We start from the raw sequence: 72,089 nt of genomic DNA, 5'->3' as shown, positions 1-72,089 counted from the left end.
AGCAACTATACCACCTCTAACAACTATACCACCTCTAACAGTTATACCACCTCTAGCAACTATACCACCTCTAACAACTATACCACCTCTAACAACTATACCACCTCTAACAGTTATACCACCTCTAGCAACTGTACCACCTCTAACAACTATACCACCTCTAACAACTATACCACCTCTAACAGTTATACCACCTCTAGCAACTATACCACCTCTAACAACTATACCACCTATATCAAATATACCACCTATATCAAATATGCCACCTCTAACAACTATACCTCCTCTAACAACTATACCTCCTCTAACAACTATACCACCTCTAACAACTATACCACCTTTAACAACTATACCTCCTCTAACAACTATACCTCCTCTAACAACTATACCTCCTCTAACAACTATACCTCCTCTAACAACTATACCTCCTCTAACAACTATACCACCTCTAACAACTCTACAACCTCTAACAACTATACCACCTCTAACAACTATACCTCCTCTAACAACTATACCACCTCTAACAACTATACCTCCTCTAACAACTATACCTCCTCTAACAACTATACCTCCTCTAACAACTATACCTCCTCTAACAACTATACCTCCTCTAACAACTATACCACCTCTAACAACTATACCTCCTCTAACAACTATACCACCTCTAACAACTATACCACCTCTAACAACTATACCACCTCTAACAACTATACCACCTCTAACAACTATACCTCCTCTAACAACTATACCTCCTCTAACAACTATACCTCCTCTAACAACTATACCTCCTCTAACAACTATACCTCCTCTAACAACTATACCTCCTCTAACAACTATACCACCTCTAACAACTATACAACCTCTAACAACTATACCACCTCTAACAACTATACCTCCTCTAACAACTATACCACCTCTAACAACTATACCTCCTCTAACAACTATACCTCCTCTAACAACTATACCTCCTCTAACAACTATACCTCCTCTAACAACTATACCTCCTCTAACAACTATACCACCTCTAACAACTATACCTCCTCTAACAACTATACCACCTCTAACAACTATACCACCTCTAACAACTATACCTCCTCTAACAACTATACCACCTCTAACAACTATACCTCCTCTAACAACTATACCTCCTCTAACAACTATACCTCCTCTAACAACTATACCTCCTCTAACAACTATACCTCCTCTAACAACTATACCTCCTCTAACAACTATACCACCTCTAACAACTATACCTCATCTAACAACTATACCTCCTCTAACAACTATACCTCCTCTAACAACTATACCTCCTCTAACAACTATACCACCTCTAACAACTATACCTCCTCTAACAACTATACCTCCTCTAACAACTATCAACTATACCACCTCTACGACTTGAGCCCTGTTTTATTTGAATTGTAGTGAATTATAATTGTTCTTTGTCATTTGCAGATTTTAAGGACTTTGTATCAACATTTTCTTTTAAAAACAAACACAATAATTGGTGTCACAATATTATTTGTGTGACTGTTTAACCTGTGCAAGTAAAAAAGCAAAACTGGTATGATAAATGCCATCAAAAGTTGCAAAACAATTAAGGTCACCAAAATACAAATGAGATAATTATAATATGTGTGAAGAATTAATGAGAAAAACAAAACCAGTATAAAATAAAACAAGTGAGTGTCATTCACCCTGTCATATGGCAGGAAAGAAAAATGTGAAGTCACATTATAATGTCATGTAACATGCCGAGCTTAGCTACAGGCTCCTCAGCTGGAAATGAAGAATTGTTTTATTGAGGCCAAGAAAAGTTGTATTTATTGTTATTTTGCAATGTTAAAGTACACTGATGTTATTTCCATAGTGGTTCTTCAAGGTCAGTGGGTGATGCCATAGAGACAGATCGACAGTGATTCAAGGTCAGTGGGTGATGCCATAGAGACAGATCGACAGTGATTCAAGGTCAGTGGGTGATGCCATAGAGACAGACTGACAGTGATTCAAGGTCAATGGGTGAGGACAAAGAGACAGATCGACAGTGATTCAAGGTCAGTGGGTGATGCCATAGAGACAGACTGACAGTGATTCAAGGTCAGTGGGTGATGCCATAGAGACAGATTGACAGTGATTCAAGGTCAGTGGGTGATGCCATAGAGACAGATTGACAGTGATTCAAGGTCAGTGGGTGATGCCATAGAGACAGATTGACAGTGATTCAAGGTCAGTGGGTGATGCCATAGAGACAGATTGACTGTAATTCAAGGTCAGTGGGTGAGGACAAAGAGACAGATTGACAGTCAGTGGGTGATGCCATAGAGACAGATTGGCTGTAATTCAAGGTCAGTGGGTGAGGACAACGAGACAGACTGAATCTGATTCAAGGTCAGTGGGTGAGGACAAAGAGACAGATTGACAGTGATTCAAGGTCAGTGGGTTATGCCATAGAGACAGATTGACAGTGATTCAAGGTCAGTGGGTGAGGACAAAGAGACAGATTGACAGTGATTCAAGGTCAGTGGGTGAGGACAAAGAGACAGATTGACAGTGATTCAAGGTCAGTGGGTGAGGACAAAGAGACAGACTGACAGTGATTCAAGGTCAGTGGGTGAGGACAAAGAGACAGATTGACAGTGATTCAAGGTCAGTGGATGATGCCATAGAGACAGATTGACAGTAATTCAAGGTCAGTGGGTGATGCCATAGAGACAGATTGGCTGTAATTCAAGGTCAGTGGGTGAGGACAAAGAGACAGAGTGTTTCAAGGTCAGTGGGTGAGGACAAAGAGACAGACTGACAGTGATTCAATGTCAATAGGTGATGCCATAGAGACAGACTGACACTGATTCAAGGTCAGTGGGTGAGGACAAAGAGACAGACTGACAGTGATTCAAGGTCCGTTAGTGATGCCATAGACACAGATTTACAGTGGTTCAAGGTCTGTTGGTGATGCCATAGAGACAGATTGACCAGTGATTCAAGGTCAGTGGGTGAGGACAAAAAGACAGACTGACAGTGATTCAAGGTCAGTGGGTGAGGACAAAGAGACAGACTGACAGTGATTCAAGGTCAGTGGGTGATGCCATAGAGACAGATTGACAGTGATTCAAGGTCAGTGGGTGATGCCATAGAGACAGACTGACAGTGATTCAAGGTCAGTGGGATAGGACAAAGAGACAGACTGACAGTGATTCAAGGTCCGTTAGTGATGCCATAGACACAGATTTACAGTGGTTCAAGGTCTGTTGGTGATACCATAGAGACAGATTGACCAGTGATTCAAGGTCAGTGGGTGAGGACATTGAGACAGATTGACAGTGATTCAAGGTTCTGGGTGATGCCATAGTTGTTTTCAAACAGACTCCTTCGTTTTTTTTGTGCCTCTGGTGATCAGCACTGTACACACTGTTAAACTGTTTTCATGTTATATACACATTGCATATATTTGGAGGAGACCAGAAGCATGTCTTTTTTATATGGCCTCAGACAAGCTTTACTGTTTATTGTGTTTGGTTTTTTTTCTGTAGTTTGTACTAATTTTTAATGGTTTATACTAAAAATTATGTTTTAAAGGTATGTCTGAAATCAGTTGTCACAACATGGTTAAACATAAAAAATGTTTCAGTTTTAGAAAATATAGAATTTGAGCTTACACAAAAGAATCTTTTGCAAGGCTTGGGGTGGTACTATACGGCATTCAAATATCTATATATGTAAAATAATTACTTTGAAGTTGTGTTTGAATAAAATCATAACAGTATTCTTTTGCTCTAACTTATAAAACCTTCATGTAAAGATGGATGTGCTAGCAAAATAACATTAAAAGAAAATAAACTGAAGGAAATACAGAATTCAATGAACGCATCAGTAACCACCATGCAGCATTCAATTGTATTATAATTATTACTTTCATAGTTACCTTACCCATTTTTTAACCAAATTTTGAACATCCCTTCTCTAAGTTCCAAGAAGGGTAACATGGTCCACTTGTCAAATAACCTGCAGCTAAACCTCCTAATATTTCTGCCTAAAACTTACATATTTGGCAGTTTTCTGCCTCTACACTCGTATATTACATCATGTCTTTTACAAATGAGTCACCACCAAGAGTGAACCATTGCTCAATAATCTACTTGAGGACAAGGGACATTTAGGGTGGTACACAGGCAGAAGCAAAATATCACAATAACCACAAATTTAGAAGTATCTATCAATTTATGTTCTGCACTTTGTATATACTACAAGTTACATCACCTATTCACAAATGCCCCCACCCAGAGTGGACTATTCTCCAGAAGCCCAAAGGAGCACTTGAAGAAAAGGGTGGTAGACAGATTGAAGCAAGACATCACAATAACTATTGAGCGATAATTATCAATTTATGTTCTGTATTTTGGATAGCTTACACCTTACATCACCCTTATAACAAAATGGAAGCAACCAGAGGGACTTTTCCCAGAAGGCAGCACACCAAGGACCACTTGAGGACAAGGGTGTGAGACAGGCAGATTGAAGACAATACCTGTATCTAACCTGTTAATTGCTACAGTATGGTTTGTATTGTGAATTATCTGTCAATGAAAGCATTTAGTTTGTGCAAGAAATATGATATAGCTGCTTACAATGCACATGGAAATGTGGTCTGCACAGTTACCAACATGACGAACATTGGCAACACTCTCCTAACATAGGACAAAAAAATCAGTGCCGTTCTTGGTTATCTTTCATACAGAAAGAATGGTTAGTTGTCAACATCAACTAACCGAGGTTACATAACATAGCAACATGCTGGTATTCTATTAACATTATCCAACATTTGCATTAAGTTTCAGACAACCCCAGAATCAGGAAATTTGTTTTAATGACCAGTATTTGCTTTCCTCTTTCAATGTTTGTCGATGATCAATGTCCCCTTTTGTAGCTTTTATTGTGGACAAACATCTATTGTTATATGTAATCCTACAAATCTACGTAAATATTATTTTTGCGGGGCTCTAAAAGCTGGTTTTAGCAGCCAAACTGTATTATTCACATAGAAGGATTAAATAAATATAATGGTGTGTTTATAAAACAAACTAATATTGACTCCTACAAGGCCTAGATTGAGTTCTAATATTTTACTTACATTATTTTACATCAGAGAACCACCTTGTGTCCTTATTCTATGACTTTATGATCACTTTGATATAATTATCTTTGTTTCAATAATATCAGTTTTGATTTAAAGGAATAATTTCATTGAAATGTATTCTTATTAAGAAAACAATCATAGAAATGATTACGTCAAAGAATACAACAACAAGTACCTCTTTGAAGAAGAAACAAAAAGTTATTTTTCGAAAACTGGTCTAGAATGAAGATGTGGTTTTGTGATATTGGAGGTCACTGAGCTGGCTCACCCAAGGATGTCCTTGATTCTACATATATAAGCTGTCAGCACTAATTAACTTGTCGAAATCAAGCTAAAAGAAATTAGTAACCAGTCTGATAGTTAATGATCCCCAAAGAAAGAAAATAGTTATTTTTTATAAACCAAGTTTTAAGAGATTACATTGGTCTTATCTTCCAAGTGTATTGTAAGAACAGAATAAACAGTGAAGTGTGAAACTGATATACTCTTCAGCACATTCTTATTGAACTCGTAATGTACATCAAAGTTGGCCAGTATTTGAATTTGGGATTTTATTATAAAAAGTAAATATTTAAGATTTACTTTTCTAAACTTTGTTACTGTTAATTGAAATAATTTTTAGGGCTTAACATTTTTCTTTGATCAGAATTCCTGTGAGAAAATATTCGAGGATGTGAAACATATTTGCATAGGTGTTTAAAATGCAGTTGAACATTAGTATGATTATTGTGCTGACAAGATGACTGTTGGAACTTCTGTAAAATATACCAGAGACTTCTTCTAACAGGAATATTATACATGTTTGATTTTCAGTGACATACATCCAGTGAAAGCTTTGAGCAGTGACATAACAAAGAGTATATCACATCAAAAGTAATGTTATTCTACTTGATACTGGGTTCATTAGTTCCATCATTTAATCTCATTTTTATGAGGTTTTCATGTACAGTCTGAAAGTTATGTTGATTCAAAGAAGACACAAAGTGCCAACCCGGAAGACACTCGGTGTGGCCCCATATGACAATGTCAAATAATTTCTATCCCTAAACAATAAAGACTCTTTCTCATTGTTGATTTGCTTTCCAACACCAATATTGCATCATTGTATCAACTGTTCATGGTCTACAAATACCCATGGCATTTCATTGGTTAAGGATTAGAATGAAACCTTTTTAGGTAACTGGATTTATTCTTCAGATTACCCCCTTGATAGTGGATGACACCAGCCAAATCTAATGTATTCTTTTGCCTATCTTTAAGCTGACACTAAAGTGGTATTAATGCCACCTTTTCTGTACATCTAAAGATGAAGATGTTGTTTTTCTACCAATTTAAGCACTATTGTAGATGTTGCATGGTATGGGATCAAGCAAGTGATCCCTGTCCTCAAACTTGGTAGAGGATAAGAGTTGCATCACCCTAACCAATATCAGTGTGGCTTAAACATCCATATCACTCCTAGACAGTTCAATTGCAATCACAATGATAAATGACAATTTGTCTATTGTTTATAAAACTGTAAGATACATCTACTCATGTCAAGATATTGAAACAATTCAATGTCCCAAGTATCAAAGTTGAATGGTTTTAGTACTCCTTACATTTCCTCACTACATAGTGGCTGCAAGGTCTGTAAAAGAAAATTTACAAACCTTACTTCAAAATAAAAATGTTTATGTGAAGACAAGAAACATTTTGTGTTAAAAAGGCAATTCAGCTTTAGTTTCAATTTTGTCCTTTCAATATTACAGATCACCAGTATCGGCAATCCTTTTACCAGGAAACAAACTGCATTGTGGGTAACACAGAGCTATAAGCATCAAAGACTGTCTAAATTAGGAGCTGGTACGAGTTTGTGCTAAGTATCTAAATTGTTAAGTATCTAAATAGTATAGTATAACCTTTACCAAAAGGGTCTTAGATAATAAAGTAATGTAATATAGAGTCCGTGACAACTCAACTTTCCCCACTCCTCAAAACCAGTTCATCCGGTATTTCAATAGTAAAATGTTTTGTCAACTCCATCTTAGTCCGACCTACATCAAACGATGATTCTATCTGCTATACAACACCTTGTATTTGCCTTTCATATTTAACTTTAATTGATGGTCAACAATAATATTGTTTGAAGATGGTTTGTGGTCACTGCGCTTGTATTTTCCTGTTAAAACTAATAATTTACTGTTTAAATTGACCTGTTTGTAAATAAAGTGTGAATGTGGAAGTTATTGAACGCAGAAAAACCTGTGGCTGTGTGCATACATGCAACGGTAACATGTGGTGATCTGTTGTGTAGGAAATGGTGCAACATGCAGATATACTTCTTTCTGGGTAGACAAAATTGGCATTTCACTGCAGAGTTATTTTTGCTTTGATTTCTGACTAATATTTAGAGCTGCAGATTCATATGCAGTCTCTGTATGTAAAATTCTAAGGAGTACACCCATGTTTTACAGGGTGCAAAACATTTTTTTCTCTGTATAATAAAATTGTTTGGCTGCTTTGGCGAGTTACAACTTAGTGATGGGAATGAAGTCTTACAATGTAACCATCTAGACCTGAGCTCGAATTTGTCAATTAATTAAAGTACTGTGTAGTGTGAATATGTTATCCAAAAAGCAGAATAATTGTACAAAGAAGTAACTTTTGATTACTATTGCACTTAAACGTCATGTGAAGTTTCAGTTTCCTGAACATAAAACAGAAGGCTTGATGCTAAGTTTGATAACAAAATGAGTATGAAATTTCATCCCTTCCAAGGGTATAGGGCTCAACATTGAATTACAAAGAAAGTCTAAGGTTGTTTCAAACTCTACTCAGATAGGATCTAAATGGCCTTTCCACGTTTATGGACTTTTGTAAATCATTTCAGTAACACATCATATTTTCTATTTCTTTTCAAAGTAGCAAAACCAATGCTTTTTTGCTTTATTAGGCGTAAATAGCTTTTTAAAAGAAGGAGTGCTTAAATATTTATTTTAAAGATTTTGAAAATTCTTTCTGTTCATCTTGATGTCTGTTTTGTTTAAAAGATACATTTGATGGCATGATTATTGTAAAATCAATGGACATATATTTCCTTATTTGTTCATCAGAAACTACAACATTATGACCTCATTTTTGTTTCTCCAATGGCTGACATTTGAAATTCAGATGTGAAAGATAAATGTTAAGAAAGGGGATAGTTTAATGTTGCACTGGATAACATCTTAAATGAAAGTTCCATTGAAAAAACTTCGAAATCAGGTTCATATCTCTATTTTAATAAAATATTTTTTTGTCCATACAAAGAACCTGTCAATGCATTCAAATAATAGATAAAGTTCCATTTTGGATTTGGCTTCTAGACTGTCTGTTCCCATATGAGTTTGGAATCAATTGTCAAGAACATGCACATTATTTTCTGGTGACCATTCAGGGGGATTTGTTCAGAAAGGCTGAAATTTAGGGGGATTTCGGTAGTATTCAGGGGGATTTTTTTTTTTTAAGTTGGCGAAATTTCAAAGTATTTTTAGACGCAAGGACGAAAAAATGTAGTCACGTATATTTTGCCATGAAAAGCTGAATTATTTTATGACATGATTTATCATATTCTTTTGATACACTGTCATACTGTAATACTGTTAATTAAATTAACCTTCCTCCAAAGTCTTTTAAAAAATTCTGCTTGATACTATCAGCTATGATGACGTTCAAACACTAAGAGAATGGAATTAATATGATTAATTTCTTCCTTTTCCAAAGTAGTAATATTTCTTTGCCTTTGGTCATTACTTCAAATCAATTGATCACACTTAATTGATTAAGGTTTCCTTAAGCCATTTATCAAACCTTTTTTAAACAGTCATTTCACTCTTGTGTAGTTGATTCTTTACATTCAGTTTCACTCACATACTGTGGTTTCACTTTGTCAGTATTGCCTGATGTAAAATCTCTAAAAAAAATCCGGGGGATTTTTACCTCCCGCCGGGAGGGGGATGGATCGAAATTCCAGGGGGATTTTTTTCCCCAGCCAGGGCATATGGCATGTATGCGTGCATCATTTAGGAGGTCTGATGCCAAAAACATGCATCATTTAGGAGGTCTGATGTCAAGAACATGCATCATTAAGGAGGTCTGATGCCAAGAACATGCATCATTAAGGAGGTCTGATGTCAAGAACATGCATCATTTAGGATGTCTAATCCCAGGAACATGTATAACTTTGGAAGTCTGGTGCAAAGCCTTAGAAGGGCAAGTTTTTTGAATGAGGTTCTTTGATGATTTATGAATTGTTCTCTCTTGAAGAGCCAGAAGGCCATTGCTGTCAGTGAAGACATGTTCCAACAATTTATTCTTCAATGATCCCTTTGGAGGCACAGTTTACGGGGTTCGGGAGTAGGGGGTAACTGTTATGCTAAGCAATCTATTCATCATTCTATTGCTTGTTAACTTCATATAAAATACTAACCAGTTTTAATATTATGCTTTAATTACAAAGATAATGGTCTGAAAATGTGTGTGGCAAAAGCATCATTATTACATTTTATGATAATAATGAGTAGGGGTGAGGGTAGTTATGGCTATTTAGTATGTATGAAAATGAGGAATCAGCAGCCAATGACATGTTTATGTGGGGTTTGTGAAGATCGGGGAGCCTAGAAAACCATAAACCCACCATTCAGGGTATCGTGTATCATTGTCTGTTTAATTTTTATAAGACAACAATAGAGCTTCCTCTTTTAACTTTCATTTACATGGTAAATTAAAAATGCTTAAATGTTGACTCCAGATATTCAAGCCTATCACCCCCTAGCAAAATATATGTGTACATCATGGCAGCCTCATTCTGTTACATTTCCTCTAGACCTGTCTGTTGTATCCACAGGCTAATTAAATGTTTGTGTTGATTGCCATAGCACTGTAACTACTAAACCCCAGTAGAGACACAACCCTACTGAACAGTCCCAGCCCGGGGCCCACTTCCATTGTCCGAAAAACTTTTTTATGTCAGTTTCGCAGGAAAACAATAGATAAAATACAACAAAATGCACCATTTCAAACTAGCAATTTAAACATATATTTCTCCCCACATGTCTAAAGTTGCACCCCCTCTTAAGCCAAATTCTTCAGCCATTCCCTGCAGAACAACTGGTTAACATACAGTAATTAATACTCCCTAGGTATTGGTTGTTTCTATTTTTTCATATTGCATAAACGATATTTGCTGTCATGTAGTTACTAAAACTCATTGCAGGACATTTTGCAGAGCATTAATTTGAAATCAGAAAGATCTCTTTAGTGTGTAAGAGTCTTAGAGAACTTTGGATGACATTAATTCTTATTGATGTCTTTATTTATACAGATTAAAGAATTAAGGAATTACTGAGATTTTGTATACAAATACTAAGTAACTATAATAGAATTAATTTATATGTCAAATCATAGTTCATTAGAAGGTAACAAGATTATAATCGACTGATTGAATGAATGGGTGAAGGCCTAAACAGTTTATAACATATAGCATGCTTTGTTTTCAAATGTAGGTTAGAAACTCTAGTATAATTTCATTTCTCAGTTCCAGGTTGGTGTTTATGGTAGCTGGAAGAATGAATCTACAGACAGATGTTATCTTGGAAATCCTGGTGCCAGTCGTCATCCAAATACAGCAACCTCCTATATCTTCTAGGTGTTTGTATTTAATTGTTAATCTGTGGGTTTGTGTATGAAACAAGAAAATATGAAAACACAGAGTGTATCCACTGTTATATTTCTAAGTATTACATCATTATAAGAATCGACAGCATAACACTTACAAAGATTTGTACATTGTTTGAAAAAACAAAATAATACCCTCTATTATCTATTAATTGTGCTGTATTATGTGCTCAAATAAAAAAGTTACATTTTTGAAATGGTAAAATCACTTGAAAGTCAGTTTCTGTTCCTAAAGCAGCCCTAGGTATGAAGCGAACATTGACGAACATTGACTTTGTCTAGAGAAGCAATCCTCGTGAGAAATAGAAAGTTAAACTTTAATCAACTGTTAATCCATTTGTCATTGTTTACATTCAACAATAACTTATTTAACTGTCAACAGTGCAAAGTATACAATACAGGTATGGTCATATTTAATTTTCTCATGTATTGATTTAGAAGTTCGTTTCTTTTAAGAAAATTTGTTAAAAGTAGAAAGTGCATATCTTTGCAAGAATTTACTGATGTTAATTGATCCTAATAGCAGTTTAGCAATGAGACTGTTCAAAGCTTATGGTTGATTTAAAAAAAAATGTGTTTGTAAAAAATCCTAAATTTATGCATAAGTAAGCTGGCTATTTTGTAGACAAATTGTCTTCAATATTTGACAAAATGCTTTGTATGATCAGAATGTTGTTATCAAAATCTTCATTGAAAGGCTTGGAATGTTTGTAAACTTCTATATCTATTAAAATATTTGTATTTGTGTACAAAATGTGTCATAACCAGGCATACATCACAAGACTTTAGCGGCATGCTTGCCTGTGTGACATCAGATTTTGCGTGGACATTTCCATTGTGGTGCCTCCATACAGCTGTGATCTACCCCTGCTGTTGGCAAGATTTCAGAGAGATATTATTATACATGAGATACCTACCTTTAATCCTTCCATAATGAGATTATTATGATTATTATCTAGATAATCCTATTTTGTCCCTTCACTTTTATGTAACTCTGTGTTTTTTGTTGTGGCTAATCTGTTTATGGTTTGGCACATGATCAGATTTGGAGAAGGGTGACTGTGGTACACACTGTATGATTAAACACTTACCACAACACACACTCCTTCTTTGGAAACAAATTTAATTTGATCACAAAATTAATTTAGTGGTATTAGATTAAAACAATAAGAATAATTCTGGCTGATTTCTGCAAAATAAAAATAACTAAGTCAAATGATCTTGTTATCCGTTCCTTGAAATTAACTTGGGGTTCACTGTCATGCTATTTTTTGCTAATAATGAAGACATTCAAGTTGTGCAGTTATTTGGCATGTCGTATGTTTGTTGATCAAGGTTTCCTGTAGTCTCTTATACCTGCTATTTAACTTTTTATTCCTAATAACATGTCACTTCAGTGTAAAGCATGCAAGGACAGTGGTTTGAAATGTTAAAGTAATTATAATTATTTATTTAATAAAGATATTTCAGTGTAGAGGTTAAATTTACAGATCAAAAGATTATTTCTCCTTCATTTAATTTATTTAATTTATTTATCTGGTGCCATATATTTAGTAAAGGTATTGAACGTTACAAGGATGTCTTTATATTGGTCTTCCTGGGAGTTTCTAGTTTCATATCACTTTTCTTAGGCAGGAACAAGTGTGCCGTTTGCCCTTTCATGGCTGTAAGATCTTTTTTAACAAGATTTGGAGTTGAATTAATTAAACAAACTGTTGAAGTGGATGTCTTAAACACATGTTTGTTTTCATCAGAGAAGATTTAAAAGGCAATTTGTTTAACACTTAACAGCATGACTTGGATGAAAAGTATTCTCTTTCTCTAAAATTCAATATGCTAAATTTGATTATTTGTTCTATATGAAAATTTTGCCCTGTCAATTTTTATATATATTATTATCATAACATGTACGATATTTTCTCAATATTTAATTAGACATTATAATTTGCATAGGAAACAAGTGTCATATTGTCCTTAATTGCAATTAGCAGCATGGTTTACTATCAGTGTATTCTGCCCTCATCCCCTCATGAATATTGATCAGCCATATCAATACCCTGATTGGCTGATACTGCTATACTTGATAGGCTTACAGCTCAGCTTTATCCAATCCTAGAGAAGTTTCCTCGGTTCATGTTTATTTGGCTTATGTGAGACATCTGACAATAATTTCCAAATATTTTATTTTATACCGTTGTGTTTAATTTAATTCTACTATTGGAAAGCATTACCTTTATGAGTATACATTTGTTTTATATGTGTGCTTTGTTTTACAACTTGTACAGCTCAAATTATCATGTTGATTTGACAGTATTGTCAGGTGTTTAAAAGTAAAAAGTTACATTGATGTTATCAAAATAGGGAGCATAAATTTTTGAATGAAGCGTCATAATTGTGATTAGGATCTTTTTCGGCTTTGTTTTAAGTGTTTTTCAGTGTTGCTACCTATCAGAGAAGCAATCTTAACATTTAGTATTCAACATTGAACAGCTATCATACCATCGTCAGTATCATAGTATCTGTGATAATGTAACACCAGTGTGCCGTCAAGTGGAACGTTTGGTTTTACGTCTAGTATAACATTTTGAGCGGAGGCCGGAACGTTATTGACAAAAGGCAAAGCTTCAACACTGTGGTCAAAAGACTTTGAATGCATGAATCCTTGAGGTGTTTAGTCCGCTGTGGTGTCATGCAAGGGATCAATCGTAAATGAGACTCGGAATATGATAGTTGGGTAGTGCTATATGATAGGCTTTGGAAGTGTCTTTTAACACTCCTATTTGTAGCTCGGGCCTTCAGTGTGATTTTGAGCTTCGTAACTCACATGTGGCTTCTGTGCTGTGGCAATACATATATATACATGCAGGATTGTTTTGATTTTGAACAATAATTGTTCTGCTGTTTCTAAAAGAATTGCCTGGAGAAAAAATATAATACATTGAGAAGGATATTGCTTAGAGTTTGTGATTTGTGTGCAAGGAGTTTGTAACCTGAACAATATATTACAAAGGATTTCTTTTTAAAATTTTATAAAGGTAAGATATTTTATATTTTATTGTAATGAATTAAATAATATTATGAGGAATTTTAGTATTACAATCAATAAGCTAAAATGCTTCAACAATGTTGCATTATGTTTTTATTGGGCTTAATTATATTTCTTACCACTGGTGCTTTTATATATTTATAATATTCTACTTGACCACATATGAAGTTATTCTCACTACCTTTGTAGTACATTAGTTAGCTTCAAGTTTCATTTCTATTATTTATGAATTTTGGTCTATTTAAAACTGTAAATGAAGCATGATATGGGATTGTCTTACAAGTCATGTTTTTGATTAATAAGTAATTTGAAATGCATTTTCTCACAAACTAGTATTCTTTATTCATTTAAATGTATCAGAAACTTGGGTGTTGTTATTTTCAATAGTTTTGTGATGGAATAACCAATTTAATATTTGGAAAATGTCAGATTCCAGGTATGTTTGATAGTTTTTCCACCAGATATCACACAATTTGTGTTGAATGTTTTCTGCTATTTTCAAAAAAGATTCCTTATTTAACAGGTTGAAATTCCTGTAGTTTGATCATGATTGTTCAGTTAATTGGTGATTGTGTTCTCGCCTTTGAAGTGACCAGTGGTGTCCAAATGTGATAGATAGGCCTACAAATCACTCCGGACACTGGACTGAACCTTCAATTGACCCTTGTTCAACGTCAAACTTGTTTTTTTATGAAATCAATAAAACACATCCATCAGCCATTGATGCCTTCATTACCTATATGTCCATTGTTCGATCATCTTGAATCAATCATCATAAAAATAGCAACATGTCAATCTGTTCACGTTATTTGATATGATATTCTCAGTTTGGCCATATTTATGCTTTTTATTGTTGGGTAATGTGCTGATTTGGATATTATATTTGGCTTATGACGTGTTTTGAGGAAATACGCTGTGTTTTGGAGAAATTATGTGAGCTATTAAAATAAGTACTGTTGTAGTTTTATTTTAAATTTGTCACCTAATAGCCAAGCGAAACAAAAAAGAATTATATGACTTTTATAATTTCTGAAAGTATATAACAATACATGTACTAGAATTATTTTCCTCAACATGTTATTTTTAAATGATCAAGTTCCCCTTCAAAGTGCCGGAAGTGTGCATCCTTTTAGTGTTACATTACACAATCAGTCTTGAAGATGTAAATGTAAAAAGGTGAACAGTAATGTTTTTTGTATGGACATTGTGTCATACAACAATATAACAATAATAATCAAACGCTGAACAACCTGAATGGCAATGCAGTATAAATCTGACAGATTTAGTGGTCAGTCTTCGTTGCGTCGTATGTAATTCAGAGCTTTACTCGTTATGTTTTTGCCCATTCTATATATGTATTTGCTCATGTAAAAAGCATGTTTTCATTATACTTGTGGCGTTCATTTGATTTCTGTGTATTGAATTTTCATTATTCTTGTCAATTAAGTTTAGTCTTGTGGCTGGCTCCTTGGCACCATCAAACGTATAATTAACTGTGTATATATTATGTATTTAAAAAAAAAAAATATGACTTTATTCGTAATTTAAAGGAGAAAGCTATTTTGTTAAAATGAATTATTCAGTAGTGAGAATTCATTTTGCTGAGGTAAGAGTTATGAGTCAGTATTCATTATTCTATTATCCTAATTGTGGTCAAAGGAATGGTGTTATTTGAATGTTCAAATTCTGGTTGAATAATAACAGAGCGTTAAAATAGTCTTGATCAGTGAGTTGTACATTTTACGGGCATTTTTGTATTCATCGGCCTAATTGACTGGCTTAGACTGTTTCTTTGCTACAAACATAATTGAATTTTAATTTTTATAATCTAGTTTGATGTGTTTCATTAAATGATTTCCATTATTTTTATTGGTGTGATGAAATAGAAAAAGTATAAAAAATGTATATATATATATATATATAAGAAATGAAATCATGATTGAAACATTTGCGATTTTGCTCAGACTTTTAATGTATGTACATGTATATAATACATATATTCAAGACTGAGTCATCAGATATGATTGTATGGTGGTTGAAACCATTATGTATTCTGAAATGTACTGCAAATTGATTCAGTTCATTTATAAGTCTGAATTTAGCCTCCACTGACATTAATAATCATCTGTAGCCGTATTTTGTACCATTTTCTTCATGCAAACCACTGTCATTTATGTGAATGTTTTTCTTCACCGCACAAAACCCTTTCATAAATGATATTTTTCAGTTGACTTTTAGACACTTTTGTCAATTGAAAAGAGTGCTCAACTATGATGTATTTATTCAATTCAATAGGCCTTCAAACTGCTGTCATTTTCAATTATAAAACATTTTAGTTTTTATTCATCTTTACATTTTTAACATTAATTTGTTCTTTATTCAGAAGAAATTTTAAAGGTAGATACACACTTTACTTGTATATATTTTAGATGTCCTTTTTAAACTGATCATTACCTTGATAAAAATATGGAAAAAAGTCATAAATTGTTTATTTATTTGCATTAAAATTGATTTGATTTTCTCATTTTAATACTCTGCCTGATATCAGCATTTAGTTTCAGTACCTACAGTCATCATTTTGTATTTTCTTTGTAGCAGTTTGGGAAATGAACATTTTATGTATATGTAAATATTGTTAAAATGCTGAGAACCATATTAGTATTCTGTGCACATGCAAAGGGTAACGGAAATACATTAATGGTTTATAGAAGCTTTTGTCAAGAAAGACTTTACATTTCCATATATCACTGACATGGACATTTCAATGAAGCAAAATTGTGGTCAATGACATTGAGTATGGAATATCTTTCTTAAAATGCGTGCTTGTGCATCTTAATACTGTCAATGGATGTCTAACAAGACTTGTCAAGACATTTATGGCCATATTGATAACAATACACAATTATCACTTATCATTTGTAAAAAATCAACTAAAAATTTGAGACAAAGTGTTTGCTTGTGGCTATTTTTTCAAGATGGTGTAATTACTAATGTTGTAATAGCAGTCAATTCATAATTACATCTTAGAGACAATTAAGATGGCATGTTGATAACTGGGTTAACGTGACATCATTATTTCCTATTTTAATAAAATTCAAATTACAGACTACAAATATGTAGTATTTGTTTCTGGAAATGAAATAATAGGGAAAACCCTGGACCGGTATTCATTATATTGTAGTGGTGGAATTAAAATTTATAATGCAACAATTAATTAAGTATATTTCTTCGTGTATTTAACCTTACTACAGAGGTGAGTTTACTTTATTTAACGAGTTCAATATTAATTATCAACAAAAAGTCTATTTTGAAACCAGATATTTTGGTTTTTATTTACAACATTTGCAGTGTGCTTTAAGAAACCCAATGGTGCGACTAAACACGATTTAAAATGCGTAAGGGTTTTTCCATTGTCAAGATGCATTCGGTTCAAAGTGTTGTAATTAAGAAGTAAAATCCTAAACCACAATGAAGAAAATTGTCTTGCACTTTGAACAAATACTCATTTGAGGGTTTGGGGTATGAACAGGAGACTTTAGGATGAATGCTGCTAGGTACAAATTAGGGTTCACACACCTCAGCAAATTATGGGGTGGGGATGTTGGGCACTAGATTTGACCTCAGGTGTAACAAAGATTTTGATACGCGAGCTATTTGGCTTCTCTCATCTGGACATCCTTCTTTGTAGGATTATCAATGTTATATTCTTCCAAACCAAGTTGGCCTGTCATTCATACATCATGAACGTCATGAAATAATTTTGAACCTCTTTCTTACTGAAGTAGCATTAATTATTTGTCCTAAATTTTGTTCTACAAGATATATTATTTTTATAGTTATTTACTGAAATTTTCTGCAATTGTTGACAATTTCTTTTAATTTATTTAAAAACAAATTATAATAAAATAGTATTTGATCGTTGGTTGATAAATGTAGAAAATGAATTGCTATACATATGACTATTGTACGTGCTGTTGAAGCCAAAACATCCTCATCTGTGATGCAGTTTCTTCATCATGGATGTAAATATTTGTGTGTCCATGCCCTCTTATCCCCCCGCTGTTTGTATCTCCATTTTAAAGAACTACCTCCATATGGGAGAGCTTTAAGGGCTTGTTGCCAACGGAATTATTTCACCAGCAAGATAACTTGTATTTAAACAGAATATGAGGCGGTTTCATGGGATGATAGCAGCATTTATACTCGAATGAAATAGTTGTTGCGGAATTTGTCATCATTTTAATATGATTACTTATGACCTTTTTCTGCAGTTATATCTTGGACACCAGCTTAGGCGTAAGCTTTTACTTTAATTTCAGTTTTATTTGAGACGGGTCAGTGTTAATTGTGTAAAATAGTGAATGTATTGGATATCACTAGTTTTTATGGACTGCTGATGGTATAAATGCACAATTATGATTTAGGTTTGCAATGAATGTGGAAATGATATATGGTAATTTCATTTTGTTGGGATGTTTAATTTTGAAGCTAGCATCATGCAGTGTTATGGTAATAATTTACATAATTTTATTGCAAAAACACGGATAATTCATTTTCCACCTTAAATCCAATTACCTTATGTTCACGTGGCATTGAGTGAATCCCTCAGATCATAGCACCCTACTGATTCCGGGGGTTAATTTATTTTTTCTCTTTTAAAGTTTCAATTTCATGAGGACAGAAACGTCATGTGTTGAACAACATGAAGATATTTTTCTGAACAACCATGGTTTTGTTCAAAATTAAATTGCTGTGAAGTTAAATGTTTAAGCACCTTGATACCTCCATATGATTTTGTTTAACGGCTCGTTTATATTTAATGTTGATTAAATAAGCTTTGGGACAAAATTAGAAACAAGTATTTTATTCAAAGTTGAATGGGTAAAGTTAATAAATGATTTATGAAATGTTTGTTTTATATGATGATTTCATAACAAGTTCCAACTATATTTTTCATTAGTGAACATTAATTCTATCCTAGATATGAGAATGTTTATAAATACTTGGTTAAAATTGATTGCAATGTTATGAGTATTAATAAGATATTATTATAAGTTATATGTTGCTGAATTACTTAATTCCTTTGGATCTAAATGAAAGTAAATCTTAGATGATTCTTTGGAAAAAATACTTTTCTAAAAGCTCTTCCATTAAATACTGAATAACAAGATTAAAAACTCATAATTGTATTCACTAAAAAGCAGAAATTGTTAATGAACACATAAATTTTAAATACAAAATATCAAATTGTCATTAAACAGGAAAAGCCATGTTTTTACTTTATTATTGTGAATTGTACGAAATGAAAAAATGGAACCCAACATGGGATTTTGAAACTGAGAATGAAATTAAGAAGTTTGTAACTGTGTTCATTTTTCAATCTTTGATGTAACATGTCTTCAGATCAACCAAATATACAAGCCTTTTTATAAGGAAACAAGGATATTTTTGTTTCTTTGTTAACAATTTTGGGCGTTTCAGTTGCATGAGTTAAATTAGGAATGAACATGACTTTTCATGTTTATGTGAAATTTTGATCATGACCAAATTGAGAATCGATGTTTGATGTAAAGTAGGATGCTTCGTGACTAATTAGCACGATGTTGAATCTTGATTAATTAATTGATGCACTGTTATATAATTGTTGTGATGGGAATTTGAAAATGATACACCTGGAAAGTTTGTAAACCAGAATTGTGTTTGATGTTTTCACGTGAGAAGTCATTCTGGAAAACAAATAGTTCTGCTTTAATTTCAATGAGGCACCTGCATTCTTTGTCTAATCACACAGTGGTGGCGATCATTTCTTAAAGTAATATAAAGTCATAGACAAAAATGTTACTTGAATTTTTTTCTGACAATGTTGTAAATATAAAAAATGACAATTTTTTCATTAGTCATTGGGTTTGTCATTATAGTTAAAGATCCTCTTTACACCATCTTATGCATTTTTCAATAAATTTTGACAGTTTCTATTTTGTATAACAATAATTATTTTATTCACAACTAATACTGCAAAATAAAGGGAGTCAAAGTTTGAGATTGTAAATGTTTTATCAGAAGTGTTATCATATGGAAGTATTGGAGTGAGTTTTGACATGATCGCTGTGATAGACCTCTATATTGACAACAGGATTATGGGACAGATTTATTCAAGATTAATGGCATTATCAAGAATTATGTGGTAAAAATTGATGGCTACTGGAAACCCAGGGGCTTTATTTTCGATTGATTTCAAGTGCTTTTTTATCAACCGCTGTTGGCATTATTCGTGATTACCTGTCCTTTTATAGAAACGATACTTCCAACTGTATTTTTTTATTACTTTTTTTTAATGGAAATGCAACTAAATGTTTGCTTTAGACAAAAAACAACATCATAAGATGTAGTAGAGCAATTGTAACCCTACAGGAGTATTTGAAGCAGGATCAAGACAAACCAAGATAGTAACCCTTAGTATGACTTATACGAGTATACATGCTAAACCAGTCTTTTGGTACATAAAATAATTAATTCAGAATTTTATTTTTACATTGGACTGCACTCAAATATTTCTGTGCGTTAATTTTAATGTCTTTTAAGTACATGTTGTTGGACATGTCTTCAGTTTCTTTTACAATAAAGCTAAAATATACTTCTGAAAATAGTATAAAAGGGCTTTATTCAGATAACATATTGTGTTATTTTAAACATTCCAGGAGTTTTTGTGACCTTAAAAGGTTAATATTATAACTTGTTTGCCTTTTAAATCAAAATTTTCATGTAAAGAAAACTTGTTTGAATTTCAAATATACAAATCTTGACTCAATTGTTAATTTTCACCTGGCAGTTGAAAGCAATGTTTGTATGTTCACGACTCCGGTTATAGACTACTCATTTATATGAAAATGGTTAAGACTATTTTATTGTGATTCATATTTTCTGTAGAATGACTTGTATAAGTCCTGCTGTGTCATTTAATTTTAGATTTTTGAAATCATCTGAAATTCTTCCATTTTTGTGACTTCAGATATCATATAATTATAAACCTTCAGCCACTTTTGACATGCATTGTTGCTCTTTTGGAATACATTTCAGATACTTCTGTAGCTTTTATACTTACAGGGATGTCATTGGGAAAATTCAGATGTGTATTTTAGCCTGCTTGACCAATCATAGTAAAAGAAAGTGCCTGTATTCGGCAAATTGGTGCTTACAAAAACTGTCCTATTCCTTAAATAAGCACAATTTAACCAACATCAAACTGTGAAAAGTGTGATTGAATGTCGTACAGAGCAGCAATCACTTCAAATAGGCCAAGAGAGATAAGAAATATTTGTATATTAAAGGTTGTTGACATAATCTAGTCATTGTTAATTGTAATTAATCAACATGTCCTTAAATAAGTCAGATAATTTTTAATCAAAATTACAAAAAAGAGGATTTGCATCTATGAAGTACACCTGGGCAGTGGTTTCACACGTTTTTCATGCCTTTGATTGCCGTTCGTTTTTAGTACAATGTCCACTATCAGCATGCTTTGACGCTTCAAATCCCCGACTTTTACCATGATACTTTGTTGCCACACTCATTCAATCACTCGGACACATAAGAGCTTTTGAAAGATTGTGCTAAGCCACTGTCTCTATATTTGTTTGTGTATCTCGATTGCAACAGGATATCTGCTTTGCAAAATAGTAGTAGGTTATCATTCTAGCTAGTTTTTTAAGAAAATATCAAATACATAATGACTGTTATCGTTAGCATTTTTAAGTTATAAATGGATTTTGCCTTGGATATTGTGTCAAAAGATTTGAGTCATTTTTGGTGAATTTGGAAAGAAATCAATTCATATTGAAATGTTCTTTTGACATATCTGTTGTTGTTTTTACTCATGAAGTGTTGTCCATGTTGGCTGATTTTAGATAATAAGGTAGCAAGTACACATGTTGTAGAATGCTATCAAAATTTACTAATTTGAGCATTTCATTTCAACTTGTTTAACAGCAAATTTGATGAAGATTTCTCAGAGAGTTGCAATAAGTTGGCTTCATTTAAGTGTAAATATAATATTGGTTTTATGACTGATTTTGTAAATATTTCCTTATATATTTTCAGGCATGAGGTATAGAGAGCAAATACAGTAAACAATGCTGCAGCTGAGGAGTGAATAGAAAGATTGTACAGAAAACCAACACAATGATTCCTGTCATCCCTCCTATGCCGCGAGGCAAATCTTTGTCCAGGGTTGCTCTAATGATTGGATGTAACCTTTTTTTCCTGGTATCCATGGTAGCGGCCCAGGCTCCACCTCCAGACTTCGTTTCCGAAATTATGTTTACCATCAATGAGCAATTAGAGCCAGGGATTTATGTTGGAAACATCGCTGCAGAGTCGAGGCTTGGGCAAAATAATGGATACAGCTTTAAACTGGTCGGCGCTAATGAAGCTCTTTTGACCTTGAACTTGACAACCGGAGAACTGCAGACAGGAAGAGTTATTGATAGGGAAGTTGAGTGCAGAAATGAAATTCAGTGTGTAAAAGAATATTCTGTCACCGCCTATAAGGATGCAGTTGTTTACACAATAAAAATTCAACTTAATGTTACTGACATCAATGATGAAACTCCAACATTCGAACCAAAGAATATGACCTTGAGACTTTCTGAGCTTACCCCAATCAATACAATGAAACCTCTTCGTTCAGCAGTGGATTTGGATAAAGGTCCAAATAACGGTGTTGCTCTTTACGAATTTTCTTCATTTATTTTGCCCATTGATGTTTCTCATTTTGAGCTTGTGGTAAATATGACAACGAATACTGTGAATTTAAATCTAGTGAAGGAACTAGACCATGAGACAAAAAGCCGCTATCAGTTACATGTACTTGCTAAAGATGCTGGAAACCCCATCAGAACTGGAACGCTTACAGTTGATATTGAAGTAATTGACGAAAATGATAATAAACCAGAATTTGAACATTCTAAATTGAACATTTCGGTCACTGAGGACATTTCTGTTGGTAAGAGCATAGTAACTCTTAAAGCCTCGGACAAAGATTCAGGAAAATTTGGTCAAGTTCAATATGCCCTATTAGAACCTACAACTTACTTAAGTGAGCATTTTTCTGTGAATGCAACAAGCGGTGAACTTAAAGTGAAGCAAAAACTGAATTACGAAGCAGGAAATTCACAAAAAACAATCTACATTGTTGCCAGTGACAGGGGTGAAACAGCACTATCCTCTACTGCCACAGTTTTACTTACCATCAAAGATGCAGGCAATAACCCACCAAAGATTACAACAACAATATTAGGTGAAGAAAAGTCACCAAATGAGTTGCTTGTTTCCGAGAGTTCAAGCATTGATAAAGCGATAATGTACATCAGTGTGTCGGACACAGATTCTGGTGACAATGGTAACGTCTCTTGTAGTATTGTTAACACATATTTTGGCATCAAGAGAAACAATAATCCAAATGACAATAGCATTGCATACAGGGTGTTTGTGCAACATGAATTGGATCATGAAACTAAACCTGAACATAATCTGACTGTTCGATGCTATGATCTTGGAGGGTTGTCCACTTCAAAGGATTTCAAGGTCACTGTAACTGATGAAAATGATAATACACCTGTTTTTGAAAGGTTCATCTATTATGCCAATATAGCTGAAAATAATACTTATGGTGCTGAAATCTTAAGACTTAAGGCTACGGATGAGGATAGTGGAAGAAATGCTGAAATCACATACCAAGTTAATCAAACCAAAGACTTTGAAATTGTTGTTGAGAATGATGTTGCTGTTGTAAGAGCGATTACTGTCCTGGATCGTGAAAAATATCAACAAAAAGTGTTCCAAGTGTTTGCCATCGACAATGGTAATCCAAAGCTAACTGGCCAAGCAACAGTGCAACTTGATATTCAAGACATCAATGACATGAAACCAGAGTTCACAAACTTGGTAAATCACAGGTATGAGTTCCATGTTGCTGAAGGCTTGGAATCTAACACACATGTAGATTATGTGACTGCTATTGATGAAGATCAGGGTGATAATCAAAGACTTAAATATGAGATGGTGCCCAAATATGCAGAGAACGGACGAACTCCTGTGCCTTTTATAGTGTTGGGCAATGGCGAAATTAAAACTACTATGGAATTAGATAGGGAGAAGGTGGACAGCTATCTTTTCCAGGTTAGAGCAGTGGATTTTGGAAAGCCTGCTCAGAGTAGCACTGTAGATGTTTTTGTCTTCGTTGATGATAAAAATGACAATAATCCAGTGTTTCTGTTTCCAACAGAAACCAACAACACAATTAATGCATTTAATGAGGTATCGGACAGTGAAATCACCACATTACTTGCAATGGACCAGGATAATGGAATAAACCATGAACTGATTTACTTTATTGTTGAAGGGGACCCCAATGGTATTTTCTCTTTGGACGCAAACTCAGGAAAGCTTTACATCATCAAGTATGTCCAAATCGCTGCTGACCAAAAGTACACATTGCTTGTTTCCGTCTATGACAAAGGCAAACCTCCGCTTGCAGACAAGCAAATGTTGATCGTTAACTTAAAGTCTACAAATGGCAGTCAGGGATTAAAAGCAGATGATGAAGAAAACAGTAGCTATGTCATCATCGTCGTTACTGTCGTGTGCATAACATGTTTGCTTTCAATTACCATTATTACTGTAATCTGCCTTATACGCCGTAAGGACATTCACAAGTGTGGCGTAAATGGAAAAATTGCAAAAAACATCCATATTCCTTCCCTGGCTAATAAACTTGTCGGCAGAAAGACTCCTTCCGAGCAAGCACTAAGTAACGATAAGACGTACCCGCCTGAAAATGGGCAACGGAACAAGAAGGAAGTCAGTTTTTCTCTGGACGACAGGGACAGTCTTTCCAGCAATGATTATAAAAACCTCACACTCAAAGAAAAGGTGAGTCAAGTTTTAAAATTATTTTTTTTCTTACAAAAGCTTTGATCTCTAACTGTGTTTATGACATTCTGTTGGTGTCATACCTTTAAACACATTATTTTGAAGGTAAAAAACCTTAAAAAAAACAACCTTCATTTACTAACAAAAATTTACAATTTACTGTACTTTGACATACTATATGAATCGATGTTTTCAAAACTGATTTTGTGATTTTCCACATCATTACTTTAGCTTTTAATTCAATGAAATCAAACTATATCTGATTTAAGAAATGGTTGATTTAGTGAACAGGTTACATTTTTAGGTATATCCATATGTTTAAAGGATATTTAAAATTTGATGTAATAGTGATATTTCAAGATGTTTAAATTAAGATTAAAGAACATTTGGGGCACACTTTGGACCAAGATTTACTAGAGCTTTTTTTGGATTAATCAAATGTTCTTATAACTTTGTCTCAGTCTAAGATATTGTTGTATAAACATAATAGAATTCAAAATAAAGTTATAATTTGAGGTTTTTCAGTAGTTTCAGAATGACAAGTATCCTCCTAATGACAATGACTTCATTAACTTCTAACCACATTACCAAACTGAAGGAGTACAATAAACCCCAAACCGTCCGAACCAATGGGTCATATAGATTGACATTGGAGATAATAATGTTAAGGTTGTGACATATAGCTAAAGACAAAAACACTGTTTATTAACAATCATGGTTTTAATCAGGGTTAAGAAATGCTTGAATAATTCTGATCAAAATCGCAAAGACGTGATAGGCTGTGAATGAACGTGGTAAACATTTATAAAAGGCGTAATGTTTACAGCTCTTTAAAAAGCAATGGGGAACAGTTTTTTATTAACATGATCCAAGGAAAAATGAAAGATGTGCCCGATAATTTTAAAAATCTGGTGTCCAGTTTAAAGTATCAAGTTTTAAAATCTCTGTTTTTTTCTCTGTTTTGTTTTTGTGCTTAAAAAAGGGAGCAGCAGACCCTTTTGATGGAGGTGCTTGGCAGATTTTTTTTAAACAAAATGGTTCTATCAGTACAAATGATCTGATTTCGCTAGTTGTTAATACAAATTTTGAAATTTTATCACAAAAGTTAAATGACATATTGTTACAAAGCCCGTTGAGTGTCATCCACCAGCAAACGGTCAGCTGTAATTATGCAATTTTTGTTTAAAAGTGTGCTGACTATCAATAGCCCTTGAAGATGTGGGCTTTTTATGGGAGTTGATAAATAACATGATAGTATTGTGTTTTGGGTATAATTGTTGAATCCTGAATGGGGTAGATTGGGGAACCGAGTGGTCATTTATTGGGTTTCTGGGGTCAGGAAGGTCCATGTGGTGTGTAATGTGTGGTAAGGTTACCGCATGTGTACCACTGTGTGCTGGAAGTACCTTAACTGGCTTGGTACAAATCATATTTCAGTTTGATCACAAACAATTGATGGATTTCTTAATTTATGGGTTTGAATAACTTCTGTTCATTAGTAGCAAAATATGAGTCATAAGAATATTTTTTCACTGTTCAAATATGTATATGCTGCTACAAGCAATATTTTTCACAATGTATTTCATATAACAAAATAGTTCTCTGCACTATAGATTCAAACATTGTTTGGGGTATTTTCTTTACAATGACAGTACTGAAAATCCTTTTTTCCCCCGACTGATTGACAAAGGACAGGGTATTTGACTTGTTAGGTGCTGACTGTATCTTTGGCCTGATCATGGAACAAAGTCTTGAGTTGAAACAACGTCTCGCAATGAATAATTAAAGACACACATGGGTTCGGCATTTTATCTTTGTTATTTATTGGCATAATCACAGCTGATCATCACAGACCTGATGATTAAAAAACGTATTCATTATTTCGAAAGTGTGAAGTTTTGTTAGCAAGCATGATTGATGTTTGCCATTATTCTAGTATTGAAGTATATATTAAAATGGTATTCAGTAGTCATCAGCCTTTCATACAAAATAAAACATGAACAAATGTTCTTGACGTGATGAACAATTTCATAAAAAAAACAAGGTTTAATAAATGGTCAGATATAGAACCATTCAGACAAAAAACACATACTTTGAGCCGTAATACTTGCACAGTCATATACTTTGAGCTGCAATACTGTATCTGAGCTTTGATAATTGTACGATAACTTTGAGCTGTGATACTTGTTTGGTAACATACTCTGAGCTGTGATACTTGTTCGGTAACATACTCTGAGCTGTGATACTTGTGCGGTAACATACTCTGAGCTGTGATACTTGTGCGGTAACATACTCTGAGCTGTGATACTTGTGCGGTAACATACTCTGAGCTGTGATACTTGTGCGGTAACATACTCTGAGCTGTGATACTTGTTCGGTAACATACTCTGAGCTGTGATACTTGTTCGGTAACATACTCTGAGCTGTGATACTTGTGCGGTAACATACTCTGAGCTGTGATACTTGTGCGGTAACATACTCTGAGCTGTGATACTTGTTCGGTAACATACTCCGAGCTGTGATACTTGTTTGGTAACATACTCTGAGCTGTGATACTTGTGCGGTAACATACTCTGAGCTGTGATACTTGTGTGGTAACATACTCTGAGTGTGATGATTCGGTAACATACTCTGAGCTGTGATACTTGTGCGGTAACATACTCTGAGCTGTGATACTTGTGCGGTAACATACTCTGAGCTGTGATACTTGTGCGGTAACATACTCCGAGCTGTGATACTTGTTCGGTAACATACTCTGAGCTGTGATACTTGTTCGGTAACATACTCTGAGCTGTGATACTTGTTCGGTAACATACTCTGAGCTGTGATACTTGTGCGGTAACATACTCTGAGCTGTGATACTTGTGCGGTAACATACTCTGAGCTGTGATACTTGTGCGGTAACATACTCTGAGCTGTGATACTTGTGCGGTAACATACTCTGAGCTGTGATACTTGTTCGGTAACATACTCTGAGCTGTTATACTTGTTCAGTAACATACTCTGAGCTGTTATACTTGTTCCGTAACATTCTCTGAGCTGTGATACTTGCTCGATAACATTCTCTGAGCTGTGATACTTGTGCAGTAACATACTCTGAGCTGTGATACTTGTGCAGTAACATACTCTGAGCTGTGATACTTATGCAGTAACATACTATGAGCTGTGACAATTGTACAATAGCTTTGAGCAGTAACACTTGTTAAGTAACATTTAAGATATATGATATTAGAGCTATGACTCAACTAAAGTGTGAGCTGGTACATGTTTTGTTTGTTTTATGTAAAAATGTACTGATCAATCACGGGGTTAATTAGGTGATTACAGTCACCGCTTCATCAAAATCCATCATCCACAAGCTTTTTGTTACAAACTATATCAGGCGTAACATAGGGAACTACAGCGTAAAGTTCTGCTGGCCAGAATCTTTTAGCATGTACATGTCATTGTAGCACTCAGGTGCCATTTCAATAATATAGTACAAAAAATGCTCATAACTGATTATAAAAAACAATAGTTTGGGTATTTGTTTCCTCAATATACACAGCCGAAAAAATAAATTTCAAAAAAGAGTATCTGTTAAGAAAATTATTATGATGATGATATAAATTACATTAAAATCAACTTGTTATACAAACTTTCTTTTTGTACTTTTAAAGCATTTCCTTTTAAAAACGTTACTCAAGCTACATGCTTTTTTGCACAGCTTAGATTTCAAAAAGATAAGCGTTTCAAAATTAATCCTGACTACATTTAAATAATAATATAACTCTTTTAAGTGAACCAAAGGTAAAATGTCACACCATTGAAGTTATAATAATATCATTTTGATATAAATAATATAATAGAATGTAATAAGTACATCATTACTCTGTCAAAATATATCTCTGTCTCATTAGCAATTATAATTCTGATGGGAATGAGACTTCAGGGGGATTCTTTTCTGTTTATTTCATTGCTTTATGTAAATTGGATAAATATTGTATATATAATCATGTTGAGTGAATAGAATTAAATATATTGTCTAGTTTATGATGAGTAAACAATGTTGATGTAAAAATATGGTTTTAGTGAAATATAACCAGGTTTTAAAGCAATCAAAATCTCGTAAAGGAAAACTAACAACCTTTTCTTCTTCTTTTTCTTCCAAATCTTTTGCATCAAGTAAATATTACAGATAAAAATGATCAAATTTAGTTATTAAATGTTGCATCAAAAAAAGGTTGTACGAGTTTAAGAAATTCTGCAATGGTCACAAGTTCACAGCTTTCTGCATTTCATCCTAATGTAATATCCCTGGCTAAACTCAAGTGAATCCAATTACTTATAATGAGATACATGAAAAGCATTCAATTCCAAAAGTTTCAAAATATTTGCTTTCTTTTTGCCACAGGGAGTGTTTTCAAGTCGCCAGACAACCCTACACGATACCCCTGAGGAGGGAGGAGAGATATCTCTGAACCAGCCAGTCAGCATCCTCCGTCCCCAACCATTCAACCAATCACAAGCAAACAAGTTTTACGACCACCCTGATGTACATATGGTAGGCATACATTTCAGTTATGTCTTTTGTAAGCATTCCTTATGCCATTAAAAGTGCAAGTTTGGTTGATGAAGTGCTGGAGAAATACTTTTTGCCAAGATTGGAAACCAAAATTAAAATGCCGCTCAGAGCATAACATATCCTTAGTGAAGTTTTAATTTGTTGCATCTTTTCATGGCATGTAAGCATAGCATTTTATTATAATAATTCTACGGCTTCTTGCATTGATAGACCTGAAATAATGGTAATAAAGCTATAACATGTAAAAACAAAAAGGGTTGGCAAAAGCCAAAGTAGGATTTGATTGTTTTTTGGCAGATGTGGGTTTAGAACTGTTTCTTTACTAAACTAGAACACAGTTCCAATTAGGAAAAGAAAGGTATCTTTTTGTGACATAAAACTCAACACTGTTTAACACAGTTAACATTCTATCACTGTTTTTTGTTGGACTTGGGCATCATAAAACATTTTGTAACACTGTGATTTTTGTCGGGTCAGTTTGTCTATTTAATCACATATACATAGTTAGGGTTTCATTTGGTTCTGGTGTCTTTTAAATAAGTGTGCAATACAATTACCATAAATGAACTAAATTTATGCAGCATCTGTCTGAGAAACTAAAAAAGCTAACTTCTTCCAGCTTTTTGTTTTGTGACGGCAAACATAGTAGCTTAAAATAGTACAGTCAAAGTATTTGCCCTGAAGAATGTTTTCAACTGGAAGAGGAGTTGTCAGACTTGTATTCAGTTGACAGGTGCATTTATGATAATCTATGGTAATTTAAACAAACTTATAAAAATCTGGCCAGAATCGTTGGCCCCATACTGTCCATGACATCATATTACTCATTTCATCATTCTTAATCCTCTATTTACAAATGGTAACCTCATCAGTGAAAGCTTTCTAAAAAATGCCATAAATACATCAACCATACTGGAGTGTTATCTAATTGCTATCACAAGTGACCAGCAATGTTTGTTTACTAAAGAAGGCATATCACACTGTAGCTATCTGAAGCCACTTTACAGCAGATAGCGCCTCTCTGGGCTTCCAGGCAACACACACAGATAACACGCAATAGGCCCGCTGTGTCCTCAGTCTGGAGATATCTTGTTTTAAACAAATGCTAAAAAAACTATCTAAAAGAGATGTACTTATCTTTTGTTTCCATTTTAAGCTTTGTACTTGATTTATATATAAAAAAAAATTATGAAATAAGAGTATAAAATTATTTTACTTAATTTATGTAACATAAATAATAAAAAGGCATACCAATCATAATTGAAATACAATAATGAAACTACTTAATAAACCATTTTACCATATCTTCCATTATTCCAGAATGTGAACCATCAGCGTGAGGACAGCCACAGTGAGACGTCAGGGGAAACAACTACGAGTCACGACAGCGGCAAGGGTGGAAGTGTTGAGGGTGACCATCCAGGTAATACAGCAACTCCTTCACCAGGCATTAGTAAAGAAAAATCCTTTTCATTGAGTTCTAAAATCTTCATCTGGCTAGAGGAAAATCCTTAAATTACCTGAGTTACTGAACCTAAATGTAGTTTAAAAGATTGTTTGGTGTACAATGCAAAACCCAACTTTTATGAAACCTATGAACAAGTTTATTATCTCAGTATTGACGTAACATGGCATTGAACATAACATGGTGTCTTATATTTTATAGAGCCACGATTTAATATGGACATCTTGAATCCATCAGCATACCTGATCAAAGAGGGGCCTAACAATCGTCCCCCAGCTGTGTATCCACCAGCACATCGAAATGTCCCGCCAAATACGCTCCCATTGAAGACAGATCTCCAGAAATCATCAGTCCATTATAGTGACAAACAATTTTCACCAAAAAGCCATGTGGCACATAATAGTCATACATGGAATAACCCAAAGAGGTGCCATAATTTGAACTCTTCTAGTAGTTACCCAGACTCAGACTATCAGAGTACCAGCTCAAACTTAAACTTTAGTCAAGGGCATTTAAAGCCAAGCAGAGACTCGAGTTATCAGTATAGTGCAAATAATAGTTTCCCATCTCCAATACATACGGGTTATAATAATCCAGCGTACGACTTTCAGTTTCGATGCAATAGCACAAGAGATGATGATGAAACAACAACGACATCAGGTAGTTACACGATAAACCATGAAGATGTTGATGACGAGTTACGCTATCGGACTTCTCAAGTTGTGTAGACTGTTGTGTGAACTGCATTTCAATATATATTCTTTTTCCAAAATGTGCCAAATAAAACTTTGAACTATATAAGAAGTTCAGAGCTTTGCTGATGTCAGTAACAGTTCAAAATATAACCAATGGTTAAGGTTTATGCAGCTCTGTCAATGGAGTAGGCTATGTATCTTGTTTAAAAGACATCCTCTACTAGAAATGTACCAGACACTGGCTGTTGGGAACCACTGGAGACTGGGATGAGGAGCTTGGATAAACAGGATCAGCCCCTTCAACAAGCTTACAAACTGAAATAAGGTGAGGATGCAAGTGCTTTTGTTTTACTGTATTGATATCATTATGATAGTATAATCTATGTTTTAAGTGGCATTTTAAATGTTGAAGTATGCATAAAGGTAGCATTGACATCTAGAATTGTCCTGATCTTTTTTTTAGATACAGTTTTAAACCAATTCTATAAGACAAACATTGTATATAGTTACTAAACAAGAGTAAAAAGGTTTTGTATTTCTGTCTTTGTAGAAGCAGAAGTGGTCTGCCTTGGAAACCACCAGTCTGTTGTGTACGAAGATGCAGTGGTGTACCAGTTGACTTTAAATGGCATTTGTTCATCATACTTTATTATATCAAAGACATTATACAATTTTGTTTGTTGAACACCTTCTTTAACACCAACTTACTGATCTCAAAGACTTGTGTCATAGCTGACTTGTTTTGTCTTTGTTTTCATGTCATGCATTCATGTAATATCATGTACTGGAATGTCATGTCATGTCTAGCATTGAATATATGATTATCTCATGAATTGAAGTCATGTCATGCATATTATTGGTGTCACATCATGTATATTGATATTTATATCATGCATTGATTTCACAGTTTGAATTCCTGTCACATCATACAACAATTTCACATTTATAAGACATTTTATATTCTATTGTTATAAAGTTTATTTCGGGTAACCTGTATTATGATCCTGTAGCATAATCGGTAATAATGTGTTCAAAACTTTTAAACCTGATTTTAATTTACTTGATGTTTGCATTTGATACTGTTGTCCTGTTGTTTCCTTCACACAATTGTATGTGGGAAATCTTTCTTGAACAAATCTGACCAGGTTTTGCAATAATGGGAATTTTATTCAGAAATAATCAACTACCCAATCAACAGTATTGATTGAATACCTGATGATGTTAATGGCTAATTTTCTACAATATATGATACTCAAGTTCACTTGTATCAGCTTTAAATATATCACTTCAGTTGGATTGTTTTCAGGTTTTGTAATATAAACCTAGATATTAATGAGAACAACATGTACAACTCTCAATATGTTCCCTTTCATATATTCAGTTAAAGTGATGAATAATAGTGCTATATGTTAACTTTATGAGACTATTATTTTCAATGTGTAGAAATAATTCAAAATCATTGTATTTTCTAAAGAATTAAATTGTAAATTTATATTTAACAATGAATTATTTTATGTATTACTGTTTTTGTATTGTAAATAGATCTTTTTGTTACATGTGACTATAAAATGATGAAAATATTACTAGAAAAATATTAAAAGCATAAATGAACTCTAATTCTTTGTGACTGTAGTTAGAATACGAACTACTTAATTATTGCAATAACAACAAGTTTGATGATGATGATGATGATGATGATGATGATGGTGGTGGTGGTGATGATGATGATGATGATGATGATGATGATGATGATGATGATGATGATGATGATGATGATGATGATGATGATCGGATGATGATGATCGGATGATGATGATGATGATGATGATGATGATGATGATGATGATGATGATGATGATGATGATGATGATTTGAAGTATAGCCAGATATACATGAATTAAAATTTCCATCCGAATACCTTAAAAATCTACTGGTTGAAAACGCCTCATGAGTTACAAAGCACAATTTGTCTACTTTGACGTTTAACTGTTGGATTAGTGATCGATTCCTAATGTCCATGTGTATTTCTTATTGCTACCATGTTATGGACCCATGTTTCTACTGACTCCTCCCATAGAGGGTAAAGTCTGTAAATATTAAATAAAACACACTTTAAATAAGGTCAAATGCGTGCTTAGTAATGAAATGTCAGCGTCCTTCGATCACCAAATACAAATATATATATATATATATACGAACTAGGCGTTCTTTTAAAGATGTGTGGAAATATGAATACCTGTTGTCCGTGCCTGAAATTCAACACCAACATTTTACGGTGGCACTGGACCGCGGTCAGCTTGACCAACGTGACAGTTGTCAGCCTGTACCGGTCATGCCAACCCAAGTTAACCGCTGGCCGGGGGCGGCCACGTAACCCCCGTGTTATTGTAGGTAAATGACACCACTGTCCCATCCATCGTTTACGGAACACTGTCATCATGTTGACATTAAATTTAATGAGTTTTAAATAAGCATTTCTATGTGGCTTAATATTACAGATAGCCAAGTGAACGGGTTGTTATTTCAGCATCCTGCAGGACAGGTTTATATAAATCGCACACATCTCGGTGCCCAAATGCCCAGTTGACGATTTTACGTAATCAGAACGGGACTACACAGCTGTCTAATATCAGTCCTGAAATGAGAAATAAGATAAATAATAAAGTATGTCAATGATAAAATATCGCATGTTCTGTATTAAAGCAAGCGATTTCAATGTGACCCTTAGCAAGCCCTCCACCATGAGAGCCCGATACGAAAGGACACAACAAAGTAATTTTTCATCTACTATAAATCTTCTATATTTCCTTAGCGGTGTCATATTTTACTTTTGTTTGTTTTAGCTATCACGAGATGTTTATGTTGACCCTCATTAAACGACCATTACCAAGCAGAAAAACAATGGGGCCCAAACACCCGGATACCCGGTCACGGAATTCCGGGATTGCCGCGTTTTACACACGGCCTAGAGTAGCATCAATCAGGCTCCCGGTTCACCGAGTCAAACGTGCCAGCATCACCGGGATTTAAACATGAGCCCACAGCAAACCTTATCGGCGATGCTTTTGAGGTAATCCTTTTGGGGATAATACCATAAAAGAAATGAAGACTAACGCCGCTAATTTGCATTAATGCAAACGAAAACAGAGGACAACTCAAAGATCAACCATGGAAGTATTAACATTTGCAGCGAATTAAGGGTGTTTATTTGCCAATTTGGCAAACCCAAACAATCTATATCTACACCCCGGTTGACCCCTCCCCTTCTCATGAATACATTTGAATACAAACCCCTTGAATGGAGCAATATACATGTAAATGACAGCCCAGGTATGTTATGTATCCTAGCCATCAACCCCATCCATCGTGCCGACGACAGTCACACGCGTGTAACCTGTCCTAAACCTGGGGAATATTGCCGACGGCCACGCCAGTAGAGCGCAGTCCCTTTGCCGACAAGGTCGGATACTTGTCAGCTTCTGTTTCCCGCGGGCTGTACCTGACCAGGGAGGCTGGATGCTTCGTTTTGCACCTGTCACTCAGATCGTTGTACGGTGTTGATAAATTTTAGCTTTAAAAGATTCGATGTCGTGATACGCAGAGATTGGTGTAACGATTTTAATAAAAACAAGGGCATTTACAAATAAGAGATATTATAAAAAAGCATAATCAAAAGAAAAATATTCGCCTTTAATGTAAAGTTTGTATGAAGACACTTGTACTAGTATTTGTAGTATCTGGTCCGTTTGTAAATTACAAAATAGATCTCGTCGTAAAAGTGATATTATAAAAGAGAAAATATATATTTATACAATGTTCTAAACAGTGCCATGTCGTTAACTGTGTCCAGCTTGTCTGAGACCACATTAACAGTACTCTCACCCATGGTCAGTCACCACCCACTTGATCACTTCCTAAATCACGCAGGCTAGCGTTTCTGTCTAAATTAGATCCTAAAGTCAACTAGGGTCAGAGCTTCAAACGGCAGGATTATCTGCTCAGACGGACCCAAACAAAGGAGCTCTTTATTGCCCCTAAACGGGAAAGAGGGATAATACAAGACCCATTTGAAACACTTCAAGCTTGGTCATAGCTAAGACGGAGTAGGGTCCAGTTGGACACGCTGTTAGAACGATGATTAATTGGATGCGTTTTGATAAGAAAAAGAGTCCGATCGTGTGATGTTTTGTTATGTAGTGATCTAATATGAAGAATTTTCTAAAAGTATTAATGTTATTAAACAAATATTAGACAACAATGTTATAGTTACTGATGATCTAAATGTGTATGTACATACAGATATAAAGAAAAGCTATTGCTAACTTAATATAGATAATATAGGACAGCGATCATACGGCCAACAAATCGGCAATACTAAATGAGCGGGCAAAGACATTTGACATTTTAAATGAAAGTTATATGCTTTATTTGTGTTAGTCTTTGAAGACTCAAATACGGAACCCGACAGAAGATACAAGTAATTAGTCGAATGAATAATTGTGTAAAACTTAATACAAGATTGTTATACTACATGTTCGTTTCAAATAAAATGGTCAGAAAATATGAATCTTCTCATTTAATAATGTAATGTCAAGGAAATGATACGTGAACTTCTATATATGAATGTATTGTAAGGCCCGTAAGCTCTATTGGCCAATGATTGACATTCAACCAAACATTTCCTGACATCATGATATGTCCTTGATATTACGTCTACGACGCAGATCAGTGCTGTGTAAACAACGTGTCACTAGACGTCGTTGCTGTCTAACGTCCTACAAAGATGAAGATGTTGAACTGAAGTGGGGGTCGGTACGACGGCGTCGCGCTGTGAAAATGTTGGTTCAAAAATACATTTTGAACACAAAACTTTTCATTTATTTGCCTAAATCCAAACGAGATTTTAAACAAATCAGAGAAAGGCGTGTTGTTTTTGTTTTTTTTGTTTTGGACCCGCCTTCTCCGATATTTTGCTAATTTTGAAAAGATAAAGGAAGTTCAGCCTGATAAAAAGTCGTCATCGCTGAACTCTAGTCCGATACCAACGAAGCCCAATTTGGTTTATTACAAAAAAATACAAAATTAAAATATGAATGAAGGGGGTCAACCAAACTTACGCCAGTCAGTTTTTTTCATTCAAGGTGGTATTTTATACCAAGTCTCAGAGCTTTAAACTGTTTAAGAAGTTCGCTCAACAATGTTAAATATAACCAAAACTGCAGACAAATCATATCCAGGAGCGCATATAACTCTTAAGACAAAGCAGCCATATAAGTCACGAAAATTACGGCATGCACTACTTCCCAATATGGTTAATGTACCATTTTTTCCAAGTGATACCACTAAATATGTAGAAGTAGTTAAAGAAAAGTTTCCTGACCTACACCGACCAACCGTACGGTGACTCCAATATACCTGTAATTGTACGGGTGTAAGTACAAAATGCTGTGATTTGTCCCGTTGAGGATAAAACAAACCACACGTAAATTTCATAGAATACAAAAGTGACTGGTATGATAAAAATTGACATTACATCTTAAGTCCCGCGACGGTCGCGTACCCTCGGGAATCGAGCCATCACCATAACGGAACCGGTCCGGGCTCCACAGGGTACGCACATCCGCAAAAATCGGCGACATTAACTCACCATTGATTGTAAGGTATGGGAGAAACTTATTGGGGTCTGAAACCGGTGACTAAAATAACTCCCAGGTCCAGCTCCCAAGCCACCGGAACTGGTACGGGCTCCACCAGAAATCTGCGGCTTTAACTCTCCATTGTAAGGTAAGGGGGAAACTCGTTGACATCGGAAATGGCTGACCTTATTTCGTCCCAGGTCCCACGAGGGTCGTATAGCATCGGGACCAGAGCCATCACCAGAATGGAACCGATTCAGGGTCTCTCAGATTCGCGCTTGCGTAGAAATCTGCGATATTAACTCACCATTGTAAGGTGGTGGAACTTGTTGACGACATAAACCGGTGGCTTAATTACGGCACGCGAAGGTTGCAGTGGTTCGCGTACATTCGAGAATAGAGCTACCAACAAAACCTATAAACACAGACATTTTTTTAAAAAGTCATAGTGGGCAAAAGTAATTCAAGAGCTGCCAGGGGAATTCAACAAATATCCCCGACTTGGCATTATTATACGGATAGCCATAACATCTTAAATGTAAGTTAAATAGAAATAAAATAACTGCTATAAAATCCACATCGGCTACTGTGACCTTGCCCTCCGATCTGAAAACATGAACGTTATGCGTTATGCGTGGTACACTCTCCCATGAGGTGTTACATGTAAGTTAGTTATGGGTAATAGATACAGAATTGATTGAAAATCCCATAAGTAGTTAAAGGCAAGACAACAGATATAGTTATAAAATACGTTTTCTGCAATATTGTCGTCCAAAGATGACATTGACCTTTCGAAATAAGATCACAAATTCCATGCATGACACTCCATTTTATCATGCACTTCATATCTTTGAAATATGATTGAGTGCCCATTCATAAAACAAGAGGCTCATGAGGGCCTATGCTGGCATGATTCTTGTGGTGGTCATTTTCAATCTAGAACATGGGTAATTTTATGGTTCACTTGGAACATTTAATTGTGTTTTGGTAAGCTGAAAACGTTGCATGTCCAACATGTGAGTCAAGAAAATGTTGTAAGCCGATTAGTTTGATGAACTGTATTTTAATATGTGTCAGTGACAGTAGTTCTTGTCCAAAGTGTGTGCATACTAGTAACACGCAAAACCTTTTTTTATACTGAACCCACATTCAAAGTAAACCATATGTTTCAAAGAAAGACAAACACTACAATAATATTCAACTATCTGTAAAAGTTGCCTCCCTAAGAGTGTACTTTGAAAAGGCTGCACGATTTCAAGGGCCGTAATACACTTATACATGGGCTGTTCTGGCTGGTTTTCAAAATAAACTGATTGCTCATGGATATGAACTCTGTATAAGTTTGATTGAGAAACATAACATGGACGCCATGATGGCCCAAAATCGCTCATCTGAGTGAAAGTTTGAAACCTTTGTAACCACTAGACAATGCATCACACTATTTTCATTTGTATCTATATGAAACGGGACTAAGGCCAATTTTGAAACCATAATTGGATGTCGGTCGAGGAACAATACTACACACCAAATATCTAAGCTTGATATTTGTTCTCAAAACTGTGCACATGGTCCCAATTTTATTGCTGTAGCTTCAAAAATAAGGAAGTAGGTCAAATGATCACCTGTCAATGTTCATATTGATATTGGCTTGCAAAACTGTTCAGATGGTGTAAATTTTATTACAGTTATTTTTTTTAAAGAAGCAGGCCAAAAGGTCACTATCAAGGTCATCCAAGCACAATAATGATATTTGTTTTAAAAACTGTACACATGGTAATAATTTCATTGCTCAAGCTTCAAAATTAAGAAAGTAGGTCCAAGAGTCACGTCAAGGTCATTCTAGGACAACATTGATATTTGTTTTCAAAACAGCACACAAGAAATGTCATTGCTGTTGCTTCAAAAATAAGAAAGCAGGTCAAAGGGTCACATCAAGGTCATTCTAGGACAACATTGATATTTGTTTTAAAAACTGCACACAAGAAATGTCATCGCTGTTGCTTCAAAAATAAGAAAGCAGGTCAAAGGGTCACATCAAGGTCATTTTAGGACAACATTGATATTTGTTTTAAAAACTGCACAGAAGAAATGTCATCGCTGTTGCTTCAAAAATAAGAAAGTAGGTGAAATGGTCTCAGTCAAGGTCATCCAAGCACATTATTGTATTTGTTTTAAAAATGTACACATGGTCCAAATTTCCTTGCTGTAGCTTAAATGATAAGAAAGGATGTCAAAAAGGGTTTGGCAAGCTTTGACCCCAGGGGCACAATTTGAACAAACTTGGAAGATTGCAATTATATGATGCTACATTACAATATCAAAGGTCTAGGGTGGGTCTCAATACTGGTCTTAATTGGATCTCAGAACGATTAAGCTAATCGGATAACTTGATATAATAACAAACCTATTCAATGAATGGAGTCAATGATGAATGACCAAAAGACTGTCTTAAGTTGCATATTGAATACCACCTCTGGGCCTTTGGGTTTGACACAAGAAGATTTTGAAAGCTTTTCTTATAGAAGTCAATAGGAAACTTGTGACCCCTTGAGCAAGGCCAGTTTTGCCCCCAGTGGCATAATTTGAAAAAAATCACCACTTCATGATGATACACACAAAATATCCAGAGTCTGGGCATAACGGTTTCAGACTAAAAGATTTTGAAAGATTTCCCAATATAACTTGTAAACCCTGGGGCGTGGCTAGTTTTGACCCCAGGCGCATAATTTGAATAAACGTTCACAAGCAATTGTGAACAGACAGAGGCATGAACACAGGACACTGCGTCTTTGGCCAGTAGAGCATAAAATCAAGCAACCCTCTTAACTCTTTAATAAAGGCAAGGGAGAGAAAAAAACAACAACTGCACAATCTAACAAGAGCACCAATTGTCGCAAAAAATACCAGTCCTAATTCCAAGACATCAAGTTTAATGATAAGTGGTTATACATTAAGCTAAATTTAGAGAGCGAACATTGTAAATACTGCTTACACTTATTCAAGGGTCATAACTCTGGAAAGACTGCAGCAACATGGCTGGTTATTTAACCTAAGATATTCAGCCCATACAGATTCTGACCAAATTTGGTGATGATAGGACAAAGGCTTCTAAAATTATTAATCAGACAAGACCGATTTCAGGTAATTTCTATTATTAAAGGGCAATATCTCTTGTGTGACTCGAGTGATATGGCTGGAATAAGGAACTTGTCAAGATGTTTTGCCCATAAAAATTCAATCCAAAATTGGTGATGATTTGATAAAGGCTTTTAAAGTTAATGAATGAAAGGTCAAGAATGATTTGAGGTAATGCTCAAATTAAGCATTACCTCTTGAGTGACTAGTGCTACATGACTGGTTTTCAAAGTTGTCAAAGATATTATGTCAATACACATTCTGACCAAACTTGGTGGTGATTAGACAAAGGCTTCTCAATTTATTGAGCCAACAAGATATAATTTTAGGTTATTTCTATAATTCAAGGGCAGTAACTCTCGGGTGATAAAAGTGATATGGCTGGTTATCCAAATTGTCCAAGATATTATGCCAATACACATTCTGACCAAATTTAGTGATGATTGGCCAAAGGCTTTAAAAGTGATTAAGTGTACACAAAACTGTCCGTCTGCTCGCCACAAAATCCCCTGCTGCTATAATATGTCCTGTTTATTTCAAAATGGCCGTATAGAAACAGGTTTCTCTTTAAGACTATTTTTTTTACTTTGCTACAATAGCAATTTTGATAACTTCAAGATTAACTAACTACTGTTCAAGTTTGATTGAGATTCAGATGAGAGCACACAGTCTATGTGTGACACAACTTCCCATGCCATTGTTCAATTCTGCAAAGTTTGATCGAAATCGAAAGTGAGTTCGTTCCAGCAGAAAAGAGCCTCACCGACTGCTACTCCAAATCCTTGCCCATATTTATATACAGCTGATATACGGACACGCACATTGTCAATTTCCAACAAACATTCTAAAATACTCCATCATATGGAAAGAAAAATACCATAGCATCCAGCTTTTATACCGATAGTTTTTACTGAATAATGTAAGCAGCGGGAGTACTGTATCCTTCTCCAGTAATGATACTTGTGTACACAAACAACAATTCTATCAAATCAATTTTCAGGAAATGTTTTATTCATTTTTATTTAGTGTTTTTTTCTCAACATTTATCATCATAAAAATAGTATATCAATGTACAACTGTTCTGTCCGTGTCCAATGGTATTTTAACATAGAAATGAAAAGTGTCAGGCAATAATAAACCATGTAGATGAAATTGATTTGGGTTCATGTTTACAAAGTCTCGAGTCTGACAACAAACTCTAGGTTTCCATCTGACAGAGCTTTTGTGGTCGAAACTGTTGTATAATAACATAACTTTAAAGTGTATCTGTTCATAGTACAGTTATGTTAAAATTGGGCTTCTTGTTTTTGAGACAGCTTGTCAACATGGGCCCTGGAAACTTGTTCAAGGGGAGATAACTTCCGAAATGAACCAGTGAACACAGACAGAGCTTATAGGTAAAAATATTGCGCAACAATAATACATGTAAAGTTTTATACACAGCAGGCATACCGACACATACAAGTTAACATATGGCCAATCTTAACACTAAGTGCAGCAAAACTTCAGTCTTGTTGTTGAAGACTAATATAATATTTCTGTTGCAGCAATTACTTTTTTTAACATTAAAAAATATTCATCATAATATTATGATACAAAAACTATTGTAATTTGGAATCAAGCTCATGCATTCTTCAATTCACAATCCCATTGGAGGATATGTTTAAAAAAAACCTTTTTTTACCTTTTTTCATTAAATAATAGCAGATTCTGAATGTTTGATTGTACAAATTTAATCAATATTAATGTTTTGTTGAAAATTTATCTCATGTTTCTTTTTGAATTTTGAAGAATCTCCTTAAACAAAGCTGACCAAATGAACTCGCACATATTATAATTTTACATGTATTCCGAACTGCCAACATGGCAAATAGCCGGGATAAAATAGCAAAGGGCCAACTCTACAATGCCGCAAAAATTGTAATCGTATCAGATGTTAATGTTTTGATAATATGTCAGTATGTTATTATGAAAAGAGAATTATGGTATCGTCCTCGTCAAATTGTTTAAAATCCATGGAAGAACAGTGTATGGGAAAACAATGTATGGGTAAAATGTAGTTTCTTGCAAGGAATATTCCCTAAAATCATATAAATTTACAGCACTTGGTGAAATAGTGATACAGCTTCAACTATGGGACAAACATGAATAAATTTCATAAAGGCAAAATACAAAATGACATCAGAAAAACTAACAATAATGGACTAGTCAAAAATATGAGTAATTCCTTCTTTACCTCTGAATAAAAAGTCATAGTTTAAAACTCATCATTTTAACATAATCAGTATGCAAGAAATTATCAATGATAATACATTGAAATGACCACCAAAACTTTCCATAAATTTAAACAAAACGAGAATTGTAAAATCACAACCAAAGTTACTGATTTGCACGAAACAAAAACCAAACTTATTTTTTTGAATTGTAGACGTGTTTTTTTATAAATTGGGCTTTTACTGTGAAGACAGAATTACAGTGAGACATAACTCTACTATTTTTTAATGATAATCTACCTAACTACCTGAGGATTATTAAGTCATAACAACAAGTCTCATAAGTCATAAATAGTTCTCATAAATTCATTGACGTCAAATATTTCATTAAATAGTCAATTTTTAGAGACAACAACAAAAAACAATCAGTTAACAATTTACTAACAATATCAAAAGGAAAACTAGAAATGTGTCCATAGGACACGGATGCCCCCACTTCGATTTTTTGTCACAGAAAATAAGCCATAATGATTATTCAGGATAATCTGCACATATAGGATAAGTTGAGTTGAGTTGGGTTTTACGGCATCGCAAGACTGTATAGGTTATATGGCGCCATTCAGGCAGGAAAAAACTTGTTGGATCCACATCTCATTTACATCGAGATGATATTTTTTTAAGTATTGTTGGGAAATAAAGGGCCCTAACTCCTAAATGATTAAAGCGATTTCCATGGCTATCGAACTTGATCAAGATATTATGGTCACAATCATGTATGTAAAGTTTGGTGAGGATTGGACACATACTTTTCAAGAATTAGATTGGAAACATATATTTTTGAAGTATTTTTGGCAAAAAAAGGCCGTCACTCCTAAATGACTAAAGCGATTTCCATGGCTAAGGAACTTGATCAAGATATTATGGTCACAAACATGTGTTTAAAGTTTGGTGAGGATTGGACAAACGGTTTTCAAGAATTAGATCGGAAACAATCTTCGGGACGTACGTACGTACAGACAGACAGACGTACGTACGGACAAGGGCAACCCTATATGCCGCCACTTTGTGGGGGCATAAAAATATCCTATACCCTTGTTTTCACTGAATTTCTCAATATCTTTTATGATGGCTTTTATGAGTATAAAAAAGTGATTCTATAAAACTTTTTTCCCAATGCATGTTACCTTATTTGTTATAATGTTAACATTAGAAATTAACTGATTGTTATGAGGCCTGTAGGTCCAGCATGATCAAACTACTTCTTTAATTTCAGGAACGGTTTATATCTTGTATTTTGATGTCAATGTCTGTAACAAATACCATCAAGACCAAATACTTTCAGTTGAAAACTTGAGGCAAATATTTAATTCATATATTTTTAATACCGAGAGTCCTATGAATTCATAAGCTGGACTATTTCTGATCTATCCTTGACTTGTAAGTTTCCCTGCCTCATCCCAGCACATAATGGAAGATATTATGAAGGCAGTGACAGCATATGTCTCTCATTGGCAGACACATGCCCTGTAAATGGCAACAAATATTAAACTTGCAAATGTGGTAGCAAACTTTATAAATTAATGATGGCAATTATAAATTTCTAACAGTTAAGGAGAGTCAATGTTACACGACAAGTCACTTGCAATTCTTTTCCCTTCTGTACATTTTTGGTCATAAATCCTGATTTTGCAATCTCCTGCATTTTAAGACTCTAGCGGCCCGTTTCAACAAAAGCACATAAGTCATAAATTGAAATGACCCTCATATTTGTCTTATTTTGCTTCATAATTGTGTGAATTCAACTTTGGCCTGTATAAAAAATGAACACAGAATCAATTCATTTTAACAAATCAACTTGTTAACATTATTTTGTGACATTCCTACAGACCATTAAATTTACGACCAAGACCCTGTACTGAAACAGGCCCCTAGTGACTCCGCTCAAGACTGTAGCTATCACTTTCCTCTCCTGCTAATACTTGATTATGCTTAAAAGTAATTAAACAAGAGTGTTGCAGAGCATACGCCAACGCTTGTCTGTTTTAAAAAAAAATATTTTAGTCTTACAATGACTTAACCCAATAATCATTTTTTATGTCCCAATCATCATTTAGGCCAGAGTCATTTTCCTTGCCGCTGTGTATTGTCTCCGGCACCATGTGTTAAATCTTGAACAATTTGGGTTATGGCCAAGATCACTGTAAATGCACAACGACGACAACAACGACACCAAGGCTATGAAAAAACCTTGTTGTTTTTTTCCATGTTATCAATGAAGTTGCTAAACATGTAGTTATTTCGAATCTATAAACATTCAATCCTTCTCTTTCAGTCAACTATTGCACAGCTACTGAGGATAACAGATTCTCAGGGAAAACAGACAACCAGTTCAACATAGTGAAATAACAAATTTAGTTTATCTTTTTTTAGTGTTCATTCTTTTCTTTTTGAGCTAAAAGACACATTTTAGCTGATAAATGATGTTGGCATTTGATTAATGAGGAGAAACCGTTACTAACATGTAGATTTGAGGCCACTGGCAGTCATCAAACCCAACACATGTTGCTTACTTGACTTAATCATATAACGCAAAACCCCCTTGGGTGAAAGCAGTATTGTGGTATAGGTGTCTGTCTCTCACCCATAAGGTTGTGTAGTGGGTTCCAATTCCCACAAGGGGTACTTTCTCATGGCCTCTCCCCAGTTCCAGTTTCCCCTCAGGAAGTATACTCAACAGTGATTCAAATCAGTGTATAGCATGTCTTTACACTCGTGCTATAATAAATACGGTAACTATATATAAACTGAAATAAAACCACCTACAATCAACCGATGTAAACATGGAATCAGTAAACCAAGCATACACTCGACTCTTTTGAAAACAAAATCATTATAACTGGTTGCCTGTTAAGGTTAAAATGATCACACATTCTTGAAGGAAATGTTAACAGTACAGTTATGGACAATGTTAACAGTAATCATGATGGACAATGTTAACAGTGACCATGATGGACAAGGTTAACAGTGACCGTGACACAGTAACTCTTAAGGAAAATGAGTCATATATGAAAAGAACATTCTACGATCATGCTGATTTCGATGAAGAGCTTTTAAAATTCTGAAACCCTGAAAACAGTTCATTCTATAAGGCTTTCAATATCAACCATACATGTATGGTGAAAGAAATCATCAAATATTTTGGGATATGTTAAGAGACAAATACTTAAAAATCATGAACACTTCTATCTCAACATCATTATCATCAAATGGAATATCAATAGGAATTTGTGGTATCAGCATGCATTATGTACAATTTAGTTAACAATTGTAACAAGATCTTGGTACAAAAAAATAAATTAACTGGTACATTTACAATTTAAAATGCAACATGACTTACAAATCTATACAATACAACAATAATATATTGTCCTTCGTAGAAACTAAACATTAAAACCAGATTTCCTCTCCAATTTGAGCACACAAACAAAAACACCATATTCGCTCTGTTCTGAAACCAATCGAAGGCCAGTTTTCTCCTGCATACAGTTTGAATTTTCAAACAAAGCAATATACATAATAAACCAACTTTTCCCTTAATGCCACACATGAAGATCCAAAAATACAGGTCTCCTAAATGAAATGTTTTTCCCCAAAGTGAAACAGATCCATATTTAACCCCATTTTGTAGTCCACAGTTTCCATTTGCTGCCATTCAATCATCTTATAAACACAGTTTTGTCATGAAGCATGTCCAAAATAGTCATAGATTCTCAGAATCAATGTGGTACAAAACATTTCAATATGTAACATATACTGATATACTGATAAACAGTCAACAATTACTACCTTTAAACTCTGCTGAATAGTTACTGCCAAATTCAGCCATTTAAACACTAATTATTTCAATGACATATCTACATGTTTAAAAAAATACTTTTCCGCTGTACCCTATTCATTTCAACTTCATCTCCAAAGCAGGGCTACCTTTTTATCTCAGAACAAGCCCTATATTCACATCCAATCTCCTGAGAATTAAGAGATCCCACTGCCATGCGCAGCATTAAGAATATCCCCAAACGCATTTTCGAAGCACTGTTTTAGCTCAGCGTATGACACGACCAAAATATTCTGCTCGTCACGAGACATCAGGCTGATCTTTTCGGGGGACCCAGCATCCAGCTGAAACATTAAAAACAACATCTTGACTAATTCTTATAGCTAATATAAGGTATTTCTTTCAATAAGTTGTAAATAAGTTATGTTTAATTTCGTTGAGCAATACAAGTTTAGACCTATAGTATTCGCTTACACTATTAAACCGTCTCAGACAGTTTCATAAATAATGTGTAAATCAGTGTGAAACTGACATGGAAATCAGGCAGTCTTAATTCATCTGACATTATAAAGAAGCCAAACAAGCCTACCTTGTTGAGGCACATGACGATGTGTGACATGTCGACCCAGGGCGCCCCTGTCTCGTCCACCTGGTGGAACACATAGTCACGGAACAGCTTCAACATATAACGGTCACCAGTCTCTGACCACTGGGGGTCCAGGTTAAACCTGACAAATACACACCCAAAAAAGTTGGTAATAAAAACTTGTTTTGATTAAGCAAAGTGTTCTGTAACAATATATTATTTTTTATATTTAAAAAAAAAATGATACCTTCATGTATTTTATAACAATTTCATTTTAAGCAGTGAAACTGTGAATTTATCAACCATTGTTGAAGGGTTCTAGGTATCAGTATCTAAGTTTTAACACTCCTAATCATTTGCCACACTTTATCTTGTAATAAAATATATATCTGTAAACAGTGCATTTTATAAACCATAAACGAGTCCCTTTTACTATTGGTTTCAGACTACTGGTTGAGAAGCAGTTCCCGACAGAAAGCAGTTTCCGACAAATCGCTTTTTCGCGTACCTTCCTTAGATCTTCATAAAGAATGTACTGCAATTCAGCTATATGGTAACTAGGCAATCAAAAGTTGAAATTCTTACCGAGACACGTAAGGAACTTTTATTATTATTTAATGTTTAATGTTTATTTTTCATTTTGTACACAAACTTGCACGTGGGGGATCTGCACGCGCAGCGTATTGCGCATGCGTGTGAACCTAATTTGCATATCTATGAATAGCTACAAGGTTTTCCTTAATTGACTTATACAAACGATGATCATTGTGTACATATTTGTGAACACTGGTGTCATGCTTGTTTCCCATCCACATTCACTTAAATGTATACAAACACAAGTTTCCATCAGAAATGAATAAAAAAATCATTGATATTCAGTCTCTGCCTGATTTCGAGTATGAATTGAATGTCGTAAATTTTATTAATATTAAATAAACGGATAATAAAAACACACAACAGGCACCTCAAATATGCCCGCATTCAAATTGTCGGAAACTGCTTCTCATCACAAGCTAATCAGAACAACGTAAGTACCCTCTTTGCGCCCCTATTAGATACACTATATGTGACGTTACACATGTTAGAAATATATCGACAATAGCAACTTGAGCTGTAGTTATATAAAATGTGAACACTTTTAGTAGATATTTAAACATGTATAAATAATTCAATAAAAACGTTTAAAAACTGTCGGAAACTGCTTCTCAACCAGTATAGAAAAAAAATCATTTTTTTTTTAATAGCAATGTTCCACCGCATTAAAAGTTAAAAAGTTTATTAATTGTAAAGAAAACATGACTGCATGAATGCCAAAATGAATTGTATTTTTATGATCTAACTTGCACAAATCTACTGAAACAAGGTGAGAGTGGTCACAAAGCCCAGCTCTCAGATTTAATCCCCATCTCAAAACTTGGCCTATAAAAAAGTCACTAGTACTGGTTTCTACCCTGCTCAAAAGCAATTTATATCTGACAGCTAAAAGCTGTCCTAGCAATTAAGCTTAAACAAATGAGTAGGAAGTAAATCAAGTGTAACAGTCTTACTCAGGTCTCTCATTCATAATCCCTGTCTTACACAACAGCCGGAAAAGGCGCCCATTCTCAACCTCCTGAAATACATCATATACAAATTAACAAAGAGCCATTAGAAGCCAAGTTCAGATATATAGAAATGACGGTTTAACAAGTCTTCAGGATATAAGGATCTTAAAATGATATCCTATTGTCAACTTGAACAATGCTTACCTAAACTTAAACAAAATAGAAATACAATTTGTTCCATTAAAAGCATCACATTAGCACCACTTTGTCAAAGCCCATTGCTCAGGCTGCTGACATCATGTATATAAACCCATACCCTATCGTATACTTAAGTTTACACACCATTCTGTTGATAACAGATCAAAACATTTCTCATTTTTGCCAAAGTTGCGCATTGAAATATTGAAGAAACATGTTCAGTGGTCCACTTTATAGGTTTACATTGGTCAGTCACGGACTAGGTTATTGCGACAAGCGTAATCAGTGTTTGATATTTATAACTTGATACATAACTGATGATTTTAAAAAGTTGAATGGGGGAAAACGGTTCTTATTTAGCACACAGGGTTCTCAGACGTGCAGCTAGCATCTTGTGGGACATTTACAATGTATGCTTAACCCTTCTACTGTGTATTTTATACCAATTCCCTAAAATGCATATTTTGAAAACTGTTCTTCATATTTATCTTCAGCTGTTACAACAGATCAAGACATTAAGCGGTGTATTGGCACTATGTCTATGCAATGAGATTTCAAGCCAAGCCTTTAAAAAAGTAACAGATTTTCAAGCTGACCTTGGCTAGTTCAGTCTCCAGCACGTCGCTGCGGAGCTGGGCGGAGTCTAGCTGGGTGTAGAAGCGGGCTCCGATCATTGGCATGATGTCGTTAATGCTCCTCGGCCGACTCTGATTTCCCAACAAGTACCTGGAGAAAAAATTGTAGAATTCTTGAAAAATGTTTCAAGTTGGTTATTTATTTGACTCTATTCAAAGTTGCACCATTTTTTTTAATATTTATTCCAATTTATGCTAGCTCAATTGTGAAGACAACTGCCAGCTGATATAAAATGCTTTGAATCTTTTCCCAGGTAGATAATTGGGTCCATATTGATACCATAAGATCAAGGCATTCAGTGTATGCGATCACATTTGTGCATGCTGGACATTTTGTTTACCATCTATGAGGCCTACACAGGACATTTTACAGTAAACACTGAAGCATTCAAAATTGAGTTTTCTGTACTACTATATGAATGAATTAGGCTGCTAGGACATCAAACAGTACATTGTTTTTACCTACTCCAGGCACACATTTAACGAACAAATGAACCCAAACCATTTTATTGTTGGAAGGGACATTTACATATGCATGACAGAGATCTCTAGTTAATCATAGATTTGAAGGCATGTTGTTATTGATGTACTAATTAACTGACCTAACATATGACAAGTTGTTTTTATTAAGTAATCATCATCTATGTATATTTAGTCTGATTTCACGCACTAAGTCATAAATGTACTTTTGGCCATTGAACAGAATGGGTACTTTGCTTACTTCAATCATACATGTAGCTGATAATGGTAAAGTTAAACCTAATTGCATAAGGTGTCATAGCTGTGGCGGTAGCGTGCTGGACTTAGGTTATGAGAATAATCAAAACATTTTCCCTCAGTGCATGAAGCTACCAGGTTAGTACTTACACAATGAGGTTTTTGAGATCTGCAGAGTAGTTCCTTGCCACTAGTTCCATAGAGGAATGCAGGTTGTCACGCTGTATGGCCATCACACTGTTACAGGCCAGGGCCAGGACAACCTTGCCGAGAGAGATCAGATCCTCCTGCTGCAACACATAAACGCACTTACAAGTTTATATGATTTTATATCACCAACACATTGTTTATTGGGTTTCGTTCGGCTTATTTTTTCAAAAATGACGTGATGTCTCTATGCACACTACATCACCCAATGAATCGCTCATTTTCTGACATCAATGTCTGTAACATACGCCTGTTCAATGTTATTCTTTAACAAGTGCTTATTGTGCTCCATTGTTACCTCAAGCCGATGCCTGGGTGCATTCGCAGTATGGTGTGAAAAACTATGAGATGAACAAGTTCGAAATAAGGATTGATAAATAGGTGTGAAATACCAAATTTGGACCGTAATTTTTAATAGCAATTATTTCGGACTAGCGATTTCGGATAAAAGATTGAAAATTTAGTTGAACAAAGAAGGAATAAAATCGGGACCGAAAATAATTTCTGGTGTCAATTTGGAGAGGTAACCCAAAGACTTAAATAACGCCACCTCTTGGGCTAGATTTATACACTACACCTATAACAAGACAATCTCACAAACAACTTTATCACGCCTCCAACATGTATGATCTAACGCAATTGGTCCATGCTGGTCATGTGGTCACCCCATATTTATCCATATTGGGTCACTCAATTATATTGTACCAAAATGGCATCTATTTTCCGATTCCAATTAATGAAGCTGTTCAATATAAATGGGTTGTCCACATAATATATGCTTTAAGGTGTTAATTTGTGACCTGATATGGGATATTTGCTCCTGATATGGTTTCTGTTGCCCGGTATATCCAATATCACGTCACCTACTAACCCCGTAACTATTAATTTTTGCACAGAATAAGCACACATGTTTCTGCTGATGGTTTTGGTAGTTGTCTTCATTTTAAGCTATAGAGGATGAGGTCGAATCTTAATTGAAAGTTATTCAGGCAAGTTTTGTTCATATTGACTTTGTAATAAGCTAGTATTTGTATCAACGACAAGCATTCTTTTTTGTTTGTTAAAAATGTTCTAGGTTAAATTTACTTAAAAGGGTTTTTCCTGATAATGGGGAGTGAAGGCTATAGGGTTCCAGTTTACCTGATAATGGGGGGTCAAAACCATAGGGTTCCAGTTTACCTGATAATAGGGGTTCCACATTACCTGATAATGGGGAGTCAATGCCATGGGGTTCCAGTTTACCTGATAATAGGGGTTTCACATTACCTGATAATGGGGAGTCAATGCCATGGGGTTCCAGTTTACCTGATAATAGGGGTTCCACATTACCTGATAATGGGGAGTCAATGCCATGGGGTTCCAGTTTACCTGATAATAGGGGTTCCACATTACCTGATAATGGGGAGTCAATGCCATGGGGTTCCAGTTTACCTGATAATAGGGCTTCCACATTACCTGATAATGGGGAGTCAATGCCATGGGGTTCCAGTTTACCTGATAATAGGGGTTCCACATTACCTGATAATGGGGAGTCAATGCCATGGGGTTCCAGTTTACCTGATAATAGGGGTTCCACATTACCTGATAATGGGGAGTCAATGCTATGGGGTTCCAGTTTACCTGATAATAGGGCTTCCACATTACCTGATAATGGGGAGTCAATGCCATAGGGTTCCAGTTTACCTGATAATAGGGGTTCCACATTACCTGATAATGGGGAGTCAATGCCATGGGGTTCCAGTTTACCTGATAATGGGGAGTCAATGCCATGGGGTTCCACATTACCTGATAATGGGGGGTCAATGCCATGGGGTTCCAGTTTACCTTATAATAGGGCTTCCACATTACCTGATAATGGGGAGTCAATGCCATGGGGTTACAGTTTACCTGATAATAGGGGTTCCACATTACCTGATAATGGGGAGTCAATGCCATAGGGTTCCAGTTTACCTGATAATAGGGGTTCCAGTTTACCTAATAATAGGGGTTCCACATTACCTGATAATGGGGAGTCAATGCCATGTGGTTCCAGTTTACCTTATAATAGGGGTTCCACATTACCTGATAATGGGGAGTCAATGCCATGGGGTTCCAGTTTACCTGATAATAGGGGTTCCACATTACCTGATAATGGGGAGTCAATGCCATAGGGTTCCAGTTTACCTGATAATAGGGGTTCCACATTACCTGATAATGGGGGGTCAATGCCATGGGGTTCCAGTTTACCTGATAATGGGGAGTCAATGCCATGGGGTTCCACATTACCTGATAATGGGGGGTCAATGCCATGGGGTTCCAGTTTACCTGATAATGGGGAGTCAATGCCATGGGGTTCCACATTACCTGATAACGGGGGGTCAATGCCATGTGGTTCCAGTTTACCTGATAATGGGGAGTCAATGCCATGGGGTTCCAGTTTACCTGATAATGGGGAGTCAATGCCATGGGGTTCCACATTATCTGATAATGGGGGGTCAATGCCATGGGGTTCCAGTTTACCTGATAATGGGGAGTCAATGCCATGGGGTTCCACATTACCTGATAATGGGGGGTCAATGCCATGGGGTTCCAGTTTACCTGATAATAGGGGTTCCACATTACCTGATCATGGGGAGTCAATGCCATGGGGTTCCACATTACCTGATAATGGGGGGTCAATGCCATGGGGTTAGTCTGGTTGTTGTCAAATGTCAACACATCAAAGATTCCACAACAGTTCAGTCGTAACCTGCAAGAAACAAGTAAAGCTTAATTGAAATATACTTAACACTAATTCCTGCAGTCATTTTTTATTCTGGCCTTCATTAAAGAAGCTGTAGCGCTGAATAAAATCTTCAACAAGTAGGAAGGACAAGCAGATTTTTTGCTTCCCCATAAAAAGAATGAATTTATAAGTCTTCAGGTGATGCAGACATTACTCAATCCCAATAGCAGAATGAAGAAAAAAAATGATTCAGCTCACAATGATTTAATAAATTAATTCCTGGTTTTACCTTAATCCCTCTTCTTCAGTCACTTCCCCTCATTTTTATTTCACTTATATGATATTAAAATATATGAAATAATTTACATTCCTAATTTATACTTGAAAAAAACAAGTATAAGGGCATACAGTATGTTGTGCAACTGAAAGTTGTTCCTACTTGTTAGCGTTTTTTTTTTTATATAACAAATACCACTTGAAAAATTTCTGATGCACTTTTTTATTTTAAAAATGATTTTTATCATTACCTGGACTTTGCGTAGATGACAATCTTAGACGGGTCGAGCGTTCTACATGAAAGGCCGGCCGCGTGAATAGCGCGTAGGGATGATGACAACTGTACTACGTAAGACCAGATGAGGCTCTCTGGGAGCAGGCCGGCATGTTGTCGGGGGCCAGATGAACCTTAAAAACATAGGGTGAGCTTAAGGGGATATCAATCAATAGTATCAATCACTTTCATAACCATATCTGTATTAAATTATGCATATATAGGATCTGACACGAGTTGTCATTTAATACAAGATTTTTTAAACGAGTTAATGAAATTTGTTAGTAAGTGAGCCTCTGGCGAGCATACTAACAACTTTCATGGACAAGTTTAATAAAAATATTGTATAAAATGACAACGAGTGTCAGATCTTTTTATCACATGCTTAAACAGTGTTTTTATTACCAATTTAGTTCCACTTTCTAAACCCATTGTTTGACAGCCAAAGTACTCAGAGTGGAATGTCAAAGATGCGCCATATAAATAGTTCCAAATCAAGTTTTAATTCCGATAAAGCGCTGAACAAGTCACAAATATCAAAATGTGTAGTAAAATATCCAACAACATGAATGACGAACAATTTTAACCAAAAAACCCAAGAAGTACACAATTTGATGATATCACACTGAGAGTACATGCATTTACGCAGTTTATGTGACCTACATCGGTCTGTCAAGTTTTACTGTGTGCACGGATTTAAAAGTTATTCGCTGTCGCTTTCTACGATGCCTTTGAAGCATTTTCTTAGTGTACATGGATTTTCACAACATGCAGATGATTACGACCAAGCCTTACTCTGTACTGCATGGCTGTTGATGTTGAAAAAGTTCCACCAAGAATGTTTCCAGAGAACATGCTGTTTTAGCCGTCATGGGATGTGTAATGAGAAGCCTGTGCTGCGGAATTCGTATTTGTGTTTTTGGTAACCGACAGCTGATTAAACTGGCAAGCAAATTTTATGGCATTGATTGCATATTGCCTGTTAAGATGGAGATGTTTGAAATGTTCTCGTGTTGTTTACTAATGTGGCTGTATTTGTTGACTGACTGGATATTTCTGTGACTAGTGATCTGCATTATCTGGTTGGCGGAACATTGTTATCAGAAAGTTTTCGAACAAGATGCTTTCTGGCACTATGATTCGTTAGCAATTTGTCTCCCAGAAGTCCTACAGCTTCATTATTGAGGTAAGTATTTGTTGGCGTTAAAACCATTTTGTTTACAAACAACGCGGAGCAGGGCTTTTTTAAGTTTGGAACCTCAATCGGTCTGGACCCGGCGACAACCCCCCGCCCCCCAATTTTTTTTAACCTCCACCCCCCCTAAACAAAAAAAGACCGATTATATAGGAATGTCACACATTTTCGTGACGTGTATTCTGTCAATATTTTTTCGCGATGTGGCAATTCGTAAGAGGGCTCTAGAACCATCAAAGCCGATTTAGATAGTCATTGATACCACAGGCAGTGATTGATACAAGCTTAATTCAAATGAGATTCTCATCGAGTTCTGCGGCGTTTGTAACCAGAACGACTGCGATCGTAATTAACTGCGGCCGGCAGGAAGCGGTCAGACGACAAAAAGTGAAACAGTATTATGATTTATCTGCTTAATGCTTCTACAGCGCATCAACATTCAACTGATAATCTTGAATAATAATATATATCTAGATTTATAATCGGAGCTTCAAGCTATAAGTTTGATATCGACAACGAATTTTTCATTACTGTGAATTAAATTGACGTAAGCTGCGCACTCAGCTATCAGACTCTGTAGTTAATCAAGCGTGTCGCTGTTGATATCCTATATGATAAGGTTAATTAATTCGGAATTTTAATGCTTTCGCGGATTAACAATGACAATTGCATTTATCTTTAAAACCGTTTTAACCAGCATTGATTCTTTATTACAATTTGAATTTAACAGTTTGGTTATCAACAAACGGATATATCATGTAATGATCGACGACGACATAGCATATTGCCATGTGTGAAAATATGGACCGATTTTAACACTTAATCAGGATAGCTGCAAGCACATAATTTATTTAATTGTGTCTTCTGCGACTAACCAATACACGTGATTGGACCGATTGCAAGCATCTGCTAGTTAACAGATATCCAGTGTTCAGCATAGCGGAAAAAGCAGCCGGTCGCATTGGTCCGATGGTAACTAGGACACTTTTATTGGGGGTAATTTTGAATGTGTGAATAACCCAAGAATGTTTGCGTATTACATTTTACTGACTTAGTCGTTTTGGACCGAAATTATAAAAAAATGAGAAAATTTCGGACCAATTTTTTTTTTTACACTTTGAAACTGAAATCGGTCTGGCTTGGTCTAAATCGGTCCAGACCGGCAAATTGCCGGTTTTTAGAAGCCCTGATGCGGAGGGATATCTAGGTCGCGTGTGATTAGTCTAGCCAATAGAAATGTCTGATATGTTATCTTACACATGTGTAAGATAAAAATATTCGTAATGGGTATATTACACGGAAATGAAACGGCTTACCATTTTACCTACTGTTTAACAAAGCAGCACATTAACAACTAGGAATCAAAAGCTTTCCATATAAATGTTTTCTAAATATACATTTTTTCAACTATTTTTTGGCCTGCGTCCTATCTATGCTAGCGTCCTATACATGATATAATAACAGTAGTAACAATATTCAAAGAGAAAAAATAAAAAAAACAGTAAAATATGGTGATACAATTAATTTTACTGCACAAAGTTAATAAAACGTCTAGATCATATAAGAATATCGTACCCTTACTATCTGAGAGCCTACCCTTGCCCTTGGAAGAGAAAGGTCTAGTGTTGGAGTCCATGAACGGGTTGTGCTGGCCGTTCATCTGGTGGTGGCTGAAGTGTTTCGCCAGGATGGTGTCCGCCATAGGGTAATAGTCATACACAAACACTATAGCTGCAATAGCATAAATAATGTTAAAATCCATACTGAGAGAATACATGACATCCCTCTTTTACCACACCAATACAATATAACCGACTGTTCCATTATTTTTGTTCGTTCTCTATTGTAATATAGGTACATGTATTTTTTCAAGATCCGCTCAAGGTGTCTGGTAGGTCATTCAAATTTGCTAACCATGTTCTTGACAGGGTAATAGTTGAACACAAACTCAAGAACTACACAGATAACTGAATGTCCTATATACTGTATGTGGATGGATAACTGAATGTCCTATATACCGTATGTGGATGGATAACTGAATGTCCTATATACCGTATGTGGATGGATAACTGAATGTCCTATATACCGTATGTGGAAGGATATCTGAATGTCCTATATACCGTATGTGGATGGATATCTGAATGTCCTATATACCGTATGTGGATGGATAACTGAATGTCCTATATACCGTATGTGGATGGATAACTGAATGTCCTATATATTGTATGTGGATGGATATCTGAATGTCCTATATACCGTATGTGGATGGATATCTGAATGTCCTATATACCGTATGTGGATGGATATCTGAATGTCCTATATACCGTATGTGGATGGATAACTGAATGTCCTATATACCGTATGTGGATGGATAACTGAATGTCCTATATATTGTATGTGGATGGATATCTGAATGTCCTATATACCGTATGTGGATGGATAACTGAATGTCCTATATACCGTATGTGGAAGGATATCTGAATGTCCTATATACCGTATGTGGATGGATAACTGAATGTTCTATATACCGTATGTGGATGGATATCTGAATGTCCTATATACCATATGTGGATGGATAACTGAATGTCCTATATACCGTATGTGGATGGATAACTGAATGTCCTATATATTGTATGTGGATGGATAACTGAATGTCCTATATACCGTATGTGGAAGGATATCTGAATGTCCTATATACTGTATGTGGATGGATAACTGAATGTCCTATATACTGTATGTGGATGGATAACTGAATGTCCTATAAACTGTATGTGGATGGATATCTGAATGTCCTATATACCGTATGTGGATGGATATCTGAATGTCCTATATACCGTATGTGGATGGATAACTGAATGTCCTATATACTGTATGTGGATGGATAACTGAATGTCCTATATACCGTATGTGGATGGATATCTGAATGTCCTATATACCGTATGTGGATGGATAACTGAATGTCCTATATATTGTATGTGGATGGATAACTGAATGTCCTATAAACCGCATATGGATGGATAACTAAATGTCCTATATACCGTATGTGAATGGATAACTGAATGTCCTATAAACCGCATATGGATGGATAACTAAATGTCTTATATACTATAATATATATGGATGGATAACTGAATGTCTTATATACTGTTTTAGATGGATAACTGAATGTCTTATAACCCAAATATGGTTGGATGACTGAATGTCTTGTATACCCCATATGGATGTATAACTAAATGTCTAATATACTGAATATGAATGGACGACTGAATGTCTAAGTATACTGCGATAGTTGAAAGGAAACCACAATCCACAAATTTAATAAAATTAAAATTAATAAAAGTTTCCTAAAAGTACCCCCGACTCCACTGACTTACAGTGGTCCCCAAAGGCTTTGGTAGTGAAGACTTCTCTTAGCTGTACAATGTTTGGGTGATACATCTTCTTCCACATGTCCACAACATTCATACACTTAGTGTGAACCAACCGAAAACCTGAGAGAAAAGGAAAACTGGCTTTGAGTTTAACTTTTAATCTGAATTGAACTTTGTAAAGTATGTTGTACTTGACATTGGCCTTTATCACACATTGGCCTGTTTAAAAATTCATCACACAATGACTGGGTTCCACTTAATCTGTTTAATAGATTTATTCTTTAATCTTTGTTAAGAACATACATGTAATTCCTAATAATAACAATCCAAGGAAAAACAGTTACCTTAACACATGTACATACATGTAATCAACCTTGAAAATCTAAACAAAGCCATTCAAACAACACCGGGCCTTTTTTAACATTTTACAAATTTTGACCAGCAGCCTTTATACTTATAGTCCATTGCATTTGTGATAACTGACCGTGTATTCTCCTCAAGCAGTATGTTTGTCCGTCTTTGGTATTGAGTGCCTTGTAGCATGTTGTTGGATAGCCGAATGTTTTCGATTTATGGTGGGGGTTGTCTGGAGGCGGCTCCAATGGAAACAGGTTCCGGTACGTGTCAACTTCCGAAGGTATGTCTTAAATTACACAGGCAATTTGTTCTAAATAACAAGTGCTTTTAAGTTTAAGGGTTGCAAAATTTTGGTGAAACGTGAATGGATCACTGTGAAATTATTTTACATGCAAAACCTTAACCAGTAAAAAACATTAAGATAAAAAATTTGCATTATATGCAAGATAGAGTTATCATACTAGATTGTATAATGTCTTGATGCAATACATGAAGTCATTGGTGTGATTTATTAACATATGTGTGCTTACATGCAAAACCTTAACCAGAATTTCTATGTGGGATAATGAAGGGCAATTTTTTGCATTATATGCATGATAGAGTTATCTAACTCGATTTATTAAGTAGGTAGGCGGGATAGTTAAAAACACCTGTCTAAAGTTTCAATGGAATACATGATGTATTTGCTGACATATCGACGTAAATCGGGTTACATGCAAAACCTTAACCCTAATTTCTATTTCAATTAATAAAGGGCAATTATTTGCATTATATGCATGATTGAGATATTTACTTAAATGTGCTTACATGCAAAACCAGAATTTCTAAATTGAAAGGGCCATAATTAGCATTATATGAAAAAAAGAGATAACTAACTAGGTTGGATGGTTTTGTACAATTGTATAAAGTCTCAATGCAATACATCAAGAAGTTGCTGAGATATTATCATATGAGTGCTTACAAGCAAAACCTAAATCAGAATTTTTAAGTCGAATAAGAATGGCCATTATTTACTATTTTTGGCATATCTTTGTGTGGATAGGTCAAAACAAGAAAATCCTGATTTAAACAATCTGGAAATGGCTTTTACACGAAAAGTTAATTGGATAAATATTTCTTGCCTCTCAATCTCAGAATCGAACAGCACAGCATAAACATGCGCGTTATGACAACTAATTTGAAATCAGAATTGCGTAATTTTTTAAAAAGACAAAATAACAAAAACACTCAAATGCTATTAGCTTTGTACACCTCATGTGTAATGCTCTTTTACATTTTTATAGGGTAACCAAAAAATGCCCAAAGGTCACCACAAGAAGAACATACCAATATTTTGTCCGAGGTCTATCTGAGCCATGGTGATGGCGCTGCGATTAAGCACTTCCATCTTAAGTTCGTCAGGCATGAAGAACTGAGGCATGTTGGATTTAACCTTCATGTGGGCCACATGGGGTGGCGCTCCTTGGTACATTGTGAAGTTTGGGATTTGCTGGAAAAAATCAGAACTTAGCCTTAACTGACTTGATGCTCGTTTTACTGTGACAGTCTGTCATTTAAAGCAAAACAGTTTATTCAGAAATGTAAGTTTCTATATGTAAATGATGGTCTTGTTTACTAAAGAAAGAGTCGTATCAACCTACAATGCCCTCTCTTTGTGGAGTGAAGTCCTCGGCGTTGTAGAAATACGTAGTTCCACCCACATTCTCCTGTATTGTGCTTCCAGGTGGGGGTTTGGCAGACCGTAACGGAGGGACAGGTGAGCCGTTACGTCTCATCATCAGCGGAGAGTTGGTGGGGGAAAGGCGTGGGCTTTGATTCGGACTCGAACTTGACGTAATGTTTAAACCTGAAACATGATCATATACTTTTGAAACTCTCATACCTACATTAGAAGTGGTGATACAAGTAAGGAGTAAAGTACATACATGTAGTAACTATTGTTATGAACCAACAAATAGTTTCTATAACAAGACATTTGGCATTTTATATTATACAAAGAAACACTTTTTGATTTGTAATTTGCAACATTTCAGATGTGTGAAAAATGTTTTGAAAGATTTATCGACAGAATGATCTGTTGTAGAATCAGAATAGATTTTTATTAGCAACATATAGAGGTCAAAATGTATTGATTTGTTATCAATTAGCATTTATCACAAATTAGTACCTTTTCTGTTTAAGTGCCATATTTTAATGAATAAAAATAACCCGTTAAAAATGCATATGTCAAGTTCAAGAGTTTTACTCAGGTGGAGTCCATTACATACCAGCAAGGTGGTTGTTTGTTGTCGTGCTGGGCGGGAGGGCTCCAGGAGGTGGTGGGGCACCGGCATGGAAGTTGGAGAAGTTTGGAGAACTTGTACTGTGCGACAAGCCTCCAGGCAGCTTTGGAATGAACTCTGAACTACTCATGTTGCCAGCCTGAAACAAAGGATGGAAAACCTTTATTTAATACATTTTAGCAAACAAACACAAATGCCATTCTGCTTTAAAAAGAAAAGTTGCATCACTTTTAAAATTCCAGTCTAGAAAAAGTATACAAGCATACATAACTTATGTACTTCTAGTTAACACAGTTATTACATATTGTATTCAGTGCTTCAGCAAGAAATTGATTGGCATATGCCGGTATTGCAGTGAAACTTCCATTGCACACCATTATAATTGACATAGCTGCTCCGTGTCGCATTGGCACTGGGTTTATCGGACAGGAATGATGTTTGGATGGCTCTAACTTCAGTCTTGTAGCCACGGTCAACTCATGCTCTTTGTCCAGGAGAGGAGCAGTGTTTGTGCTTCATACATTTTGCACAGTAAAGCGCATCGTTATCATCTGTTTTATATTACTTTCCACTTAGGATCGTATGCTGTTTTGAGGCCAGTGGTAGTTTGGTGGTGCTTCTTGTGTGATCATCGGCGCTGGTGTTGCCACAGGTGTGATCGTCATCAGTGGTGCTTCAGCTGGTAAGATCATCTTCAGTGGTGGTTTTGCTAATATGGTCGTCATCGCTGGAGGTAGTGTGGTCATAGTGGCTGGTTGAAGCCACGTGGTATTCATCTCAGGTTTTGCTTCTGAAGTGAAGTGAAGCCATCTTGGTCACTGGTAAAAGCAGTGTGCTCGCCGCTGGTTGCAGTGTTGCTTATGGGGTGGCTGTTGGTGCCCCTAATCTTTGTACTTCTGATATCATCAATTTTTTGATACTCATTAGCCTTGGCTTGGGTTGTTTGTTGCAAAAGTGGCCACAATTTTTCAAATTTGGCAATTTTATGGCAATAATGAGTTTTTCATGATATTTTCTTAAAGTGACACTAGTGGGGCACTAAGCAGTTATCCGACAATTGATTCAATCACTGCAGAAAGCAAGCGTTCTACTGTCAGGCCTTTTTCTACCCATTTTGGAAAAGGACCCTAGGAATTTGGGGAACATTAGCGTCGCGAAATATGCCATTTTCAGAAAAAAATCATCGCTTATATACATAAATTTTTTGAAAATATTTCAATTAAAAAACAACAAGCTTTTCTGTCTCCTGCTAATGAGGAAATTGTTAAAGCATTAGTTTCGTTTCCCTTTCAACAGACCTGAAATGGCTGAAATATCAATCCTTGAGATGTAAATATCTATCGCAATAAATCACAGTTAATATTACATTCTGAATGACAAAAACAATGATTTCTCAATTCAATAATTGCCAATACTTTTCATCACACAATTCATTAGGATACTGAATAAACCATTACAGGTAAAAAAGATTTTATAAAAACTATATATATATAATTTCCAGATTGGGAAAAATATCATGTATTTTTCAAGGGGAATGGTCAGATAGTCGGACCCGAAGCTACTATAGAAAAAGCCCTGACTGTTGTGACATATCCCATCATTAGGGCATCTAATTCGGATATTTATGGCCTTCGCAGACAAACAAAGACATCCTTTAATAGCAAAAGAGTGCTTCTGATAAGCGATAATTACTCCAAAAACAAGCAAGACTAAGAGTGCCTGAATTTTTTACGGATATGATGCAAAAAGAAGAATTAAACATGCACTTTTGATTCTTGAATTTACATACCATATATTTAGGCAATAAAGAACATAAGTAAATGTATGACAATGCAAAAACAACATGTGCCATTTATACAATAAAATTAATGTTATTTATGTTAAAAAAATAATGTAATATATCTATCCTTATTTATTTAACAGGGATGTGCAAATTTTAAAAGTTAACTGGATGCTTCTGTAAGTATTCACACCCAAGTTTGCTTCAAATTGAAAGCAAGGAAAGCCTTAGGACTGGTGCTTCGCCCTTTTAAGGCAGCCCCAAACCACTGTCTCTAAATGGTTTCAGCCCTATGCTGCTAGGTAAAACACATCTTTCTCTTTTTTTACATTAAAGCTGCACTCTCACAGATTTACCATTTTTAAAACTTTAAAAAAATAATCTTTGAAAGGGCAAAGTTTTGCGTAAATATCTGCAAACCAATAATATAAGACTGCTGACAAAAGATCAGATCGTAGATTTTCATATTTCCATTAATGTCTTATGGCTTAAACCGTTACTAACGGTTTAAGAAAAATGCATAAAAAATCATTTTTTGAACTTAAATATAAAAATCTGCGATCTAATTTTTGTCATCAGTCTTATATAATTGGTTTCCATGGATTTTCACAAAAATTGGCTCGTTCCAAGACAAAAAAAAAGAAGTTGTCAAAACGTTCGATCTGTGAGAGTGCAGCTTTAAAGGTCTAAATTGCATCTTATATACAGGGATAATTCTATGTCTGATTTTCAATGAGAGAATTGCTCCCATTTGTCCAAAATTGAAAATTTTAATTTCAGTGAGATTTTTATAATACATGGATAACACAGTGATTAAACAACGCATGACGATAACTATATTCCAGTGCTCCAGCTAGCCCGTTTTTCAATGGCGCAGCGCCCGTGCCCCTTTTCTGACCGCCCTGCCCTTTTTTTGAGTAGTGCCCTTTTCACAAATGCTCTAATAGCACCAGTTATCCTGTTAGTGCCCTTTTTACTATTGAAATCATTGCAAAAGATTGGCAGCCCTTAATCCGCTGTTATAATTGAGACAAATTACGTAATACTTATGACAATTCAGTGTTCCCGCTAGGTGTCACCATGCCCACATTGACTGCTTAAAATATGCCGCTCTGCCCTTTCATTTTCCAATGTGCCTTGTCCAAGTCATATGACAGGTAATTGTGTATATGTGTAGTGAGCAGACGACCTGTGTATTCATAATCGGTCATCTTTTAATCCAATGATTAAGAAGAGCCAAATAGGGAAACATCGGCAGGAGGCGGAGCTATTGAATGTCAGCCAATCAGAATATACATTGAGAATTCGTTCATTCAATGATGAAAGTTCGTAAAATGCGATTGAAAATGCGAAGGGATGGTGAAAAAAGTTGTTAAGCACAATTAAATCTTTTAAAATAATTGTTAATTATATTGTACAGACGAGACTCGCCATTTAAACATTGTTGATTTGAAGCAGACGGTCACTGCCGAATTAAACATAACAAAGGTGGCGCTAACACAATCAAATAAAATATTCATGATGACAATTTCTTTGTTTCCCACAAATATATGTTGATGCTTTATGTAGCTTTTACCTATCATGTCTACGATCATATCAAAAATCGCCGAAACCGCCATTTTGTCAGAACAAATTTCGGAGTTAATTTATCAATGTTCTATGTTTTATAAGTGATTTTTTAAGCAAGGGCAGTGATTTTTATTGTCATTTTATTCTAAAACATTAGCATATTAAACATTATTTTACCAAAGACAATTAAATAACAGCCAGGCTGAATGTAACATTCGTACCCAATCCAGATCATACCAAACTAAGTTTCGTCCCCTACATATTTGTTTTTTTGTGTATTTATTTATTTGATTGCTTCAAATGTTTAACTGTCTTTGTTTTTTTCTTCATTTTACATGTTTTTTTTGAGAAATATGTGACATTGCACTAAAGAAGATTCCAGACAAGTACAATCATACTACCACAGACAAATTTTAATTTTGATATTCAAATACACGCTTCTTAATTTTGAGAAAAAACACCATTTTGTTCAAGTCTGGAAATCATGGAAAATGATTTTAATTGAGTACAGTATGAAAACAAAACAAATTATAGGGGGAGACCCCCCCCCCCAAAAAAAAACCAAACAAAAAAAAACAACAACTTGTGACAGGGGTGGACCCCTCCCCCAATTGCCCCTACAAGACTCATGTAGCTTGCCCTTTTCAAAACTCCACCCTGCCCTTTTCAAATCCTGGCTGGAGCACTGTATTCATATACACTTGTTGGCTAGAAGGAAACAGTTCAGACATTTTGAAAATTAGTACTCATCATTCTTGGGCAAAAAATAGGATTAAGTCATTTTTGCTGAAAGGTGCATTGACTTTTTTGGGGGTGATAAGGGTGTCTTTTTCATCTGAAGCTGGTATTTTTTTTTGGTCAAGAGGCTTTTTTTCAAGGAATGCAAACAAAGTTTTCTGATTCGACATTTTGACGCTTCCGATATATTGTAGACATTTTTTAATTTAGAATGAAGTGGTAACCCGCGTAAACAAAATTATTCCATGTCACAAAAATGCTGGAAAACAAGTGTGTGGACGATATCCATCAAAACATTCGATAATACAAAGGCATTCAATGTTGGGGAGGCAATTCGTCCACAATTCAAATCATAACCAGAAGCCTTCTGAGACTACGATGCTTTATTTTGTAAAACATCAAAAGCAAAAAGGCACAAAATACACAAACTGCGATCATGCAGGAGAATATCTCGCATTTACGTGATTTGGGCGATCCCATGCAAGAAATCGCAGAAATCGCTTACGAGAATTATCCCTGTATTTATAACGTATATGTATGTTTAAATGCAATCTAAGGCTCTTAAAATGCTTAATCACCAGAAGCTTAAGGGGGCTTTATTAGATTCTTTCTGTGACAATTTCTAAGATTATGTCTTGCGGGCTTGTGTTAATTTCGACCACAGCACTTACCCCGGTAAGTTGTTGTCTTTTCAACTGACTTATGTCAAGCTGACTTACCTTTGAAGCATTAGGAACGGAGAGGTTCAGAGCTGAGAATTCACTGGTGATGCTGGAGTCATAGCCACTATTGTTAATAAACTGCTTCATATTTGGTGGAAATCCATTCATCATGCTAGAGATGGGACCATTCTGTGGGGGTGGCAGGCTCGTCTGAAATCACAGATCCAGATTAGAAGAGAAATGTGGTTTGACTGAATTATATATGTAGCCACATGCATATTTTCGTATTTTATCCGTTCGTGTGTTTGGTATGGTTCTTATCGTATATTGTCTTGTATCGTTTGTGTATTTGTTGTCGCGTCGTGTTTAGTGTCGTGCTATGTGGTTATTGTCCTATATGCGTTACTGTCCGTCCATGTCCTGGTGCGTCAGAGCATAAATACTGGATATGCAAGTTGATCTATATTTATGAAAGTGATTGATTGCTTGATAATGCCCTTCTCTCCTTTGCCCGCTTCATTGCACACGCCCTTATTAACATATACAAATAAATCATTCTACTCTGAATCGTCGCAAGTCATTGACTACATTTGTTACTTATCGGTTTACTTCATAAGCATATTCGCTCTTATCTTTGAGCAGTAATATTGAACTTCTATTTATGTAATTCAATTATTTAGATGGGCCTGGTTAGTTTGTTATTCATGTCTTAGAATGTTTTATGTATTAGACTGCGAAGTCTCCGTTGATATATGCCGATCACTGCCCATTGTCATTGTATGTTGTGTATTAATTAGGTATATGATTAGCATATACTTTTATATGTTTTATTAAATGTTTAAGGTTTCTTCGACATCGTTACAAAATAAATAATCGAACTCAAGTTGAGTGGTGTGTACACACACCCACTACATATATATATATATATATATATGTAGCGCCTAAAATTCTCTGGGCAGGATAAACAAGAGAAATACAGTCTAATATTCAACCGCGTTTTATTTGGTAAACCCCTAACAGAGTGTCATGATGTATATTTACTCAACCCAAAAGCTATTCTATCTCAAAACATAATCCTCTCATTTTATATCGTTTGTAACATCCAGTAAGTCCCTAATAATCCAACAATCTCTAAGTTTCACCTAATCCGTAAGTTCCACCTAATCCAATATTTCCGAAACATCCATTACCATTACATATATATATATAAAAATTATTGTTATCATTAACCAGCTCAGGGCTTGACGCTTATTCTAATACTTGGTTGCCCTTCGGGCAACCACCTAGCCATTTTCACTTGCCCGAATGGATTTTTGACTTGCCCAATTTTTTGGGGCTCATTTTGTTGTTATACTTCACATCAAAACCCATTTCCAGATTCAACCTGCACATCAGGGCTTGCTGTATTTGAAATAAATCAGTTGTCATGAAATTTGTAACTAATAGCACATACATTCAAATTATTAAGGATGAAATAAAATTGAATTATAAGAACGAACAGTCAACCTCTTATTATCTTAGCCTTATAATCTTACATTTATTTTGAAGTAAATTACAATTTATCGCAATGTAAAGTGAAATCGTACAGTTCGAATAACCGAGCATCCGAAAATTGGAGCAGTCCGAAAAATAGCCAAAATTACCATTCTCGCTATGTCTGAGTCCAGGAAAATTGTTTCCCCAAGACTCGACCCAGCGTCGTTTTCGTTTCTTTTCATAGCTGGTCTTTTTCTCGGATGACTTAGCCTTTTGTTCGTTTGAAACATTAAAAAAACTTGACAGTGTCGACTGTCAAAACACCATTTGTGTACATTGTGAGGGCATTAACTGGAATGCTAGCTATATGGATTTGATGCAGCTCACGCGATTGGCCAACGGATCTAGACGGAATTACTCGAGCTCTATCGGAAAATATTCGGCAGTCTTCGTCATCGTAGTTTCGAATGAAAATGTCAGAGGAGCTCCATTTGACCCGATTTTTCAAGTCAACAACCAATGAGTGCATTAGTTTCGGTTTGATAAATACTCTCCAAGAAGGAGAGTACGGACTACTATTTTTTACCAGAAAAGTCGCCACTATGACAAGTTTTTTGTTGTTACTGCCCGATCGGGCAGGTAGATTCTAAAAACTACTGCCCGCCTGCAAAAATTACTTGCCCCGGGCAACCGGGCAGTGGTTAATGTCGAGCCCTGCAGCTCAATTAAATAACACCCTGTAATTGAAAATTATGTAATACCCATGTTTGGCATGCGACAATTTGTCAAGAAAATACAAGAGTCCCGGAAGTTTGATCCTAGCAGACCTATTTGTCGCTATTGGAAAATTTTCACATACGAAAATGCAAGCGCCCCGGTAGTTGGTCATAACGCCATAGTTTTTCAATTGCTCTGGTGATACCGGGCGGGGCACCAAGTGGTCTGGGGATGGCCCAGGATGTATTTAATTTTCTTAGCGCCACCTTGCCAATGCTTAAAAATCTGTCATGACTGTCTGCTTTAAAAGCAACAATGTTTAAAATGAAGTGCCTGGTTTGTACAATTGTTTTCAAAGGTTAATTAGTGTTTGACAACATTTTTAATTACCCCTTCACTTTTCTATCACATTTCATGAACTTTCATCATTTAATGAGAGAGTTCTAAATGTGCATTCTGATTGGCTGACGTTAAATGCTAAGCTCCACCTACTGGCAATGTTCCACTAATTGGCTATTACACAACCCAATTATCAGATTAGGAGATTACAGATTATAAAAACACTTTGCGTCTGCACAAATACAAAATAAACTGTCATATGACAATGACAACAAATATGGGAACATGAAAGGGCAGCATGACATGTTTCGGCAGTCAAAGGGGGAGCATGGTGTTTGTGCTGTACTTAAACCACCTAGCGGAACACTAGTATAATGAGTATTGCGCAACATGTCTCAATCATGACAGCGAATTACAGAGCCCTTGATCTCTGGTGATCTGATAGTAAAAAGGGCACGCGCAGGATTGAAGGCCATAATAGGGCAATTGTGAAAAAGACGCTACCTGGTTAAAAGGGGCCAGACTGCCCTAAAAACAGGCTAGCTAGAGCATTGAAATAAACATAGCCTTTAGGTTTCAGTAACTTTTTAAATACATTATCGTACAGTGACTTTTTCATGTAATTTACAGCTATTTTTAAGCCTGTAAAAAAGCATTCTTATCCTCCCAAAAAGATAACAACCCCCCCCCCCCAAAAAAACATTATAAAATCTCTATGTACAATTCCTTTATTGATAAAACCAATATATAACATACATGCCATATCCCCCGGCGGGGGGAAAAATCCCCCGGAATTTCGATCCATCCCCCGGTCTCCCGGCGGGAGATAAAAATCCCCCGGAATATAAAAAAAATAAAAAAAAATAAAAAATAAAAATAAATAAATTTTACATCAGGCAATAATGACCAAGTGAAACCACAGTATGTGAGTGAAACTCTCCAAAAGGAAACTTGTACAACAAGTGATCAATTAATTTGTAGCAATTATCAAAGGCAAAGAAATATTACTCTTTTGGAAGGAAGAAATTAATAATATTTATTCTATTCTCTTATTGTCTGAAAGTCATCAAAGCTGATAGAATTAAGCACAATTTTTTAAAGATTTTGGAGGAAGGTAAATTTAATTTAATTGTCTCGAAAACATATTTTTCCAATGACATATTTTGTTCTGCAAGTGCATTACAGTATGACATGACAGTGTATCATAAAAATATGATAAATCATGACATAAAATAATTCTGTATAATGAAAAAGTTTAGAGGTTTTCAAAGCAAACTATATTTGAATACATTTTTTCATACTTGCGTCTAAAAATACATTTTAAAATTTCGCCAACTTAGACCTGCTAAAAAAATCCCCCTGAATACAACCAAAATCCCCCTGAATTTTCAGCCTTTTGAACAAATCCCCCTGAATGGTCTCCAGAAAATATGGCATGTATGATATAACATCTAGACTTACAGTGGTATAAAATGTCTATTATTGGGATAAAATGATGGACATGCCTGGATTTTGGAACATTATCCAATACTTACATTGTCTTATGTTCCCAAAAATTTGAGAACTATTTTCCCTAACAAAGAGGCACAGGCAGTTAGAAAATCAATAAAAAAAGTCAGTGAATGTAGTTGGTGAATTACCACAATTTGTCGGCTTTGGTATTGTTTTATTATAAGAGATTATCTCCAACAGTGTTCTCAATAAGAACCAACTGCCGGCCAAAATGGACGGTTCAAATGGCAATAGGGCTGGTTCAAATTTGGAAAACTTAATGAATTTTCAGTAAAATAAGTAAAAGCTGGTCGGTTACTTTACTATTTGAGACGGTTCAACCGAAACTTATTGAGAACCCTGTCCAAACATAATTTCATAGACTACATGACATATAATTAATTCTTAAGTCTGATTATATATATACATAATGGAATAATATGCAAACAATACAGAAGTTTCATGTTCAAATACAATATATTAAAAAAAAAAAAACTGATAAAATCAACCAGATGTCTACCTGCTGTGAGAGAGGGGTGCTCTGTGAGATAGGGGCCTTGTTGGGGGTGATGGTGCTTGCGTTGAATGGGCTTGACATCTGTGGGGTATGGGTCAGGCTGCTGTTTGTCTGAGAGTGTGGGGTATTGGTCATCAATGCGCCTCCGGACATGGTTCCTACACTACCTCGTGACTGCCGGGAGATTGGCCCGGGCCTCTAAAACATTTAATTCTATTTAGATTTGATTCATAAATCTAATAAGATTTATAACTGAAATAATAAATAAATTTTAGCAAAATCATTTTTTTGAGAATTTTGTGTAATGTGATACAAAGGCAGTTTTACAAATAAACATTTATATGGAATTATATATAAATAAACATTTATATGGACTTATATATCAGGTTAAACTTTTTGCTCAAACAAATAAAGGTTTTATTACAGGAAATGGCTGAAACTCTGCAGGTCCATTGTTTTCTACTCCAGAAAAAGTTGCATTGAAGAATTGATCGCCATTGCCTGCTGTGCCGTCTTGTACTGGCATTCCTGTAAAGATGACCTGATTAAGTTGCATGTATTCTGATACATATACTGCATGAATTGGCATTTATTATGAGGCATTTTACCTTTAAAACATTCCTGTTGATATAATTTATAATGGTAATCTTGAACCATCTTTGTTGTTCACAACCAAAGACCGAACAAATAAGAAATAGATCAGAACATGCCAGTATGATTTTTTTAATAATATTATATGTAAATTATCATCCTGAAAAGAGGAAAAGTATAACACATCAATCTTAGCATGATAAAATAGGAAATTCTCAACAATACTCCAGAGCCAACAGCTGACAATGGCCTAATGCAAATGACCTAATTAAATAAAATCGTAAGATCTGTGCATTTCATCTAATAAAACACTGACCTACTGTTTCTGGCGTATTTATAGGGCTGTTTGTGAGGTTTGTGCCATTGGTGAAACTATTCTGGAAATTTGCTGGTTGAAAACTGACCGGAGATTGATGCAAAAATTGACACTCGTCACCAAACGAACAAGACCCTGTTGTCACAAAATATCGGCAAAGTGCTGGCTTCTTACCACCATGAACAACACTTGTCATGATAAGCAACAGAAAAAAGCTATTGTTTGTTAATCACAGATTGTCATTTGTCACATCTCTTCGCTGCGATCAAGAGTTTTGTTGTAAATGTTCACTATTTTGAAAGCGATCACTAAATTTGTTCATCAATGCGCATGCCCCAAATAAGTTGAATGCTGGGTAATATCGCCTATATCATCGAAAATCAAAAAATAATAGTTGTTGCCCCTTGTAAGTAGCAGTGAACAGTTTTGTGGGAAATCATACATGAAATAGCAATATCCAACACACTGACTTCCCCTGTGCTCGCCCGAGTTTATATATACAGAGTATGTCGACATACCTTTTCGAGTATACATTCACAATATATAAAATATGTTGTATGTATAATATTATATTATGCTGATTTTAATGCCAATAACTCTTTAACCCCTTATAATGTATTTTACATGTATGAGTAAGTCAGGTAAATTTATGTCGGGCTAATTTCCTCAGTGGTAAGCCGTGAACCATACCCCACCCACCCTTCCCACATGGCGACCACCACCTTGTCCGTCGTCCTTTGCATCGTAGTTGCCGTCAATCTTGCCATCAATTCATCTGAATACCAACCATTTGCGTCAGGAACCATAAGTGTCATATGTGTATCGAGATCCATGCAAATTCTCCATCATAAACCTGGAATGTTCTCCAACAGAGGGAGATCGCTGCTGCTGATCATCTTGCTTATGTCTGGTGACATTGAAAAAAAACCCCGAGACCTGGTAAAAATGAAACTATCTGGCCTTGTGCAATGTGTGATTTGCCTGTTTAATACCTGGACTCGACTTGGTATAGCCTGTGATGATTGTAGCATATGGTACCACCAATCTTGTCTATCCATGTGTAGCCATGGTGCCAGAGAGTTACAAAAACCAAATATTACAGTTAATTCGTTTCACTCGGAGGTCTTCAGCCCGCTTCATACAAGAAGTAGTCCAAGATCCACAAACAGTTACAGAAATCTCTCCCGCGCCTCATCCA

The 72,089-nt window shown here is 35.3% G+C and overlaps 3 protein-coding genes across 10 annotated transcripts in view; 2 read left to right on the top strand and 1 right to left on the bottom strand.

The window, feature by feature from the left end:
- LOC128227930 (probable serine/threonine-protein kinase clkA) overlaps nucleotides 1-1,425 on the top strand; it is a 10,228-nt gene extending 8,803 nt beyond the window's left edge. Inside the window, exon 2 of the mRNA XM_052938882.1 lies at nucleotides 186-1,425. Coding sequence (XP_052794842.1) covers nucleotides 186-1,425 — 1,240 coding nt within the window. The remainder of the gene's footprint in view (nucleotides 1-185) is intronic.
- An 11,589-nt stretch (nucleotides 1,426-13,014) lies between these two features.
- Nucleotides 13,015-33,132, top strand: LOC128228299 (protocadherin beta-16-like). Of its 4 annotated transcripts, none has more exons than XM_052939528.1 (7): nucleotides 13,017-13,866; nucleotides 21,975-24,806; nucleotides 29,200-29,349; nucleotides 29,702-29,728; nucleotides 30,691-30,793; nucleotides 31,037-31,855; nucleotides 32,081-33,132. In XM_052939528.1, exons 2-6 carry the CDS (start codon nucleotides 22,056-22,058, stop codon nucleotides 31,561-31,563), a joined length of 3,558 nt encoding a protein of 1,185 aa, XP_052795488.1. In that variant the 5' UTR covers nucleotides 13,017-13,866; nucleotides 21,975-22,055; the 3' UTR covers nucleotides 31,564-31,855; nucleotides 32,081-33,132. The 4 variants fall into 4 exon arrangements, with proteins under 4 accessions (XP_052795492.1, XP_052795488.1, XP_052795491.1 ...); XM_052939529.1 differs by lacking the exon at nucleotides 13,017-13,866 and adding an exon at nucleotides 14,171-14,313; XM_052939531.1 differs by lacking the exon at nucleotides 29,702-29,728 and having other exon boundaries at nucleotides 13,018-13,866.
- An 8,158-nt stretch (nucleotides 33,133-41,290) lies between these two features.
- LOC128227334 (PAN2-PAN3 deadenylation complex subunit Pan3-like) lies at nucleotides 41,291-71,235 on the bottom strand. Of its 5 annotated transcripts, none has more exons than XM_052937743.1 (17): nucleotides 70,892-71,235; nucleotides 70,409-70,512; nucleotides 69,988-70,182; nucleotides 65,502-65,654; nucleotides 60,681-60,834; nucleotides 60,054-60,259; nucleotides 59,740-59,902; nucleotides 58,541-58,699; nucleotides 58,060-58,176; nucleotides 56,261-56,416; nucleotides 53,468-53,624; nucleotides 52,877-52,964; nucleotides 50,180-50,319; nucleotides 49,274-49,403; nucleotides 48,483-48,547; nucleotides 46,939-47,077; nucleotides 41,291-46,693 (listed from the first exon to the last, which is right to left on the bottom strand). In XM_052937743.1, exons 1-17 carry the CDS (start codon nucleotides 71,085-71,087, stop codon nucleotides 46,547-46,549), a joined length of 2,469 nt encoding a protein of 822 aa, XP_052793703.1. In that variant the 5' UTR covers nucleotides 71,088-71,235; the 3' UTR covers nucleotides 41,291-46,546. The 5 variants fall into 5 exon arrangements, with proteins under 5 accessions (XP_052793703.1, XP_052793706.1, XP_052793702.1 ...); XM_052937746.1 differs by having other exon boundaries at nucleotides 56,282-56,416; XM_052937742.1 differs by having other exon boundaries at nucleotides 70,409-70,525; nucleotides 70,896-71,235.
- Between the last annotated feature and the right edge of the window lie 854 nt (nucleotides 71,236-72,089).

This window comes from Mya arenaria, chromosome 3 (assembly GCF_026914265.1).
Source record: "Mya arenaria isolate MELC-2E11 chromosome 3, ASM2691426v1".
Taxonomy (NCBI): Eukaryota; Metazoa; Mollusca; class Bivalvia; order Myida; family Myidae; genus Mya; species Mya arenaria.
The sequence above is the reverse complement of the archived record's forward strand: the minus strand, read 5'-3'. Positions and strand labels throughout refer to the sequence as shown.

What these genes read in the sequence shown, in the direction of transcription:
- LOC128228299 (XM_052939528.1), top strand. Translation starts at nt 22,056, where the DNA reads ATGATTCCTGTCATCCCTCCTATGCCGCGAGGCAAATCTTTGTCCAGG. An exon ending in TTCCAATTAGGAAAAGAAAG is followed by an intron (nt 29,729 to 30,690) that starts GTATCTTTTTGT and finishes CCATTATTCCAG; the next exon opens with AATGTGAACCATCAGCGTGA. An exon ending in TGTTGAGGGTGACCATCCAG is followed by an intron (nt 30,794 to 31,036) that starts GTAATACAGCAA and finishes TATATTTTATAG; the next exon opens with AGCCACGATTTAATATGGAC.
- LOC128227334 (XM_052937742.1), bottom strand. Translation starts at nt 71,087, where the DNA reads ATGACAAGTGTTGTTCATGGTGGTAAGAAGCCAGCACTTTGCCGATAT. An exon ending in CTATAAATACGCCAGAAACA is followed by an intron (nt 70,526 to 70,895) that starts GTAGGTCAGTGT and finishes CAACTTAATCAG; the next exon opens with GTCATCTTTACAGGAATGCC. An exon ending in AGACCTCGGACAAAATATTG is followed by an intron (nt 58,700 to 59,739) that starts GTATGTTCTTCT and finishes GTGTAATTTAAG; the next exon opens with ACATACCTTCGGAAGTTGAC.